At 36.8% G+C, this 52903-nt stretch overlaps 1 protein-coding gene and 1 pseudogene across 1 annotated transcript; one reads left to right on the top strand and one right to left on the bottom strand.

The window, feature by feature from the left end:
* The first annotated feature begins 4486 nt into the window (after positions 1–4486).
* On the top strand, positions 4487–46334 carry LOC116256645 (cyclin-dependent kinase C-2-like; annotated as a pseudogene).
* LOC116256646 (rRNA (cytosine-C(5))-methyltransferase NOP2C-like) lies at positions 16766–36928 on the bottom strand. The gene is made up of 8 exons (XM_031633037.2): positions 36802–36928; positions 35761–35832; positions 32998–33194; positions 32641–32880; positions 19516–19647; positions 18461–18528; positions 18271–18332; positions 16766–16899 (listed from the first exon to the last, which is right to left on the bottom strand). Exons 1-8 carry the CDS (start codon positions 36926–36928, stop codon positions 16769–16771), a joined length of 1029 nt encoding a protein of 342 aa, XP_031488897.1. The 3' UTR covers positions 16766–16768.
* Positions 46335–52903: the final 6569 nt, after the last annotated feature.

Raw genomic sequence — 52903 nt, 5'->3', positions numbered from 1 at the left:
GTTGGTACACTTCTATGAAAGTTTGGGATTTGAACTTAATATCTAGTGAACACAGTCAATCCTGTTTCATTTTTGCATAGGAATGGTTGGGTTGTTTGTATGGTGTAGCGGTTCTGAAGTTCTTTCACCAGCTGCTTCTCCCCAATATGCCACTTTGCAATCCCTTCACGTCAAAGGCTGAAATGACTTGAACATGGGAATACCTCTTTGTTAGCATACAGGAAGATCAGTGAATCAGTGGACCTAAGGAGCCCTTTAGAAGGGCGAACTGATCTTGGACTGTCACTAATTCTTCTTTTTTTAAAAAAAAAAATCTCAGGTTTGGTGCTTTTCTCTTCATTTGTTCATTCGTCTGCAATTAGCCCTGGATGTGCTTTGTGCTCCAAATTACCAAGCCGGGCACCCCTTGTGCGAAGGGGAGATGGCCTAAGGTTCTGGAGAACATTGAACTTTTATTTGTACGATCGTTTTTTAAGTAGACTAGGAATTGTAGTTGTTGTCCTGTGTTTCTGATAGAATTTTCACCAAATTAAAAATCGTTTTTAAATATAAAAATGACCTTCAAAAATTTTTGTTTTTTTCTTTGTATCTAAAACTTCTTTGGCATTTGTAAAATGGCCACCAGTTTTCAGTTGGACCAATTAGGTTGGATTTGCAACATTATTTAGTGTTCTTCATTATTTTTAGAATTTTGGATCTTTAGTCATTAACCTCACACGACATTGGTGGAAAGGTTTGCTTTGTTGTTTTCATTTTTTTTTTGTTTTCATTTTTTTTTTTAGTGAAATTTTATATCTTATAGTTGGTAAGGGTTCAACTTAGTAAATATAGGTTCACTTCTTCGTTTTTAGGACGTGTTTATGTTCCTATAAACTGTTTTTTTTTTTTTTGCTTGAATTCTTGATTTATTTAGCATAAGGTGCAAGGGAGGAGTGATTAAATAGGCAGGGATAGAGTAGAATAGATTATTTGTATTTGATTTTTGAATTCGATAGTTAGATTTTTGAATTGGATAATTTAATCTTCCCTACTTCTATAGGAAAACATATGCAGTTCTTCTTCTACCCAACAAATCAGTCTGGTTTCATAAAAACTCCTCTTTTGGTAGAAGAGAGTTCCTACTTCCAGGTGATATGCCATTTGATGTCAAGTACTTTTTTGAAAAAGAAAATTTTTTATTGTGCCTAGAAACATTTTAAAAGTGTCTTATCATGCAATGATATGCCTTCGTATTGTTCTTACTACCTACCCAAGTAAAAGGAAACTTTCAAGTTTTTTTTGTTGTCAATCATTAGAAGAGGAAATCTGAAAAAATTCTATGAAGCTGAGAAAGTCAAGACTAGGAGATGGTATTGGCTCTAGTGATCAAGTGTCTGTAAGGGTTTAGCAAGAAAATATCCTAAGAGAAAAGCCATAATGTCTTATAAAATATTGGAAGGTAGCAAAATAAGGGTTGAGAGATGGGCTCGAGGCTTGTGTAGTTGTTCCTCTGGGTTAATAATCAAGAGTATCGTGTAGGCATATAGGTGATTTATGTCTATGCCGCGAAGATAATGACTTATGAACTTTTGGCATGTTGAAAACCCGCAAGGTGAAACGGGTTGATATGTGAAAACACTACACCTGACCACTAATGCGGTGGAGCTTCATAGTAGCCTTTGGGGTGGTGAGGTATTCCCTCAAAGGTGAAGGTCGGCCTGAAAAAGAAAATCAAAAGCAAGAAAAAATGAAAAGGCAAAAAGCCAAATGCAGAAAAAAAGGAAGAAAAAGAAGCAAAACCAAGAAAAACAAAAAAGGTGTCTCTCAAGAGATAAATGGCATGAAGGCTGAACTCGAAGGAGTTGAAATGCAACAATGTTTCATGGATGTGCGATCCTTGGGTCAATATCTGCTCTTCTTTTTATTTCCTAAGACGTTGAGGATGATTACTTTATGTTTATTTTTTGGAAATTTAAAGGTTTTCCTTCTAGAGATTTAACAACATTGGTGCGAAATGAATCCCGATGCTTGTACGGTATTGAGGGTAAATGAAAGGCATATCATTTGCACAACACGAGAACTTTCTACTTATGATTTAAATTGATGATTAATAAACTATTTAAAAGTAAACACTTGACATTTCTTGTAATGTTTCCTAACTTCATGGGCATATGAGGAACTCCCAGCCCCTCTCTGTTTTTGAAAAATGTTGTCCTTTTTATTACCAAACTGCTAGTTCATTCATAGAATAGATGAAACCCCTCAAACATATTCCACTCATGCTGAGTGTAATGAATTTTCCATCTTCCCCTTTCCATGTTCCCATCACAATTTGTTTTATTGCGAAGGCTAGACAGTATTTTTGTTGATTTCTCTTTTAAGGTTTGCTTAGGAAGGGGTTTGAAAGAGTCGTTAGCTTTTAACTTTTTTATTATTATTATTATTATTATTATTATTATTTACATTGTCAGTGTCTTTTGATTCATGCATCTGATGTCGAAGTTTAAAGCCCAACTCATCAGTGTTCTTGTGGATGTACTGTGGTTTTGGAAAAGCCGATTCATGTTGCACGAGAGTTTGATCTTGTACTTCAAAATCAAGTTTTTATTTGAGTTCCCAACAAAGTTGTGGCATCCAATTTGATTTGAGTGAGTTTACATAAATTTTTGGCAGAAACAGAAACTGACTAATGATGGTTGCAAAAGCTCGCACAAAGACAGGCAAATCCTGTCGTTGTTTGTTTGTGTTTTTTGTTTGTTAGCTCATCATAATTGGTAAGAAGCCAAGTGTTATGCATGTACATTGCCTAAGAGCTCGAAACCACACCCTCTATGTCGGAAATCTCCTACAATTGCAGAGATTGCTGCAGAATTCTATTCCAAAACTGTGGATGTTTGGGTGACTTTAACATTTGATGAATGATTTGTTTTGCTTGCCAAGACTTATCTCTTGGGTTTAGTTTATTTTATTGTAGGGAATCTGATCTGACCTAGTGGTTGCAAAGTTGATGTCAAAAACAGAGAATTTTTGCTAGAGAAATTTACATATATGTGCAGAAATTAGATTGCTTGCGGAAACCAAACAAGTTTCAATTGGTCTATCTTTTACCTGAATTGAGTTGGGATTTTGGGTGTGATACGACAGCTTAAGTCAGAATCGTGTAGGCTTCTTTCACGGTCTTTCAAATTTGCTTATATTTAGGTCCAATTAATTTAGAGAACATAGATTTCAAGTAAGGATTTTGGTTATTTTCTGTTTCATGTATATCGTTTTAAAGTGTTTATTGGTTGAGCTTAGAGTTCTTGCTCGTGAGTGGGTCTAAGCTCTAGGTTTATGCCCTTGTTTTTCTTTGTTCTCATTTTTTTTCAAGTTCGTCATTGCAGCCGCAGGCACTCCTGGATAAATGTAGGGGCGGATGCATTCAGTGGAGGAGTTGGAGCACAAGTCAAAGATCTAAATTGACACAGGGTTGCCCTTTCAAGCAACTACACTTTAGGAATTGTTTATTTTTCAACTTTTGTAATTAAACTAGTAGCATCACTCTTGAAGAACCTTTTGACTTGTTTCTATTTGAGGTAGTAAATGTGCATCTTTTGGTCTAACTTAATATCCGTTTGTTCCCTATGTTCGATCTATACTTCTCACTTATTGGACTCTTAGTATCCTCAAACTGCACAAAACTACTAGTTCCACCAGTGATTTTGCAGAGGTTAGGGACTGACTTTTGTATGGTTTTTGGGTCAAAATTGGGTACTGTTTTGTTATGGATATATGTCGATACATCAATTTAGTTGATTCTTGGTTTTACTATTCAATTTGATAGAAGCTTTTGCAAGAATTGGTTGTTTGAGACTGAAACACAGAGGGATTGGTCTCACTCTGAAAGGACCAGGATTAGATCTGGACCCATGAAGATGACAGACACGTTGTTGAAGCAATTACCACCCGAAACCAGCTCGCTTGCTCATCTTGTTAACAGTTAACTAGTGTTTCTGCAGTATGCTTACAACATTACACAGAAAATCAAAGATACTACTTGCACACAGAATGGTCAAGCATATAACTATATCTGCTTCCAGTTTACAACAAAAATACTTGGATTGGATTTTGGTGTGCTATGCATGATCTACAGGTTTGGAAAGTAGAAACCATACTGAAATGTTGTATATGTTGTAATTCACTTATATTCGTATCTCAGTTGGGTAATGCTCGACATTTCGTTGTCATTTCCGTACGCAGAATGTGTAAGCATAGTATGTAAAAGCAAAAAACCTTTACTGAGTTATTGGATGTACGTGAAGTTCATCCAACTCTTTGTAGGCACTGGCGGCCAAATTGGAGCTCTATAGATGAGGTCATTGTCAAGCTTGAATGTTCCAATGAATAGACGAACATGTAGCTACTTAACAATGGCTTGTCTATTGGCCATGCTTTTGGTCTCCCTAGAGTATTATGCATGCATTCTTTCTAGTTGGCATGTGCTATTGCATTTAAGTTTCAGTTGTGCTGTATTATTTATTAACTATATATATTCTTGATAGGTGATCAATCTTGCAAATGCTCCATCAGTTGTTGGCAAGCATTTAGACGATGAGTGTCCTGAAGATTTCATCTAAGGCCTTATTCTCTTTGTTTCTTCTTTTTTTCATGTTGAGAGGAGGTAATTCGTCTTTCTCTTTCTCTCTAAATATTTCAATGTCTGCTTTTGCAAGATCCCGTATGTTCTTGACCTTAAAATATAAGACAAACTTCTGATGAAAAAAATTGAGAGACTATGGAAGATTATAAAACATAATGGCAAAAATGAGAATGAAGAAGTCAATAAAAATGAGAAATAGGGCCAAAGATAGTGATCCCACTTGAGTCTATCAGCAATCTGCTGCTACATGGTTGAGTTATGTACACATAGATCGTGTTAGTTAGCCAACTCCTTTGGCTTACCTTTTTCTGAAAAATTATGGCATTACAAATTATCTTGTGTTTGAATGTGCTACCACATTGATATTGCATTAGCTAATGATTGGACACTTTGGCCCACTTAGTTACTTTTCATGGTATGGGCTGTTGCCAAAAATCTTATTTTTTGTAGTGATCAATCATTTTCTTACATGTAGATTTGCAGAGCCGCTGGATGCAAGCCCATCCTTGCCGTATCTGATCTTCTGGAACCCAGCCAAATCCTTTCCTCTTTTTATGAAGCCGCTCACATGCCTCAGGTAACAGGTCATTATATTGGGTGATATTTGAGGGAGAGAAATTCTTTCATGTTTTTGATGGACGTCTGGAAAATGAAATCATGCAGGAAGTGGTGTTTGAAGCATGCAAAAGTTGCAAGGAGATGGTGTTGAAGGAGTCCTTGCATATGCACATGGTTATGTGGGTGGTTCTCCATTGGAGTGTTCCAGTATACCTTCTCATGCTTTGTCGCATTGAAGTTCTTGTGGTTAAATTTTCACTAGATTAATGATGATAGTTTCCCATCTAGTGTGTTCCTTGATGCTGAATTTCCTCTCTATTATATGCTTATGGGGGCTGGTTTTGTTTTCTACGAACTAATCTGGCTCTGAGGTGATGATTACATTTATTTGAAAGCCTGCTTACTAGAAGCTGATTTGGTGATGTTGGTTTTATGCCTGGTAGATGAATCAAAATGAGAAATGGAGCCTATGGCTGTTATTAGTAGGTGAACTGGCATGATGAGGATGGTCTCTTCATTGGTCATCTGAATCAGAAACATCCGGAAAGAGAAGCTTCTCTCATAACTGGAAAAGATGCTATTTGCATCCGCAAACATGGTAAATGGATATAAAATTGCTGATTAGAAGCTTTTGTTTTGAGATGTTTTGAGTTAAACGAGTCTTGTATAGGTTTTATGAATCTCCATTGATGTAATGGAAGTTGTTGCTTGAGTTGAATTTATAATTGATACCTTTTCTGTATGTGATGTTTGGCTAAGATATAGCTTTTCTCAAGTGTATACTTGTAAGTTACACTATATCCTGGCCAATTGTTACCATTGTGCAACTGTTACATGAGATTTGCCAGAATGTTGCTTTCGTGTTTTATATGTGATTTTTGATGGCATTCTTTCTAGAAGATAGTTACTACTATAGTTCTTTAGAAATCTAAAAATATATTTATTCATCATCAAACACAGAAATATAGTTCTGGAAATATATTTCTCAGTCATCACACACACATCAAAATAGGAATCGGAAAGATTTTTCCCATTCATTTTTTCCAAGAAATATATTTTTATATTTTTAATTCCAGATTTTCAGGACATCAAACGGCCCCATAATGAAGATGTAAAGTTTGTCAATGCATGCAAATCATTCCCTTTAGTGGAGAAGTGCTGAAGTTTGCCAACGTTTTAAGTGCAGGCAAGGGAGAGGAGAGAAGAGAACAAGAGACAGAGAGAGAGAGAACTTTCTATCATATTGACTAAAGCTGCCCTAATCTCATGTTAAATGAGAATTAGGGTAATGTAACAAATTACAAAAGAGGTCCATAAATAAAACCTTTATTTATAAAGAGTTGTTCCTAAACTCTTAAATATTCGAAAATACCACCTAACACATATTATTCAACACTCCCCCTCAAGCTGGAGCATAGATGTTAATCATGCTCAGCTTGTCACAACATCTAGAAAATTCTGCAATAGGCAAGGCTTTGGTGAAGATATCAGTGGCTTGATCTTCAGAGGCTACATGTATAGTTGAGATAATTCCCTCTTGAACCATATCGCGAATATAGTGGCAATCTACTTCGATGTGCTTTGTCCTCTCATGACATACTGGATTATTGGCAATATAGGTAGCCGCTTTGTTATTACAAAACATCTTCTTAGGAGTAGAAGTTGGAATTCCGAGACTCTCAAGTAAGTAGGGATGTCAACGGATCGGATTCGGATCGGATATTCGATCCGAATTACTTGAAAACAATCAGATATGGTTAGCAATTTGACATCCGATTGAGAAATCGGATCGGATTCGGATTTAAGAAGTAACATCCGATCGGATACGGATTTGGATTCGGTTTTAAGTAAATCTCCGATCGGATTTTTAACCATCTTATCCGTTCGGATACGGATTCAGATTCTGTTTTAAGTAAATATCCGATGATTCCTGAGTTGATATCCAAATCCGAATTACTGATATCCAATTCCGAACCGTGAGTTGATATCCGAATCCGATGATATCCGAATCCGAACTTGAGAGAGCTTGAATTGGTTTCCCCAAGTTTTGAAGTTGTGACCTATGAATGGTTAGGCAAAAGGTCTAACCAAGCGCACCAACTTAAAATTATGATAGATAAAGAATATAAACTGTATATGAATGAATAATTTGATTAAAAGCTGATGACTTTTATGAAATTGCATATAATAATAGTCATATAGTTACTATGTATAACATTGTACTTAAAATGTTTAAAACTATATCATACAAAACCAATTAATAAATAATTAATATTATATTTAATTAAACGTTTTTGTGTAAACAAGAAAACTATTATAGTTAAGGCATCAACTAAACAGAATATCTTAAATAATGTATTTATTTAATTAAAAATAATAATAATAAACTTCTATAAAGAAATTTCAATAAAATTAGTATTTTTAAAAATATGAAAATTAATCACAAGTAGATTTATTTAATATGAAAAAACTCTTGAACTTATAAAAAAGTTTAATTTATGAAATTAAAAATTATTTATTTAATCAATCAAAAAAATTATTTTGTATAATCATATAGTATGTCCAAAAGTCTTAGGTATTTGATATATAACACAAAATTCAAAATTTGTAAACAAAAGCCTTTAACTATTAGGAAAACAACAGATTGTCCAATTTTTAATAAACTATCTTACATATCATTGGAACAATTACATAATTTCATGTAAAAAAATAATTATTGTAATAAAGGTAAGAGGATTAATAAATTATTTGATATATTATTAAAAACTCTTTTTACGGGTGTAACACAAATTATTTCAAATAACTCAATAAAATGAGAAAAAATCATTAAATAATGTCTTTTAATTCACAATAAGTGGTCAACATAAAATAATAGTTTAGTCAATTAAAATATGTTATGTTATTAGTTAAAAATAAACCAATTAATGTTCAGTATTCACAATTTTTATAACTAAAGTATGAAAGCTTCTTTACCGTGTATTTTAGCAGGAAACCTTAAATAATATATTTATTTAATTAAAAATAATAATAAAAACTTCATATTTTTTCCACAAGTTTTTCATATGATTTGTATATTTTTTTCATAAGTTATTCATATGACATTTCATACTTTTTTCATATTAATTGTATATATAGAACATTGATTTGATTATTTTTAAATAATAACATATTTTGATCGAGTAAATTATTATTTAATCATAATTACATATTGACAATTATTAAATCAAGTGACCTATATTGTTTCTCATTTAAAAAAGACATTATTTAATGGTTTTTTCTAATTTCATTGAGATAATTAAAAGACTCTTGCTTTATATATGCAAAAAGAATGTTTTAATGATGTCAAACTTTTATTCTTCTACATACTAACTAACTTTTTGGGTTAGTCCTCTTAGTTTTATTGCAATAAGTGTTTTTTTTATAAATTTGTATTATTTAATCAAATCATATAGTTTATTAAATCAAACAATTTATTATTTTCTTACTAGTTAAATGTTTTTGTAAATTTGTGAATTATGTGTTATATATTAAATACCTAAGACTTTTGGACATATTATATGATTATACAAAATAATTTACTTGATTAATTAAATAAATAATTGATAATTTGATAAATAAAACTTTTTTATGAGTTCAACATCTATTTCATATTAAATATATTTATTTGCAATTAATTTTCATATTTTTAAAAATACTAATTTTATTGAAATTTCTGTATACAAGTTTTTTTTATTTATTTTAAATTAAATAAATACATTATTTAAGATATCCTCTTTAGTTGATGCCTTAACTATAATAGTTTGCTTGTTTACACAAAAATGTTTAAATATATGAATTTTTAATTAAGTAGTTTTATGTGACTTTAAATAAATAGGTTATATGATAACTATTTGACTATTATTATATGCAACTTTATGCAAGCCATTGCCTCTTAATTTATATTTAACCCTCATATACAATTTATAGTCTTCTTTTATAATAACTTTAAGTTGGGGCATTTGGTTAGACCTTTTGCCCAACCATTCATAGGTCCCAAGTTCAAAACGTGAAGCCACCAATTTAGGTTCGGATTCGGATATAACTTAAAATTCGGATTCGGATTGAATTCAGATATGGATTCGGATATAACTTAAAATTCGGATTCCGATTGAATTCGGATATAACTTAAATTCGGATTCTGATTTCAGGTATAACTTAAAATTTGGATCGGATTCGGATATGTTAAATTTCGGATTCGGATCGGATTCGGATGTGGACTTTAAAATCGGATTCGGATATGGTATAAACATCTTCTCATCCGAATTCGAGACTTAATCCGAATCCAATTATATGAATATCCGAGAAATCGGATATGGTAAAAGGTTTATCCGATCCGAATCCGATCCGTTGACATCCCTACAAGTAAGGATCTAGACCATGTCATTTCAGCAGCCGTTTGAGCCATAGCACGATATTCAGACTCTGCACTTGATCTAGAAACAACATTTTGTTTCTTACTTCTCCAAGAGATGAGATTTTCTCCCACAAACACACAAAACCCTATGGTGGACTTCCTATCATCAACTGAGCCTGCATAATCTGTGTCGCTATAAGCTTTGACATCAAGAGATATACCCTTTTTAAAGAAAAGTCCTTTGCCAGGGGAGGACTTCAAGTACTTGACAATCAACATAGCTGCATCCCAATGTGATTTTCTTGGTTTTTCCATGAATTGGCTTAATTTTCTCACAGCAAAACTAATGTCTGGTCGAGTTACTGTCACATAGAGAAGCTTACCAATCAATGATCTGTATGCATGAAAAGCTACCTCTTCCGATTCATCATCAAATAGGTGTACCTGTGGGTTCATAGGAAGAGTTACAGGTTTAGGTCCCAGCATCCCTGTGTCCTGTAACAGATCAAGAACATACTTCCTTTGTGATAACACCACTCCTTCCTTACTATGAGCAACTTCAATGCCAAGAAAATATCGTAGCTGGCCAAGATCTTTGGTAACAAAGTGTTGTTGTAGAAATTTCTTTGTATGAGCTACCTCCTGCTCACATTCACCTGTCAACACAATATCATCAACATACACCACTAACACCACAGTACCTCTAGATCCTTTCTTGATGAATAATGAATGGTCCAATTGAGATCTCTTGAAACCACATTTTAATTCAACTTCTGAAAATTTATGAAACCACGCACGAGGACTTTGTTTCAAGCCATATATAGCTTTCTTTAGCCTGCACGCTTTACCACACTCCCCTTGACGTTCAAAACCAGGAGGTTGCTGCATATACACGGTCTCATCAAGATCTCCATATAAGAAGGCATTTTTGACATCCAGCTGATATAAGGGCCAATTATAATGTACTGCAATAGAGACAATAAGACGTATGATGCCCATCCTCGCCACAGGAGAAAAAGTCTCAAAGAAATCCACCCCATAGGTTTGGGTATAACCTTTTGCTACAAGACGAGCTTTGTAGCGCTCCACTGAGCCATCAGATAGGTACTTGATGGTAAATACCCATTTGGAGCCCACAACCTCACAACCAGATGGAGGATCAACCAATTCCCATGTGCCCCTTTGCATTAGAGTCTCCATTTCATCCTGCATAGCCTGCCGCCACTTAAGATCAAGTAACGCAAGTTGGTGGGTGGAGGGAATAGAATGTACTAACAATGCTGACACAAATTTCTGTAGACGCCAATCAATACCAGTAGTAGAAACAAACTGAGATATAGGATGAAGAGTACATTGTCTTTTGCCTTTGCGTAAAGCAATGAGTAACATCAGAAATACTTACATCCTGAGAAGCGACTGGTGGACAATCCTGAGTAGGAGTGTGTCGGTGGGTGTAGACCAGTGGAGGATCATGGAATCTGCTGACACTTGGAAATGAATCATAAGGAATAGACTGCAGGGGAACCGGTGGGATAGGTAAAGGCATAGACGATGACCTGTCGGATACTGATGGAGTAGAGTGAAAATAAGGACTTGACTCAAAGAATGTAACATCCGCACTGATATACTGCTTATGAGTGTGAGAGTCAAAACAGATATAACCCTTTTGGTGTTTTGGATAACCAATGAAAATGCATTTAATTGATTGTGCACCAAGTTTGTCTTTATTAGGACCAAGGATGTGAACAAAGCAAGTGCACCCAAAGACTTTGGGTAGAATGGAAAACAGGGGTCTATCTGGATAGAGAACTTGAATGAAAATTTGATTGCCAATAGACGAGGATGGAAGACGGTTAATTAGGTAACATGCAGTGAGTATGGCCCCACAATTGCGCTGGAACACAACTATGTATCATGAGAGTGTGAGCCATGTCAAGTAGCTGAGATGTTTACGTTCGGCAACACCATTGTGTTGAGAAATGTGGGGGCAAGTGAATTGAGGACATATTCCATATTTGGTGTAAAACTATAGTAGGGTATTGGATTTGAACTCACAAGCATTATCAGTGTGAATGTTTTTGACAATGGAATCAAACTTAGTCTTTATTTCAATAATGAAATTTTGAAGAATACAAATAACTTCAGACCTCTCTTTTAACAAGAACACCCAACTAAGACGAGAAAAATCATCAACAATGACAAGGTAATACCTAAATTTGGCCCGGCTTACAACCCGGCTAGGCCCTCAAACATCAACATGAATAAGATCAAAAACTACATGACTAGATGGACTACTACCGGAAGGAAAACTACTTCTAGTGTGTTTGCCGGAATGACTCAGACACAGAAATATTAGGGAGAACACCACGAAACTTTGATAATGAAGGATGGCCTAGTCGGAGATGCCACTGATATGGAGTTGGCTTAGATAGAGCTATAGATGCCACGCCCTCCACTGGTTCCAACAGTAGGTAAACTCCCTTGTGCTCATGGCCGCCACCAATCGTCTTCCCATTTTGCAAGCCCTGAAAAACACATGAACCAGGATCAAATATGGCTCTACAACGCAAATCTTTCGTCAACTGAGTAACAGATAGAAGGTTAGCAGGAAACTCTAGAGCATATAAAACATGGGAAAGAATGATAGAACCAGGAAGTTTAACATCCCCAATTCCCATAATAGGAGAAAGCTTTCCGTTGGCAAGCCTAACATGTTGAGGCTGACTGCAAAAGTGTTTCGAAGCCCCAGAATCAATAATCCACATGGTACCTGGTTCATGAGAAGAAGTACTATCAACAGAATCCACCATGACCGAGGAGGCAGCTGTAGACATCGTGGTAGGAGGAGGTCGCTGAGCCATAAGCTGATCATACTCTGCTTTACTCATAGTCACTGTGGAGTTCTCATAATTCATCGAGGAAGGAGTCTCTCCCAGTGGTGTAGCAACTCAGGCAGACCCTATAGGAATATGAGAAGAGAAGGTCCCTCTGCCCCCTGAAGTGCTAGATCCCCTGCCATGGGAAGTAGAAGCCGGTCTAGCATGTTTGTCCCAACATCTATCTTCCAAATGTCCCAATTTTCCACAGAATGTACATTGAAATTTTCCTCTGCCCCCTACACCACGACCTGAGCCTCTTCCCCTAGTGGCTTGCCCACGCCCTCCAGACACAGCTAAGACTGCAGAAGGAGACTCACTCTGGGACTGAGGGAGAGATACAGCCAATCTACTGAGTCAATTATATGCCTCAGCAAGATCTGGAATTTCTGCTCCTGTAAGCATCTAAACTTTTGCAACCTCATACTTAGGGGACAAACCAGCCAAGAACTTAGCCACCATAGTCTGCTCAAAATGAGTCTTGTAACATGCCTGACATGGTGCTCGAAGAGCCTTCAATCATTCATACGCAGCTTTAACTGAAGCAAAGTATTGAGATAGTTCCAATTCACCTTGCTACAGTTTAAGTAACTCTTCCTCAACTTGTAAAATTTTTGAGACATTCTTGTCATGAGAATAAGTTTGTCTGAAGAACGTCCACATATATTTGGCAGTCATATAGTAGGCAAGAGTAGGAGCTATATCCGTCTACACACTGTTCATGATCTAGGACATAACAATACTATTATCTTCTTTCCATGTGGCATATTTCCTAGTTTTAACACTCGGTTCATCTTCATCAATGATATGGTCTTTCTTATGTCCTACTACAGACATCATAAACATTTGTGACCAGATTTCATAGTTGTGACCATCAAATTTCACAGTAGAACCATAGAAGAAAGGATTCCCAACCACCTTGTATTCAGTATGAGACTCGATCTTAGAATTGTCTCCCATATTAGACGGCTGTCCAAGCTCCATCACAACTCCCACAAAAAGAGAACAACACTAATATATATACCACAGAAAGGGATGATAAAGTATGCAAATGATAAAGGAATTTTAATCCGCAGCTGACTGAAACTTAGACCAGATCGCACCTAGGGCAGATCCACGGCTGATTGAAACTTAGAGCAGGTCGACTATTGCAACATCCAACACCAGCTAGGGCAGATCCACGATAAAGAAAGAATTCATATTCACGGCTGCAATATCCAACAAAAAGAAGGACAAATATCACCTAGGGCAGATCCACGACTGACTGAAATTTAGAGCAAATCGACGACAGCAACATCCAACAAGAGGAAGGACATATCCACGGCTGACAGAACCCTAGGGCAGATCCACGGCTGATAAAAAAAAGTTGTAATATCCACGACTACAACGACTTCCATTCACCAAGTAGTGACCACCAACCACAAAGGAAACTTCTGCCACGTGAGGGAGACACCTGCAACGTCCATCCACGGCCACTTCAACAGGGCATCGATCTAGGGTTTTTAATCTTTTGCTTAAGAAAACCTTAGATCGAGCCTAATATGCACATTCAGCCTGTCGTGCTCTCAGAACTATCCACGAGAATAGAAGAAGAGGAAGAGAAAGAGACAGAGGATGAGCACGGTGAGAGAGGTTTCAGTCCCAAGGAAGGTTGGGCTCTGATACCATGTTACGTGCAGCCAAGGGAGAGGAGAGAAGAGAACGAGAGAGAGAGAGAGAGAGAGAGAGAACTTTCTATCGTATTGACTAAAGCTGCCCTAATCTCATGTTAAATGAGAATTAGGGTAAAGTAACAAATTACAAAAGAGGTCCATAAACAAAACCCTTATTTATAAAGAGCTGTTCCGAAACACTTAAATATTCAAAAATACCACCTAACACACATTATTCAACAGTTTGGAACACAGTCTTGAGGTTCTTGGAGTTGCAGTCTTGAGGTCCTTGGAGTTGCTGCAATAGAAGAAAGGTGATTCTCTTTTTCCTTCTCTGGGGGGTATTGTTTCTTGTGAGAGCTTTCCTTCTGGTTTGACTTAAGTAGATTGTGCTCGTTTTCTTTTGGATGTCATTGCAGGAAGGTGTTCCTAAAACAATCGATCTGCTTCGGAATGCTGGAATCAACTTTTGGATGCTTACTGGTGATAAACAAAATACAGCCATTCAGATAGCGCTCTCTTGCAACCTAATTTCTCCTAGTTAGTCATGCTTCATTCTTCTTTTTTCACGAGCCCAGGTCTCTTCTTTCTCTTGCAACTCTCTCTCTCTGAGATAAGTTTGAAGGAAGCTTGTTGTTGTAGCTCAGAGAGACAAGAATGTAGACGAAGAGGACGAGCAGGGAGAGACTTCAAAACCTCCTCCCCTTCATGCTTCCTTTTATCATCCCCTCCAGGATTCTGTTGTTCACCCTTGTCACCAGCTCTACCACTTCACTTTATCCTACCTCCCATCTGGACCATCTCTGGTGTAAAATATTGTTTTGAAATTGCTATCTTTCAACAACTAAATTTTATACATAACATGAAATTAATCGGCTCATATATATAAATAAATATATCATATATTTATTTATTTAATCTGATATGTGCGTAGAATATTTGGCAATCGCAAAAACAAGAGAATAAGTCCTCAGAATTGATTTAATGAATAGTCGTTGAGAACAAATGCTCATAATTGGCTTAATTAATTGTATTAGCAGAGACCCACTTCTCAGTTTTGAGTGAGACAGGGACCAGGTTGAGATCCCGGCTATCATTATCTGGTCTGATTTAAACTGTTCATTCTCGTTAGCTTTCATTTACATATGTTCAACTAGTTCAGCCAACTAGGGTTGGACTCTAACTCATCCATGCAAGTTCAACTTGTTAATGAACGAGTCTAATTTGAGTTTGATTTGCTCGAGCTCGACTCAACTTGTTTAATAAACGAGTTGAATTTGAGTTTGATTTACACGAGCTCGACTCGTCGTATTGCATGTTTGTTAATCTATATTAGCATGTCTATGACTTTTAACACTTTTGTATTGTTTTAATTTTTTAACGCTTTTGTATTGTTTTCATTTACCAGATTGTACAGAATTTTTCCTATTATTTAAGGTCTGGATTCAGATCATGAGAAACCATATCCAAGGTCCGAAACCTCACTGCTTGGATTTGGTACCCAAGCCTTTCATAAATATATGAGATTAAAAGTGATTTGATGAGAAACATATATTAAGTTAGTTGTTTTTAAATTGTTTTAATTAAAAAAATAAACAGTTCTTATACCATCAAAGTTTGTATAGTAGAAAAATCTTTTTTTTTTTTACAAAAATTCTTAAACTAAAACATGATTTATAAGTAATATTATGTTTTCAAAAAGACAGATTCCAATCTCACAGGTTTGAATGCATATACTATATAATTAGTTCAATGTATGTCATTTATGTTAAATACCAAGACCCTTGTGCTCCTCTTGTCATAGAACCCAAGTCATATGGGTAAGGGTGCGGGTTCAATACAAGAAGTACGAGGAGACGGGTACATAGATATTATATATAATGTCCATAAAAATTCTCAAAATTAAAGAAAAATAAGAGGAATATATATAATCTAGATGGATGGAAAAAGAAAAAGAAAAATTCAGAATGAAAACAAAAACAAAAATTAAGATGGAAAAAGAAAAAGAAACTATCAAAATTAAAACAAAAAATAAGTTTTGAAACCCAGCTGTATCCGCGTACTTGTGTGTTACTGTACCTACATACTGACACAGATATACGCATGTCACTTAGCATAGAACCGTCACCAGTCATAGAACTATCACCATCGTTCAAATCAGAGCCAAATTTGACACTTTCAATTGGTCACGTAACAGTCTGCATCCTCAAACATGGATCGTTTCCAAGACTCTAATTAAGGAAGAATCGGGGATCAATTCAAAATTCTTGATAAGGGAAAGATGAATCCTGAAGATTGCCAGTAAAGTAAGGAGAAAACTCCAAAATTTACAGATCATTATGCTATTGCTATTCTGCGCATGATACAGTCCCTCTTCATTATCCCTATATCTTATTGATATCCTCATGTTTTTTTATGTTCTCATCGGTTGTGACATTTATATACAAGCTCAGTTCACGCTCTTTACTGAATCATTGATAGTTTAAATGCTGCAGGGACGATGAACAATTAAATGTAAAATTTACTTTAGAGCTGTCCAATCTCAAAAACTAGTAAAGAAGCCATATGTAATAGAAGAAAATGACTGAACTACTGATTAATCTAAATTTACATGAAATTACGGTAAAGGATTCGAATACGTTCATGGACTAATTTATGGACTGTCCTAGTCTTAGAACAATTTCACGATCTTGGCAATAAATAGCCCACTTGTTCGGGATGTGCAGGTATCAAATCTTATCGTCCTTGGAATCCTTCCACTCCTACAAGGCCAACCCTCTGCAGCACGAATATCTTGCAGCTCTAATTAAGTCAAAACGGAGAACAATAAAAGAAATCAGTTACAGTATCTCTTTGAACAACAATTACTATCTCGATTCTTCTGACCAAATTTCAGGACATCCATGATAATAAAAAGCCAAGCAGCAAATTTTCCAGTAAATTGTTCCCTGTGTTGCTCATCGCATTCTTCTATGTGATTTCTCTTTTTCTGCCGAAGTGCCAGCAGGATCTACTGTACTAAAGTGCAAGTAACGTTGGTGTGAAAGCATAGCATTTCAATTTGAACCCACCCAACCCAATTGAGAAGAACCAAACCTAACAGACACTTTTCTCTGGTGGGAATGTACTCCAAGTAATGGGTACCTTGCGGGGAACTCGACCCACCTAATCAGGTCTTGTATATACAGGAGGAAGGGCCGCTCCAAGGTGTATGCAAGGGGTGAATTTGTCACAAGAATGGATTCCTCATCAAATCCTTTGGGAGTTGCAGACATGCTTGTGCAAATTCGGTCGACAGCTACAAGGAAAAGAGAAAGAAAGGAAATTGTTTCCAACCATTATGCTGCTAAATCTCTAACTTCATTCCCAGCTTAACTAAAAGTCCAAAACTACATTGCAACTACATGTGCACCAACTATTTTTTTTTTAACAGTTGCAAATTATGATCAGATTTGCAGTTGGCTATTATTGTGCAAAAATCTAGACTATAGAGTATTTTAACCATTGTCAAATATATAGTGTGGGCATTATATGGTGAGGAATTTCTTGGGTATAATACAAAAAAAATGTATATCTCAGGAATATCTCGGAAATTTTTAAAAATTTAAAACTTTTAAAAAACCCTGAAAATTATAAAACAATAAAATAAATAAGAAATTAATAAAAATACGAAAAAAACATGTATAATACGTGTTTTTTCATGTTTTTTAATATTTTGGCTTTTTTTTCAAAAGGACGTGTCTTATTGTCGTTTTATATGGCTGACTTATTTTTTGCGTATTTAACGCCTCTTTTTCGATTAAGACACGATATTTGTGACAATGATTTAATTTCACTCTTCCTTGCGACAAATGCATAACTTATATTGCTTGAAAAATTGTATTTATGATGCTTTAATTAGTTACAATTGTTCAGTGTCATACTATGTTTTATTTTGCACTCAACATTTCCTTGCTGTGTAACCTTTTCAACAATCATTTTTTAATTTTCTGGTTTTCTATATTTTTCTCTGAACGCTTTATCTTTTCTAAAATTGTGAAAAAGGAAAATATGTTTTTCACGGTATACTCTTCCATGGTAGGTATCACTTGAAAAACAAACAGGTATTACAAAAATAATCATCAAAGAAATAAAGAACTTTAACTAAGATTTCCTAAAGGATAGCGTTATTACCAGCAGAAGGATTGTTTGAAAGAAACTGCTCGACCACATCTTCATTTTGAGCAACAGTCAAGCTGTTCAAAGGCAGCAGTCGTCAACTACTATAGGATTAAATTACCCACAGAAGGACTATAACATGAAATTTAAAAAACAAAAATTGCATTGATGTCCCAACTCCCAAGTCCTAAATATAGATATTTACCTGCACGTGCTATACACAAGTGACCCTCCGACTTTAAGCAATCTAAAACCATTAGTAAGAAGCTGTAACTGCACAGAGTTTTAAGAAAAATCATTCATGTAGCATTTAGATCAAATAGATCTGCAGAAAGGTTGAACTAACCCGAAAAGCGACAAAAAAGAGAATAAAATGATGCAATGAGAAAAAGTTTAACAACTTCAAGCAAAACATAGGAACAACATAACCAAAAAAGAAAAACTAAAATTTTAAAGAGTGTTCCTTTTCCTGAAAAGAAAGTATCTAAAAATCAAGTCAAGTTTCGTAACGTCTAAAAATAATCAATTATTGTTAGAAATCTAAATACAGATGCACAAAAAATGGTGTGGTGCTCCACGCTTCCTGGTTTTAACCTTTTAGGAGAAGACATTGATCTACAGTAAAATGTCCTCATAACCCTGATTACTATCACGTTGCTCCTAGTGGCTTGATACGAAAAACAGTTTGAAGCACTTTCAGAAGAAGTACCTCCTAGCTGTTGTACTTCCTATTTTACCAGGTCATATTACGGATTATAGCCTTGCTGCCCAGAATCGTCCCCAAGAAAATAACTCTTCAATTTCAAAATTTGATGTCTTTTATAGTCATGGTCATACAAGTATAAACATCCATTACATTATTTCTTTAAAGTTTAAACTTTAAACTAATCGAAGTTGACAATTACATTTTAAAAAAGGAAACTATAAATAATTAAAATACAAAATGGATATCACCGCAAGTTCATATTTCTCTTTTCTGTATTGACAGGCAAGGGATATGCAAACTCGTGAAGAGGATAGCATTGGATTTGCCAATCAGATCAGTAACAAATGGAAACTAATATCTCCTCATAACTCAGGAACCCTAGTGCGGCTATTCTTAAGGCTCAGATGTCTTTCCTAAAGCAATTCAGCATCAGTAATTTGGAAACATAAATAAGGATCATAGGAATGTTAATTCAGCAGGTGAAAACCTGTAACTAAAATATGATCAATTTAAAATCTCTAGATAGATACGGCTAGGGATTCAACATATTTTGCCTGGAGTTGAGTCAATGAACCAATTCTTTCTGAATCCAACAGTCTTCTTTGAAGAGTGTCCCATCCCCAATCTTCAAACTTGAGGATGTGCTTAACAGACCCATCATGTGTGCACTCAGCATCAACCAAGACCTAACAAATGAATAGAAACACACACAAAAAATAAATCCGTACAATGCTGATAAAGGACAGAGATAGAAAAACAGAGAAAACAAGTCACCTAAAATTTTAGCAACCATGATAAGGCAACTCACAGCTAGCCTAAAGATACAATGTTACTGCTATCTAGCAAAAATAGAAGGACAAGTACTAAATTACATAAACACCACAAAATACTAGTCCAACAGAGGTAGCGAAGCTATTCCTGTCCCTCTAGAGAATTAACAGCATCGATTCAAAGCATTATTGCACCCTTGAAGTAAATGTTCATGACCTTCATGCATTATTCAACAACATAACTGTTGACCATGAATATACAGACACCCAGATATTTTTCACCTTATGAAAGTAGATTTCAAACAAAATTCTACTTTTTATATGATGGCCATAGGGATGTCAAGATGTCATCCAGGCCTGCATCGTGCAACAGAAACACATAATTTAAGGTTCAATACAGATAGTGAAAATTCAATTAAAGCAAAAAATCAATCGGAGATCCACTGAATCAACTTAGTTGGCAATGGGCTTGATGAATGTGTCACAACAAACATACAGCAGCACTCATGCATTGCTTTTAGTATCCAAATCTAAATCAGGATGAACCTCAATACCTACAATGTATATCCAATAAAGCAAGTATCTAATAAAATAACACAAACATGTGCCCCCATTGAATATGAGAAGTTGCTACTGAGTTCCTTAAACTAATAAAAAAGACTTTTAATTTTCATCCGAAATGGATTCAGGGTGCAGGTGACACTTCTTGAGAAAGCTCGGGTGTGGGTGCAGCAATGATACATTGTGCATGTGTTTTTGTGTGTGTGTCAAAGAGAGGGAGAGAGTTAAAAGCAAAAAGAAGCTTTCTTAAAATTGTAAAATAATCATGTTCGCGTAAATTGTAATAAAAAGATAACTTCAAAAGTAAAAGCATAAAATGTCAAAAAGAAACTTTTCATAAACTGTAAAATGATTCAATTTCTGGATCTTTTCTTTGTGTCCTTTTTTTGTGTCTCCCTCCATTGATGGTTGAACCATGCAGCCACTACTCCTGCTGCTACAGATGGGTTCCCTTCTTCTTCATTTTTCTCCTTCTCCTTCCTCATTACTTCTCCACTTTCTCCTTCTCGCCTCTTTATTCTGTTCTTTTTGTGAATTTTCACACACCCAAGCAGCACTGGTATATGCATTGCATTCACATGGGCTAAGCTCCCAAACAGGTGTGTCTATGTCACTAGAGAACAGTCATTAACTGGACGAAGTACATCTAGATAGTTAAGTTCTGAAGGTCTATTTGCTTAACACTGTACGTCTTTATATGGTTGCCTTGGAACTTTTCCATGTTGACACCATAGCCACAAGTATCGTTCTCGGTTTTTATCGGTGAGGTTTTTCTCAAGTATTTATCATTAAAGTTGTTTTTTTAGGAAAATTTTACGACAATCTCTGAGTTTTTTTTAAAATTAAAAAAATCAAAATGTCAGTCAAAAAATGAAAAACTAATAAATATTGTATTGCATTTAGGAGGTCATGTTAAATACTTAAAACAAGAGGAAATAAGACAATGAAACAAAATTTGAAAAAAAAATAAAAAACAGAAAGTGAAATTAAAAATAAATGAAAAAATCATGAAAAATCGCCATAAATTGCTATAAAATTATTTTAACATTTTTTTTCAAAATATCACAATATTTCCCCGTTTTTATCGTTTCTTTTGTTTTTCCATTAATATCATGAAATTTTCAAAAATATCACAATATTTGTGGGTATGGTTGATGTTGCGTAGAGAGGTAGAGAAGAGGGAGAAGAGAGGAACGAGAGGAGAGAAGAGAGAATAGGTAGCAGTCCTCAATCAGTCGGCTGCTCCTGTTCATTAGACTAAATAATGATTAGGGTTAAGTTTAACCATTTACATAAAGAGTCCAACAAAATTTAAAAATTCTGAAAGCTACCTCATATAAAACTCCAAAATACATAACACTTTTAAAAGCCAAAGTAGCACGTTTCCTCAACACTCCCCCTCAAGCTGGAGCATAGATGTCGATCATGCTCAGCTTGCTACAACACTTCATAAAACTGGATATCGGAAGAGCTTTGGTGAATATATCTTCAGGTTGGTCTTCTGAAGCAACACATTCAGTAGAAATAATTCCTGCTTGAACCAAGTCTCTAATGTAATGACAATCAACCTCAATATGTTTGGTATGTTTGTGGAAGACTGGATTATTTGCTATATAAGTAGATGCTTTATTATCACACCGCATTTTTATAGACAATTCTACCTGAATTCCAAGACCTTCTAGCATGCCTCTCACCCACATGATTTCAGTGGCTGTTTGGGCCATGGCTCGATATTCTGACTCTACACTCGATCGAGCTACAACAGCTTGCTTTTTACTTCTCCAAGAGACTAAGTTACCACCAACAAAGATACAGAATCCTGTAGTGGACTTTCTATCATCAATTGAGCCTACATAATCAGCATCAGAATAAGCTTCTATATAAAGTGAGGTGCTTCTTCTAAATAATAGACCCTTTCCAGGGGAACCTTTTAGAAATTTCAGCAATAACATAGCTGCATCTCAATGGGCTTTCCTTGGCTTATCCATAAATTGACTTAGCTTTCCCATAGCAAATGATATATCTGGTCTAGTAATCGTTACATATAATAGCTTTCCAATGAGAGACCGATATGATTTGCTATCAACAGGTTCAGATTCATCATCATATAAATGAGTGCGAGAATTCATAGGAATAGAAGCTGGTTTAGTTCTTGTCATACTTGTTTCGTGTAGCAAATCAAAAACATATTTCCTTTGAGAAAGAACTAGACCTTCTTTACTTCTTGCCACTTCTATCCCCAAGAAGTAACGTAGAGAGCCAAGATCTTTAGTAACAAAATGTTGTTGTAAATACTTCTTTGTGTCTTGTATTTCTTGTTCATTGTCACTGGTTAAAATAATATCATCCACATATATTACCATAACAACCATACCTCTTGAAATCCTTTTTATGAACAATAAATGATCTAAAGGTGATCTCTGAAACTCAAACTTAGACACAACGTCACACAACTTCTGAAACCATGCTCTAGGACTCTGTTTCAAACCATATATAGCCTTCTTTAACAAACATACCTTGGTACACTCCTCCTGTTTCTCAAAGCCAGGTGGCTGCTGCATATAAACCACTTCAGTTAAATCCTCATACAGAAAGGCATTTTTAACATCGAGTTGGTACATGTTCCAACCATAATAAACTGCAATAGATATAATGAGTCTTATAGTGCCCAAACATGCAACAGGAGAGAAAGTTTCAAAGAAGTCAACACCATAAGTCTGTGTGTACCCTTTTGCTACCAAGCATGCCTTGTAGCGCTCAACAGTACCATCTGAGTTGTACTTGATAGTAAAAACTCATTTCGAGCCAACAATATTTGCCCAAGAAGGAGGTTCAACAAGTTCCCAAGTGTGACGCGATATTAGAGAATCCATCTCCTCCTTCATAGCCTTGTACCACTTAGAGTCCAACATAGCTTGTGCATGTGAAATAGGAATGGATGTAGCTGACAAGACATCAATAAATTTGCACATATGATCTCCCACATGAGTTGTACTAACAAACTTAGAAAGATGATGAATAGTGCATTGTCTAGTCCTTTACGCAGTGCAATAGGTAAGTCATCAGAAACAGGAGCATCAAGGGAACACTCAGGCATGTCATGTAATTCAGATCTACTTACCTCCCGAGAGATGGTGCAGGGTCATTAGATGATGGATTCCTTCTTGAATATGTGAGAGGAGGATCTTTAAACCGTGGAATGGAGGGAGTGGAACAGGTGGGTGATGATAAAAGAAGAAAAGACTCAAGTGGAATTGGATGAATTGGGAGAGGAACAGAAGAGGACATCTCAGATTTTGTATATGAAGGACTTACAGGAAAGAATGGAGACGACTCGAGAAAGGTTACATCGGCACTGACAAACTCTTGATTAGATATAGGATCTAGGCATCGATATCCCTTTTGATTTTTAGAGTATCCCACAAACACACATTTAGTTGCTTGAGCAGCTAGCTTATCTCGATTGGGACCAAGTTTATGTACAAAGCAAGTGCACCCAAATATTCGTGGGGGTAAAGAAAATAAAGTTCTATTTGGGTAGAGAATTTGTATTGGGATTTTGTCATCTATGGAAGATGATGGCATTCTATTTATTAGGTAACATGTGGTCAAAATTTCATCTCCTCAAAATTTGGAAGGCATATGAGAATGAATCATGATTGTGCGGGCTGCATCCAACAAATGGCGATGTTTTCTTTCAACTACACCATTTTGTTGAGATGTGTGAGGGCAGGTAAAATGTGGCACAATACCATAGGATTTATAGAATTCAAGTAAGTGAGAGGATTTGAACTCGAGAGCATTGTCAGTGCGAACAACCTTGACACAAGAATTAAATTGAGTTTTTATTTCCAATATAAAAGATTTCAAGATACAAGGAGTTTCAGTTCTGTCTTTCATCAAAAACACCCAAGTGACACGAGAAAAATCATCAACAATGGAAAGATAATAACGAGACGACAACGGACTTGGAACCGGACTCGGCCCCCAAACATCAACGTGAACTAAATCAAACAGATATTGACTAGACTGACTTTGACTCGATGGAAAAGAAGTGCAACTATGCTTTCCCAATTGACAAGCTTCACATTCAATGGACGTTGTGGAAGAAATCTGAGGACATAGCAGACGAAGTTTACCAAATGATGGATGACCCAATCTGAGATGCCACTGGAAGGCACTTGAAGAAGAATCTACTAAGAATGACGTCTCCTTATTGGATGTATCCAAGATGTATATTCCATCTATCTCATGGCCTCCACCAATCTTCCTCCCAGTGGATAGGTTCTGAAATACATAGGTACCCGACTCAAAAATAACTCTGCAATTCATCCCTTTAGTTAGTTTGCTTACAGATAACAAATTTTTCAGCAATTCAGGAGTACATAACACATCATGAATATGTAAAGATGGAGAAAGATAAACATCTTCATGTCCTTCTACTAGTGATAGTCTTCCATCCGCCAACCGAACATGTTGTGGTGAATCAAATTTCTGCTGGTTTGAAACACTAGTATCTCCACAAAAGTGTTTAGAGGCTTCAGAATCAATTATCCAACAACCTTTAGAAGTACTTTTACCTACAGAGTATGCTGAACTTGTGACATCTATAGATGCGGATGATGTAGAAGAAGTAGCATTAGATCTATGCTTCATAATTAGATCAATTCCAGCTAGACTTAAATTAAGAGATGTAGCATCTACTGAAGCAGCAGTGGGATTCGGCTTAGGAGCTATACTGATAGACTGTGTGTTTGGAGTAGAACCAGATGAAGATGTCACAATCGAAGAAGTGGATGAATTAGGTTTACCCACTTTGTTCCAGCACCTATCCTCTAAGTGACCGAGACGACCACAATATGTGCACTGAATTCTCCCACGTCCTCCAGAACCTCGACCTCTTCCTCTACCACAGGAAGAGTATAGTCCACTTCTTCCTCCTCCAAATGAAGCAAGGGCAGAAGGCTATGAGTTGTTTGATGATGGAGGAAGAGTAACAGCCAATCTGTTTAGTCTATTGAAGGCCTCATCAAGATCATGAAATCTGAACCTGTAAGCATTTGTACCTCGAAAGCAGAGTAATTAGAAGATAGTCCAGCAAAAAATTTAACCACAATCATTTGCTCCATTGAGATTTGAGACAATGCTTACAGGGCAGTTTTAAGGAATTCATCTTTTCATAAGTAAACTTCAACTTTGTAAGTATTCCATCAAATCCATGTCTCATTGCTACATTTGTAACAATTCTTGCTGAACCTGTAAAATTTTGCTGATGTTTTTATCTTGAAAGTACATCTGTCGAAGAGAATTCCACGTATCTTTAGTTGTATTATAATAACAAAGCCCTGCTGCAATGTGAGGCTGAGTGCTATTCATAAGCCAAGCACTAATAATGTTGTTTTCTTCCTCCCACCGTGCGTATTTACCAATCTTTTTAATTGGTTCATCTTCTTCTAGTATATATTTCTTCCCATGTCCAACGACTGACAACATGAAGGTTCTAGCCCATACACCATAGTTGGTTCCATCAAGTTTGATAGTAGATCCAAACGTGAATGGATTGGAGAAAGCTTTGTATTCAACACCTGCCTCTGTGTGTTGATTTCCAGATTCTGATCTGTTGGCAGCCATGATAAAATCTCAAAAGTTATCGGTAGACTAAGTATTGACAAAAAGAAATCAAGCCAATCACCAACGGAGAAGAAAATCTCTGCAATTGTAATCTCTGCAGCCCCACGATAGACCAATTGCTATAGAAATACTACACAAATTTCCAGATGCAGATTGCTAGCAGCCGATGTGCACAGGTTTGACAACAAGATTCAATACCAACCTGTCTGCTTCGCACAACTTCAACGATGTTTAAACTAAGAGGATCCACCAAGCATCACATGACCAAGCAGATCAGTTCACCTGGTCTAAACTTGTTCAAGGGCAGCACACAACTAGGCAGATCAAAGTTTCTTTGATCTGAACCTCTTTATCACAGCAACTGAATAATATCTAGTACACGACAACATGTAGATCTGAACGATGACATCATATTTGATTTTTTTCAGCAATCTGAAGATCTGATACACCACAACTAGATCTGAACGACGACATTAGATTTAGTTTTCAGCAACCTTACGACTTCGACAGCAACATAAGGGTGTTAATCACGTTTTACATGTTAAACGTGATTAACCCCTTTCCACCAAACATTCCACTGTATCCTTTGAAGGCAGCAACAACTTTAGACATCCAACCTTGTCGTGAATGAGGGGATGAGAAAAAGAGAAGATGGGGAGCCGCGTGAAACCCTAGATGGCACGGTCCTAGGTCTTCCGCTCTGATACCATGTTGCGTAGAGAGGTAGAGAGAGTGGAATGAGAGGAGAGAAGAGAGAATAGGTAGCAGTCCTCAATCAGTTAGCTGCTCCTTTTCATTAGACTAAATAATGATTAGGGTTAAGTTTAACTTTTTACATAAAGAGTCTAACAAAATTTAAAAATTCTGAAAGCTACCTCATATAAAACTCCAAAATACATAACACTTTTAAAAGCCAAAGTAGCACGTTTCCTCAATAGTTGACACTCCACATGGTGTCATTCTGGAATTCTATTGTGTTGAGAAAACTTACTGTTTTGCATTTGAGGTTTTCTGTATTTTGCAATTTTAGTATTAGATAGTTTTCTGAATTTTAAAGTTTTGTTAGACTCTTTATGTAAAAGGTTAAACATAACCCTAATCATTATTATTTAAACGAAAGGGAGCAGCCGTAACAAGAGGACTTGCTCCTTATTCTCTTTCCTCTTCACGTTTTCTTCTTCTCCTTCTTCTCTACCTCTCTAAACAACATGGTATCAGAGCACGTTCCTTCTTGGGACTGATCTGCCTTCCTTCATCTCCATCTCTACTCCTTTCTCATACCCATCATGTTCCCATTCCTCTACTCTACTTACTGTTTTGAGCACTACAATTGGGTCGTGTTTGTTGGGCTCGATCTAGGGTTTTTCTCAAAAAAAATTCAAAACCCTAGATCGATGCCATGTTGAAGTTGATGTGGCTGCAGTTATAGTTAACTGGTCTTCAAGATGGATGGACGTCTAAATACATCACTCAGGCAGTATGGTTTACGTTTCTATTGAGGTTGAAGTTCACAAGTCTGCCAGATCAGCAAAGATATATTGGTTTGGTATGCCTTTTTTTTTGTTGATGCTGTCGGCCAGATCTGGTAAAAACTTTTTTTTAAGTACCCTGCTGTTGGACCAAATTTTCTTATATCTGCATGATAGTTGGTGCTGATTACTCAAGCCTGTTGCCACATTGCAAAACTGTATATCAGTTTTCAGTTAGTTGGTTTCCTAGTATTTAACGTCCATCATCTTTTCTTGTCAATCTGTGGTGGCTGCTTGCTAAAAGAGGACTTTATTTGTGATAAATCAGAAGTATTACCATAGCAGTGGGTTTGTCGTAGGGGCTACTAAACAACGACTGCAGGGATATTCTTCCTTGGAGATTAATTTGATACCTTATTAGTCAATATTCAGACTGTTGTGGACTTTCATATTCTTCTATTTTTGAAGTTTTATCATTGCTGTCAATAAATCTTTACAACATGATAGAACTGAATCTGGAAATCAGCAAATAGAGGCTGGTGTTGAGTACAAAGCCTTCTCAAATCCCTTTTCTTTTCGATCTACTATCAAACTTGATGGAGCCAACTACGATGTATGGGCTAGAACCTTCATGTTGTCAGTCGTTGGACATGGGAAGAAATATATATTAGAGGAAGATGAACCAGTTGAAAAGATTGTTAAATACGCACGGTGGGAGGAATAAAATAGTATAATTAGTGCTTGGCTTATGAATAGCACTCAGCCCCACATTGCTGCAGGGCTTTGTTATTATAATACAGCTAAAAATATGTAGAATTCTCTTCAGCGGACGTACTCTCAAGACAAGAACATCAGCAAAATTTTACAGGTTCAGCAAGAATTGTTACAAATGCAGCAAGGTGACTTGGATTTAACTGAATACTTTACAAAGCTGAAGTTCACTTATGAAAAGATGAATTCCTTAAAACCGCCTTGTAAGCATTGTCTCAAATCTCACATGGAGCAAATGATTGTTGTTAAATTTCTTGCTGGACTATCATCGGATTATTCTGCAGCCAAGGCTCAAATGCTTGCAAGTTCAGATCTTCCTGATCTTGATAAGGCCTTTAACAGGCAAAATAGATTGGTTGTTACTCTTCCTCCACCCTCAAACAACTCACAACCATCTGCTCTTGCCTCATTTGGAGGAGGACGAAGTGGACTATACTCCTCCCGTGGTAGAGGAAGAGGTCGAGGTCCAGGAGAACGTGGAAGACTTCAATGCACATATTGTGGTCGTCTTGGTCACTTAGAGGATAGGTGTTGGAACAAAGTGGGTAAGCCTAACTCATCCACATCCTCTACTGTGACACCCTCATCCACTTCTGCTCCAAACACGCAGTCTATCAGTATAGCTCCTAAGGCGAAACCCACAGCTGCTTCTGTAGATGTTGCATCTCTTAATCTAAGTCCGGCCGAACTTGATTTAATTATGGAGCATCGATCAAATACTACGCCCTCTACACATCGGCATCCACAGCTATCACAAATTCAGCATATTCTGCAGGTAGAACTTCTTCTAATGGTTGTTGGATAATTGATTTTGGAGCATCTAAACACTTCTGTGGAGATACTAGTATTTCAAGCCTGCAGAAATTTAATACCTTACAGTATGTTCGATTGGCAGATGGAAGGCTATCTCCGGTAGAAGGGCATGGAGTTGTTCATCTCTCTCCATCTTTGCATGTTCATGATGTGTTGTATACTCCTGAATTTCCAAAGAATTTGTTATCTGTAAGCAAACTAACTAAAGAGATGAATTGCCGAGTTATTTTTTACCCGGGTACTTGTGTATTTCAGGACCTATCGACTAGGAGGAAGATTGGTGGAGGCCATGAGAGAGATGGAATCTACTTCTTGGATGCATCTGTTAAGGAGGCATCATTCTTAGTCGATTCATCTTCAAGCGCATTCCAATGGCATCTCAAATTGGGTCATCCATCCTTCCCTAAACTACGGCTGCTATGTCCTCAAATTTCTTCCACAACTTCTATCGAGTGTGAAGCTTGTCAACTAGGCAAGCATAGTCGTACTTCATTTTCATCGAGTCAAAGTCAGTCTAGCCAAAATCTATTTGATTTAGTCCATGTTGATGTTTGGGGGCCTAGTCGGGTCCCAAGTCGGTTGTTGTTTCGGTATTATCTGTCCATTGTTGATGATTGCTCTCATGTCACTTGGGTTTTTTTGATGAAAGATAGAACTGAAGCTCCTTGTATCTTGAAATCTTTCATATTGGAAATAAAAACTCAAATTAATTCTTATGTCAAGGTTGTTCGCACTGACAATGCTCTCGAGTTCAAATCTACGTCTCTACTTGAATTCTATAAATCCCATGGTATTGTGCCACATTTTACGTGCCCTCACACATCTCAACAAAATGGTGTAGTTGAAAGAAAACATCGCCATTTGTTGGATGTTTCCCACACGATCATGATTCATTCTCATATGCCTTCCAAATTTTGGGGAGATGCAATCATGACCGCATGTTACCTAATAAATAGAATGTCTTCCTCTTCCATAAACAACAAGATCCCAATTCAAATTCTCTACCCAAACAGGGCCTTGTTCTCTTTGCCTCCACGTATATTTGGATGCACATTGCTTTGTACATAAACTTGGACCTAATCGAGATAAACTAGCTGCACAAGCAAGTAAATGTGTATTTGTGGGATATTCTAGAAATTAGAAAGGGTATCGATGCCTTGATCCTATAACTAATCGAGAGTTTGTCAGTGCCGATGTAGCCTTCCACGAGTCTTCTCCATTCTTTCATGCAAACCCCTCATATCCACAGTCTGAGATGCCTCCTTCTATTCCACTTCCAATCCCTCCTATTCCACTTGAGTCCCTTCCTTTTTTATCATCTCCCACTTGTCCCAATCTCTCCATTCCACGGTTTAAAGATCCTCCTCTCACATATTCAAGAAGGAATCCATCATCTAATGAGCCTGCACCATCTTGCTCTCGGGAGGTAAGTAATTCTGAATTACATGACATGTCTGAGTGTTCCCTTGATGCATCTCATCCTGATGAACTACCAATTGCACTACGTAAAGGGATCAGACAATGCACAATTCACCCTCTTTCTAAATTTGTTAGTACAGCTCATTTGGGAGATCATATGTGCAAATTTATTGATGTTTTCTCAGCTATTTCCATTCCTATTTCACATAAACAAGCTATGTTGGACTCTAAGTGGTACCAAGCAATGAAGGAGTTGATGGATTCTTTAATCGCCACACTTGGGATCTTGTTGAACCTCCTTCTAGGGCAGATATTGTTGGCTCAAAATGGGTATTTACTATCAAGTATAACTCAGATGGCACCATTGAGCGACACAAGGCACGATTACAGACATATGGTATTGACTTCTTTGAAACTTTCTCTCCTGTGGCATGTCTAGTACGCCTTATTATATCTGTTGCAGTTCATTATAGATGGAATATGTACCAGCTTGATGTTAAAAATGCCTTTTTGTATGGGGATCTATCTGAAGTAGTTTATATGCAGCAACCACTCGATTTTGAGAAACAGGAGGAGTGTACCAAGGTATGTTTGTTAAAGAAGGCTATATATAGTTTGAAACAGGGTTCCAAAGCATGGTTTCAGAAGTTGTGTGATGTTGTGTCCAAGTTTGAGTTTCATAGATCTCCTTTAGGTCATTCATTGTTCATAAAAAGGACCTCAAGAGGTATGGTTGTTATGGTGATATATGTGGATGACATTATTTTAACTGGTGACAGTGAACAAAAAATACAAGACACAAAAAAGTATCTCCAACAACACTTTGTTACTAAAGATCTTGGCTCTCTACGTTACTTCTTGGGGATAGAAGTAGCAAGAAGTAAAGAAGGTCTAGTCCTTTCCCAAAGAAAATATGTTCTTGATTTGCTACAAGAGACAGGTATGATTGGAACTAAACCGGCATCTATTCCTATGAATTCTCGTATTCACTTATATGATGATAAATCTGAACTTGTTGATAGCAAATCATATCGGTCTCTGATTGGAAAGCTACTATATGTAACCATTACTAGACCCGATAAATCCTTTGCCGTGGGAAAACTAAGCCAGTTTATGGATAAGCCAAGAAAAGCTCACTGGGATGCAGCTATGCTATTATTGAAATTTCTAGAAGGTTCTCCTGGAAAGGGTCTATTATTTAGAAGAAGTTCTTCACTTCAAATAGAAGCTTATTTTGATGCAGATTATGCAGGCTCTATTGATGACAGAAAATCCACTACGGGATTTTGTATTTTTCTTGCTGGTAACTTAGTTTCTTGGAGAAGTAAAAAGCAAGCTATTATTGCTCGGTCAAGTGTAGAGTCAGAATACTGAGCCATGGCCTAAACTGCCACTGAAATCACTTGGGTGAGAGCCATGCTAGAAGGTCTTGGGATACAGACAGAATTGCCTATAAAAATGCATTGTGATAATAAAGCGGCCACTTATATAGCAAATAATTCGGTTTTCCACGAACGGACCAAGCATATCGAAGTTGATTGTCATTACATTAGAGGCTTGGTTCAAGCAGAAATTATTTCTACTGAATATATTGCTTCAGAAGATCAAACTGCAGATATGTTTACCAAAGCTCTTCCTATATCTTATTTCATGAAATGTTGTAACAAGCTGAGCTTGATAGACATCTACGCTCCAGCTTGAGGGGGAGTGTTGAGAAAACTTACTGTTTTGCATTTGAGGTTTTCTGTATTTTGCAATTTTAGTATTAGATAGTTTTCTGAATTTTAAAGTTTTGTTGGACTCTTTATGTAAAGGGTTAAACATAACCCTAATCATTATTATTTAAAGGAAAGGGAGCAGCCGTAACAAGAGGATTTGCTCCTTACTCTCTTTTCTCCTCACATTTTCTTCTCCGCCTTCTTCTCTACCTCTCTAAACAACATATTGTTTGGAAGTTCTCTCAAAAGTGGGATATCTTTAAAGCTTTTAGTTCACCAGTTTATAGGAAACATGCTGCCAAACCAGTGGAAATCTTGAATATAAAAAGATGCATGTTCATTACAAAGAGAAACTGCACTTGTTTAGAAAGAATCAAACATGGCAACTTGTTTAGCTGTTCTACATAAGGTGGGGTGCTTTTATTAATAACAAAGGCATCTTAAGTGAATTAAGTGAAGGGAGAGGGATACAAAAACAGATACCGAAAGGACATGGTATTTCCAGATGACCATGGAAGATAGCATACCTTGTCATATCCACCATCATTAGCCTCTTCTTTTCCAGTTTGAAACAACTGCTCATTTCTTAGTCCAATTACTCCAGAATGCTTTCCATAGAAGATCAATTCACATGTATTGGCTTTGGAAGTCACATTCAATTGGATTCTGTTAGTATCTTTAGACTTTCTTCTTTCACTCCAAGGTACTCTAGATGACCATTCCTGATAAACATCTTTCTTTCCTCTACAATCACCATTTTCTAATTCCTAGACATAGTAAGTTAACATGTTGCACGATATCTTTAGTTGAATTTGTATTGAACTCTTGCTGCAAAGAAAAGTATCAAGTTATCATGTGCTACAATTTTTCTCCTTTACCATCACTGGTTGGTTCTCTGTGCAAGTTCCCAAAGGCAAAAGGGAAAACGTTGTTCCATCTGCTACAAAAAGCCTACAACGACCTCCCAATGCATATTTTCGTAACATTGTCCTGCATGCAGCCAGACGGCTTTTTGCAATGTCCACTCCAGTTAGCGAACCTGAGCTGCCAAGAAGTTCAGCAAGCATGCATAATTTTGCACCTGATATAGAGAAAATATGGCAATCAGATGCTGGCCTGGAGCACAAGCAAAAAATGTATAAACTATAAAGCATGCCTAAAACAGTTCAATCATGCTTAATTATGCAGATTTAAATGGATGAATGTCAATGCAAGATACAAAAAGTATAGTGTTGTCATTTGAGTCATAACTCCACATATTCATTAATTTGCTCTGGTAATCAGTTTATATGTTATCTTTTGCTATATATTAGTCCATATTTTTCTCTCGATGTTAAAAACTTTAGTACTATAATTCTTTCTTTAATTTTCTAACTAACTGATAATTTTTCATGCTTACAACTGTTGTCCCTATTGAAGTAATCTAATCATGATTGTACTCGTTGTTACTGAACAACAACTATTACTTTATTTTGCATTATAACTTGTGAGCATAATTCTTCTTATTTAGTAGTTTGTGGGTCTTTCTTCAAAGTACAGTTCACCAAAACAAAGGTAAGAGAATGTAGTTGCAAGCTTGAAAACATAGAAATGTTAAAAGCTAAAACAATATAATGACCAACCATTAGTTACTATGGTAGATCAGCAAATTTGCAACTCATCTCTTCTATTTTTCACGTGATTGAACTGCTGCTGATTTTGTTTCCCTTAAAGTTGCCAGTTTCCTTTCTCTTCAATGTCAACCACAATTAGACATCAATATGTTAATTTGGCTTTTAGCATATATCTTTCATGGTGGCAGTAGAGCTTCCACATGCAGATGAACCTTGAACGGGTCTGAAAGTCATAACTGCTTAAGCTTTGGGCTTGCGCACTGGTTGTGCGTTGAAGAACTTAAAGTACAGTTTTTATTGACAAGTTGCCTTGGCCTTTAGAATCCAACATGCACTATGTCATCACAATTCAGTATTCCACTTTGATCCATGTTTACACCAACAAATAACAATATGTTTAAAATGAAAAATATGGCAAATTTCTCACCCTTCCATTAATGTATGATCAAAGCTGATGAAAAATAGCTAGATATAATTAGCTCTTCTAACTCGTCTAAAAGAGAACCAATAATTTTAGAAAAGCCAATGCACTTTGGTTTTTTAAGGTTCATTTCATAGTAAAATTCTTTTAGGAACAAAAAACTATATACTTTTACAAGTTACAACTATACCAGGTATCCTACAGTGCATTTGTTTTCATTTGAAGTCTACAGCATGGAATAACATTGGTCTGATATTAGCTTCCTGCATCACTGTAGACAAACAATTTTTGTTTATCAATTATCATGTATTGATACTTCTTATGGTTTGTGGACTTGTGTGGTTAAGAAAGCCTTGTTATTGCCAGGCAGGCCTCTCTTTTGGGTCTTTGATGCCATCGATAGATTAAACTGTAACTACTATAAAAATGCAATAAATCAATCACTAGACAATTATAAGAAAATAAAGTACATCAAATTATTAGTTGTTCTAATTCACAATTGCATAAAAGATTTGATGCTGTTATACACTATAATAGTTTATTAAATCTTGCATAATATATGAACTTTCTCTCGTCATGCCAAATTTCCAGCTATTTTCAACGAGGATGATCCATCTTTATCTCACGACTGATGACTTCTGGCAATATTTTGTGCAATTAATCTAGTATGAGTTTGTGTCTTTCTTTTGTTATCTTCTACAAGACTTGTAAGGAGCAGCACTACATAATAGTTGATGGGATAACACAGTAAGACCTTAAAGACTAAAACTTTATATCATGAGGAAAGAATAATGTATCACATCAAGTACTCATGTATTGGAAGTTGCTACAGACTTACTATTTGTAGTTTTTCTGCTAGAACTTATTTGGGCTAAATTTCATTTGGTTTATATGCAATACAATTCATAATCACGTTCCTCTTTGTCAGATATGCACTTTAACATGATTAAGATGTTTAAACCATTGTCACAACAAGAACTTTTGGTGATATATTTCTCAGGCAGGAAAATTTAGATAAATTAAAAATTGAAAGTAATAATAGAACTACAAAAATCTGAATTTTGAAACATGATAAAATTCAAAACAGGTAATGTTAAAACAAACTACGAAAAGATTAAGATATATTAAAAAAATTATTATTGAAAAAGCAATAAAATCAATTTTTTTGTGGCATTTTTTTCAAAATCACGTAAAGTTTATAGGTTATTTATAACATGGACAGATGCACTCTTTAGATTGTCAAGTTCTAAACTTAGCTTAATTATCTGCAGGTCCTCATAGCATTTATTTTCAATTACTGTGTCTTCTCTTCTCATATCTAATGTCATTTACTCTAGCAAATGACTTTTCAACAAGTAAGTTTTTACAGAATCTTCATATTTTTTTATCTTTTTAAAAATTTTCAAAGAAAAAAAATGTTTTTCAACCACATATTACATTCTGTTATAACCTTACTTTGAACTCAACTCGTATAACTTATTACACTTTGTAACATATTGTGAAAATCAGTTAAATAGTAGAAATTGAAAAAGGAGAATTGATGGGGAGCAACAAATCTTTGAAGAAACATAAAAATAGTAGAATGGAATCGTCAAATAACAAAATCAAGTTACCTGGAGCAGCACAAAGATCAAGAATGTGATCCCCTGGCAAAACATTTAATGATGATTTCTTGCTTTCCTTTCCTATGTTTTGCAGCGTTTTGAGCAATCAGAGACACTGGGTGGTCTTTTTTTTGGTGTTCAACTGTGTGGGTTTGGCTTTTGCGAAATGTCTTGGCTGATTGCCTAAAGTTGGGTTGGGGTTACTTGCATCTCCTTCGAGGTTTTCAAGAGGCTTTTCACGGCTTTCTTTCTCTGGGTTGATCAACTGTTTATGTTTCCATGTTTCCCTTTTGGACTGGCTATTAGGGTTTTAGTAGATATTTACACGAAGAATTTTCTATTAATGTGCAAAGAGATTTCTGTTTGGTGCTATGCATTGGTGATCTGCTTCTTGATTTCACACCGTATGAATTTTAACTGAGAGTATGACCATGGGATAAGCAGGGTTAGGATATTCCATGTGCTCGCATATACGTTCATAGTAACAAAATGGCTGCATTTTCAGTAGCACATAGACGCAGGCATCACATAGTTTTTCACAGCCAATAAGAACTCACTGTTAGATGCACGGGATATAGGCATATCAAATTAACAAAGAAAGATTTAATGGATAGATATATGGAAAATGGGCATCCATTTTTATTTACAAGCGGTTAACCGTTAATCAACAAAATAGGGTACTGACCCTTGACGTACTATAATGAAGACATCATAAAAGCTGTGGATTTACACAATGAAAGTTCCATTTGCCCGCTAGAAGGGCATTATTTAACATGTAGTTTTTACTAGCTAGAAGGGGCTCTCAGTAACACTAAAGTTCTTCATTATTAGGAGGAATTGCAGACAAGCTTGCGTGTGCTTCGGACATAGATATGTGGTATACCTCTCAATATTCTACCAAAAAGTGCTATAACTTTTTAGGCCGACATCTGCTCCTTCAATATCTGGCGACTTGAACTGCTTAAACTTTGAGCTTCTTTCTATCAGAAGGTCTAATAAATTCAAGGAAACTACTTTCATGTTGGGATCAATGGATATGTTCCTTCAGACCTCCAGTTTGAGCCGACAATATTGAGTCATACTGGTCATAAAATTTGTGTTTATATTTCTTTATCGTATTTTTAAGCTTGTCAGGAACACAAAATAAACCCATATTCACCTGCTGTTGTTGAGGCATAGGGCTATTTTTGGTTCTTAATTGTGCTTGTGTTTCCACTGTACAGTGTAAGTCTGTGAAATTGTTAACTGAGATTTTCTGATATTATTTTTCTTTCCTCAATCTTCAATAACCTCCTATTTATGTGCTATCTTTTGGCTAGTTTCTTCTTAAGCTGCCAAAATGCAGATGGAGGCACTTAGATAAACTGGAGAACCACACCCGTATGCATACACATATGCACTAATATACACAAATAAATGAAAACAAGTAGAACTAATGATACTGTTCTGTGTTCTGGAATTGTCTCTAGCGATTGTTGATTCTTCTAATTCTCAAACTGATTCTTCTCATTGTTCTTGGAAGTGCAGTCAAGTGTACATGGCCAGGGAGATCAAAACAGGCGAGATTGTTGCTTTGAAAACGATACGCGTGGACAATGAGAGAGAAGGAGTATGCTGATTAGCTACTTTACTATCTAATAGGACATGTTAACATGATGCATGCATTTTATTTAGTTTTGACTCTTTTTGTTACAATTGCAGTTTCCTATAACCGCTATACGTGAAATCAAAATTTTAAAGAAACTGCACCACGAGAACATCATTCAGTTAAAAGAGATTGTGACATCTCCAGGTTCTATTTCTTCAATAAGGTATTCTTCAATTGTGATGACTTTAGTTGGTCATTGATCTTATATTCTCTATATCTAATTACCAGGACCTGAAAAAGATGAACACGGAAGGCCAAGTATTTCTTAGTGCATTTGAAATTCCATTATCATATTTTTTCCTTTATCTGTTACGTTTTGAAACATTAATTTTTGTGCAGAAGGCAATAAATACAAGGGAAGCATTTATATGGTATTTGAATACATGGACCATGATTTGACTGGGTTATCAGACAGACCTGGAATGCGGTTTACAGTTCCCTAGACAAGGGTGAACTTCTCTTTAGCTTAAGAAATTCACTTTAACACACTTAATTGTGGTCAGTACCTCAATTGAATATATTCTTATTTATATGAATTCTTCTATGTATATCTCAGTGTTACATGAGGCAGCTGTTAACGGGACTTCACTATTGCCATGTTAATCAAGTTCTTCATCGTGATATTAAAGGTCACTAGACAGCATTGTTGTTATTTTCACCCCATAGAATATACTGCAATGTCTTCTGGGCTTGTTTGTTTCCCATCTAACTACTTCGGTGTCCTGCTTTCTCTCCTGTGCAGGTTTCAATCTTCTAATTGGCAATTAAGGGCATTTGAAGCTTGCATATTTTGGCTTAGCTAGATCTTTTTCTAGTGACCATAATGGAAATCTCACAAACCGTGTCATAACTCTTTGGTACAGGTAACCTGTCATATCTTGTTGTCAATCATGTTGATGTTGGTTTTTGGACACAGTTTCTCTTTTGTAATCGTTGAGTTCATTGGCAGACCTCCAGAGTTGCTGCTTGGCTCCACTAAGTATGGGCCAGCTGTGGACATGTGGTCAGTTGGTTGTATTTTTGCTGAGCTACTAAATGGGAAGCCAATCTTGCCTGGAAAGAATGAGGTGCCTGCACAAGCTTATGATTTTTGAGAACTGTAAACCATAATATTGGATGCAAAGCAGATGAAACTGATCCAACTTAGTGATTCACAACTGAAAATAGCAGAAAAATTATGCATGTATTACTTCACTCACCAAGTTCCAACACTTAATCTATAGTTTTTATCCTGATGCATTAAATCGTTTTCATGATGTAACATTTGAATTTAGAATGAAAATCCCCAAGGCAAGTCATTAACGTCCCCTTTTTCCGTTGTCTTATCATTTTTGGGATTGATAATAGTTTCCGATGTTCGTAGTATCTGACTGGAGAGGGGATGGACTAACTGTACAGGCAGACATGTTATGAAAAAGATAATTTAAAAAGTTATTATACTCAATTTTTAAGGCTGATACGGCTTATCTTTTAGGATTCCAGTGTGGGGTTTCTAATTTTTAGAGCATTTGACTCGTACTATGGCTTGTGTTAGATTTTCATTTGTCATACCACCAACTAGGCCATTTGACCTGTCGAGTAGCTTGCCTGCTCGGTGCTTTGGTGACTAGGCCCTGGCCTGAAAGTCATAGAGCGTCATTGGCCTTCTAGTGCATAGGCTCCCTTTTTTTATATTTATAAGCAGTGTTATTTGTATCGTATGTTAGAGAGGCGTATTTTATAATACATGTCATATAGGGCAGCAAAACCTATACGATACACTTATGATGCTCATGATTTGCATGTGTATAGTAGGGGTATTGGAACGATATCGCTGCTGTATGATACGATACAACTGATACAGCCCATATCTTACAATACTGACCAATTTTTAAGAAAGGGGCACAATGTCCCTTTTGATCGTTTTCTCTTCTATTACTTCTATGAGCTTTGGGTGGGGGGAGGTGGGTTTTGCTGATTTTGGAGAGCAATTTTCAAATAAATCGAGGGTGAAACTGCTGGTTTGAAGGGAAATTTACATGTGGGAAATCCATTTGTATTTGGGAAAAGAGGGCTTTAGTGTTTCTTCTTCTACAAAAGGTATACAATCTCTCAATTTCGTGGTTTACATAAATTCTTCCACACTATTTCCATTATATGTTCTATGTTGGTCCTCTTCTTCTCTATAGGTCAGTTTGAGTTGATCAAAATGGTCTGACTAAAATAGACTCAACAAGGAGGTGTAAAACAAATCCATATATTCCCCTCGCCCCCCCCCCCTCCCCCCCCACACACACACCAATAAAAAAAACACACACACACACACACACGTGTCATGATGTTTCCATTATATATTCTATTTTGGTCCTCCTCTTCTTCTCTATGATTGAAACTTTCCTTTTCCTGATAATTCTAGCCACAGCAGTTGAATAAAATATTTGAACTGTCACACCCCCACCTTTTGACCCTCTAACAATTTTTTTTTCTAGACATAAAGCATTGAGGTGTGACGACACAACAATTCAAAAAGAGATGAACCAAGCAATTCAAAACAATGGGGCAAACTTTCATTTATATAACAATTTTGATTCATACAAAATCATATCTATGTTTATGACAAAAATGCCCCAAACCATATAATTGAAGTCTAACAAAAACAAGACATCAATACAATCAAACCAAGACGTGCCGGCACTACAAAAGAAAACAAAACTCAAAACCCCCCCAGTAGGACGTGAGTAAAGCCATCCGATCAACCTGCTGCCCCTGGTCCACCAAAACCTGAAAAAGAAAACAACTGAAGGCTTAGCCTTCGCAGTATGGCAGCAAGCCAGTAAATCCCCAAACCCTTTAGGTATGGGCTTAACTATGAGAACAATCATAAAAACGATCTATCATCATGTCGTGTCAGGGCTTAGTCATATCACTTTCCTAGAAGGCCTCTAACATAGACCACAACATGTAGAGGCCACTCAATGGCCTCAGTAACACAATTTTAATCACATGCAAGGCATACTTAAACATATCATTTCATCCATATCATTCACATGCACATCAAACACATGCATCACATTCATATACTTTTCATTTTCATTAACTTCAGTGAATTAACAGTTCCTATGGGTGCAAACATAGGCACGTGCACACCACGGGCCGCCTACAGCCGAGAGACAACCCCTGTGGTGGCCCAGAACAATATGGATCCATTTCACCCGCTGCATGGATGTGTGAATTCCAAGGAGAGATACTCAGCCTTCCCTATGACAACACCCAGGTTGGGAAGGCGGGAGTCCAACGCTCCAATCACAACACACAACAGTACCCTGGGAACTTGCACCGCCTGCGCTCTGAACAGGCGAGACCAGTAGCAAAAGCGGGACATCTCCCAAACACATGGCCACATCCCACTGGCCTCTCATCTCTTATTCATTCTTAGTTTACATTATGGAAACACAGTCACAAAATGACCAGCTAGCGCATGAGGTTGGTTCACTCCTCGAGTGCCCCCATACCTCCAAATGCCTCCACACGAGGGCTACACATATAATTTACTTTCTTAGCTAGTCGTCATAGCAATACGGGTACAACTACCCTTCAATTCATTTATTTGCATCATTGCCCACGGCAATGTGCATGCAATAAAACAAACATTCACATCAATTATCACATCAATCACATCTTTGAAAACCTTAGCCAAACCACAGAGAGTAGTCTCGATCTGTGATTGGCTCTGTCTTATGCATTTATCATTCTAAGATGTTTTCTAATGCACAATTGGGGTCGAGGAGATGCTCAACTTGATACCCCACCTCATCTGTCCTAAACAGTTATCAATTCTAGCATGCACATGCAAATGCATCACATTTTCAAAACAAACTACTAATAGCCTTTCAAAACAATTCATATCATATATCAAATCATGTGCATGCATACATACATTCATTCACAAAACAATCAATCAATTCACATCACAATCCTAGGATCCCACGATCCTAGGAACACACATTCACACATTTGCCCCAGGCAGGGATTTGCTTGGAATGCGGCCATACCTATGGCGCGCTCACAAAACTCTTCAAAATGCCTCGAGCTTTGAATCTGGTAGCTCAAGGTCGACGGGACGTGCTCGATGTACCTGCAGACATAAACAAAATATAAGATTTCTACTAATTAGCTTATCGATCCAAACAAATATAAAACAAAATCATTGAGGCACATGTCATCACTCAAGAAGGTGTCGACGGGTAGTGTCGACCTACAAGCCCTCTAATAGGCCACTTCCCAATTTCTTGCCGTTGCCACCAAACGTCAAAACCCAATGGTTCGATCAATCCATTCTTAACACATTCTTAATTTCTATAGTTAAAGCGTCTTCCCCACAAATACACCCAATTTACATGTTCTTCTCCAACTAACACCGCAATACGCCCGTTGACAAAAGCTTGTGCCACATTCTCATCAAAACGATTCTAAATCTTCTCACCCACATCAAATCTCTACCATGCTTCCCTATTGCTTCGAAAATTAACCCATCATACTCAAATGATCATTATAGACATGAATCAACACTTCTCCAACATAATTCTACACTTTTCTCGAAAAGCAAAGTCGTTAACATGCATCCCAAATCATCAATTCTACCTTCTAGCATGCTCAAACAATAATTATACATGTTTCAAAGGAAAACATACAATAAAATAGGCTCAATTACGCCTTGCTCACCCCAAATCAAGAGTCTAGACTGCTGCAATCCTTCCGACAGCCACCTCACGAGTTTAAGTGATCTTCAAACAGTCAAAACCTCTCACTGCCGCCTCCACCAATGCATCCCAGCCACTGGTATGAGGGGAAATATGCGCCCCCAAGCTGCAAGTTGACTTAAAAGGCAATAAAAGAGTAAAAAATCGACCAAAGGGAGTTCCAAACAAGAATCTATCGTTAGGAGAGGCCCACGATAGTGGTGTGGGCAGCTGAAAAGAATGAAAGAAAGGGGTGCTGACAGAGAGGGGAAACAGAGAGAGGGAGGGTTTGGACAGAAATGGGGAAGAAGGCCAGTGAGGGTGAGAGTGCATGAGAGAAGAGAGAGAGCAGGTGGGAGAGTGAGGGTGCTGACAGAGAGAGGCAGACAGAAGAGAGAGACGCGAGTGTGCAGAGAGGAGAGAGAAACGACAACAACAAAAAAACGGAAGGGGGGGGGAGGGCCGCGCAAGAGGGAGGAGGAGAGGAAGGAAGAAGACAAGAGAAGAGACAAAGAGGCAAGGGGATGACAGGGCTCACCCCAAGCACCGCCGCCGTCGTCGCCGACACCGTCGCCTTCTTCTTCTTCTCTAAGTTGCGGTCGTGGCTAAGGGAGAGACGAAGAGGGGAAACGAGGGAGAAGGAAAAATGAGGGAGGAGAGGGCGGTGTCGGCCTCCTGTCGCATGTGGAGTTCGGGTCCGGGTCAGGACCCTGACCCGACCCATCCTGTAAATGCCGAGCGTTACATGAACTATGTGGATCACCTGATGAGGTTAACTGGCCGGGAGTTTCAAAGATTCCTTGGTACAATAATTTCAAGCCTTCAAGACCAATGAAGAGGTGCCTTAGAGATGTTTTTAAGCAGTAAGTACAAAACATATGAATCTGGTTTACAATGATTTGTAGTGAAAATTTGTTTTGAGGAGATCTTTTTTTCACATTTACTTTTTGTTATGTTGTGTTTGTGTAGTTTTGTGGTTTATCAGAGCTTTACCACCTTATTATTGTTATTGTTTCTAGTTTATATAGAGGTAATGTGCACCTGAGATGCTGTTATTTTTGCTTTCAGCTTTGATCGACATGCTTTGGAGTTGTTGGAGCATATGCCAACTCTTGACCCATCTCAGGTATCGTCTTGCTATATTCTCAGAGTTTTGGAGGTTTGAACTTTTGTGACAAATGATTTAGTGTATGGATGTGAGTTCTGGCAAGTGGGAGTAGCAAACCTACTCCTTGAATTCTTCTAATTATTAGGTGGTGAGTCCTGCTCCAGATCTGAACGTCCTTGCAAAACGAATGACACTCTGCAAATAACATTGCAAGTTTGGCCTTGGGTGTCCTTAGCAGTTTTAGTGTCAGCTTTACTATAGACTTATCAAGTTCTTAAGTTTCTAACTTTGGGCTCCCAAGGGAGTTAATCTCTTTCTTGTTTTGACAGTGATCTCGGTAGTTTCCCCAAGTTTGGAGAACAAGGCTTTTACTTCTTATTTGTTAAGTAGCTATGTGCATATGTCTTTATTTCTAGATAGGGCATGATCTCTTATTTGTGGATTCTAATGATATAATCATCACAAACTCCAAAATCAAATGAACCATGTACTAGTATTTCCTTGGATTTCCTTTTGCAGCAAAAAGAGATGAAGGTTTTACGTTTTTTTTTTGTTAGTCTTGCAACAGCCTCTCTCTCTCTCTCTCTCTCTCTCTCTCTCTCTCTCTCTCTCTCTCTCTTTTTCTCTCTCTCTGTGGTGTTGAAAAGGAAAGACTTCCTATATTAAGTTACTAAAGAAACTTGAATAATAACCTTTACAAGATTTTTCCAAGTTGAGGTTTTTTGAGTTAATATTTAGTGTTCTAATTTATTTTCTGAAAAAAATCATACATGATACTTGGCCATTGTATTGTCCAGTCATATAAATATTCCTATTGTAGGCCTACAAGCTTCTTTTGTTCGGTACCATGTCTTTTTTGCAAGCCACTTGTAGTGATGAGAGTCATATAAGAAAAATCTTGAGGACTTATGTAGTTCTCTGCTCATTATCATTGTCGACTTACTATTTCAGTCTGCATTTGTGAACAGGGTGTCAAGAGGTGAGGTTGTGGCACTAAAGCATTTTATGACTGCTTCACTTGATTCTAAAAGTATTTGCTGCTAGTGCTTTTGATAGCTTTCTGGAAAATTATGAATTACCCAACTAGCGTCATGTTCATCTACCAAAATGAAATAACTGTGACGTATATGACATGAAAGTGATACCTGGCATTTCAATGTATTTACAGTTTTGTTTTCTTCCCAAATATGGAAATGTACATTCAAACTTCTCTATGACTTAAAAATGACAAAGGGAATCAGTGTTTCTTGAGAAAATTATGGTCTATTTTTGAACTTGTCCTTGTCTGGTGGAATGTTATTGGAAGAATGTTGCCAGCAATTGTTCAGTATTCAGTGTTGTCAATTCTTGTTTCTATAACAGGCTGGACTTAAGGAGCTAAGGTTTAGAACGATTGTTGCTATGATGTCCAGCTAGTGAACAGTTAATTCGACTAGCCAACTAATCAGTTCCCTGCTAAGTCACATGCGAGTGGGGATATGGCCCCTGTACTCCCCATACCACAGATGCAGCATTGCGTTTAAGGGACATATCTGGATATCCCTTTTTTTTTAAACATTTTTTTGGTTAAAATTGAAAAAGAAAGGGCAGGAAGGGAGAGAGAGAACTGACTGTAAACCTGAATGGTTTTCAGTGAGAAAGAGAGAGAGAGAGAGAGAGAGGAAAAGGGCACACACTGAAAATCTTTATGCTTGAACAGTGGTCCCCTTTATTTCTTATAACTTTCTAAAATTTCTCTTCGAATTTGTCAGGTAGAATTCTATTATTCTACATATTGAAATACTGGGTGCATTTTCTGTTTCGATCTGCATTCTGTGTCTCGTTATTTCTATTTACAAGAGGTTCTTCAGCTGCTTTGAAGTCAAAACTAGAGACTAGAGTTAGATATGTTGGTACAACTCCTTCCTCCTAGCTATGATATTTATCTGGTTGAGATTGTATTCTTCCTTGATGTTCTTGCATTTCTCTAGTTTTTATCTTTTCTTCTTGAAGTCTACTGTTGATATGTCAACCCTTTTTCCTCCTTGCATCCTCTGTTGTTTGTGTTTGTTTGTCCACTAATGGTTTCATTTTCTTCTTTTCAGAGGATATCTGCAAAAGACGCACTTGATGCTGAGTATTTCTGGTGTGATCCGTTGCCATGTGACCCAAAAAGGTTCAAAATCTTTTGTTCATGCCAAGTGTCACAATTGATGGCCTTCTAATAGCCCGTTCTGGCCTTCCTCTTAGTTTACCCAAATACGAGTCATCTCATGTGTTCCAGACCAAGAAGAAAAGACAACAGCAAAGGCAGCACGAAGAAACAGCCAAGAGGCAAAAATTACAGCATCCTCAGCAGCATCAACGTTTGCCGCCAATTCAGCAGCCAGGGCAACCGCCCTAACCAATGCCTCACCTCAAGTTGTTGTTGGGCCAAGTCACCACTACAATAAGCCTCGGGGACCTCCAATAGGACAGAACAGGTATCCTCAAGGTGGAAACCCAAGTGGTGGATACAATCCAAATCATGGTGGCCATGCTGGTGGATATGCTACTGGACCTTATCCACCTCAAGGCCGAGGTCCTGTTTATGCTGGAACCAGTATGCCTGGAGGTGGCCATCCTAGATCTGGAGTTGGTGCCTATGGCGTCGGGCTCCAAATTATCCCCAATCAGGTCCTTATGGCAATTCAGGTACTGGTCGAGTGCCCAACATGATGGGTGGTAATCGGAATCCACAATATGGTTGGCCACAGTAGTCTGGAAGCAAACTGAAGCATGATATGTTCAATATATCTGTGCACTTGACTGGTGATCCTACATTCTGAAGAGAAGGGCTCTGCTAGGGACTTTCGCTTTCACCTCAAGTGGGTCGATGGGAATTGGTTTAATGCACCAACGGTATTCCTACAAACCAGTGTTGGATATTTAAGAATATCCCTTGACATGGATTTAATTCACGCACTTATTTTCAGTTTTATATGGAGAAAGAGGAGATGGTTAGGTATTTCATTACTACGCTGCTCCTTTGTTCTGCAGATAGAAATAGGGAAACAAGAATGTGTGATTTTCTCTTCGATGTTTATCATAGCTTGACTGGCGATGATGAACTTGTCAGTATATGGATGGGTTATGTGGGTTTTGTCTTGTGACTAGAATCTTCGTAGTAGCTATGCAGTCCAATTTCATGATATTCCTGGTTTACTTTTTATAAGTTCAAATATCATGCCATAGTCATAATTACTCACCATTACAGTTTCTTTTATTGTATTTACATGCCTCGCGGTACGTAATCTTTTTTTTTCAGTTGAATTGCATGCTCCAAGTACAATTGTTGGTACACTTCTATGAAAGTTTGGGATTTGAACTTAATATCTAGTGAACACAATCAATCCTGCTTCATTTTTGCATAGGAATGGTTGGGTTGTTTGTATGGTGTAGCGGTTCTGAAGTTCTTTCACCAGCTGCTTCTCCCCAATATGCCACTTTGCAATCCCGTCACGTCAAAGGCTGGAATGACTTGAACATGGGAATGCCTCCTTGTTAGCATACAGGAAGACCAGTGGACCTTGGGAGCCCTTTAGAAGGGCGAACTAATATTAGACTATCACTAATTCTTCTTTTTAAAAAAAAAAAATCTCAGGTTTGGTGCTTTTTTGTTCTTTTCTGTTCATTCGTCTGCAATTAGCACTGGATGTGATTTGTGCTCCAAATCAACTTAGTAAACATAGGTTCACTTCTTCGTTTTTAGGACATGTTTATGTTCCTATAAACTGTTTTATTTTTTTGCTTGAATTCTTGATTTATTTAGCATAAGGTGCAAGGGAGGAGTGATTAGTTAGGCGGGGATAGAGTAGAATAGATTATTTGTATTTGATTTTTGAATTTGATAGTGCAATTTTTGAATTGGATAGTTTGATCTTCCCTACTTCTATAGGAGAGCATATGAAGTTCTTCTTCTACCCAACAAATCAGTCTGGTTTCATAAAAACTCCTCTTTTGGTAGAAGAGAGTTCCTACTTCCAAGTGATATGTCATTTGATGTCGAGTACTTTTTTGAAAGAGAAAATTTTTTATTGTGCCTAAAAACATTTTAAAAGTGTCTTACCATGCAATGATATGCCTTCGTTTTGTTCTTACTACCTACCCAAGTAACAGGAAACTTTCAAGTTTTTTTTGTTGTCAATCATTAGAAGAGGAAATCTGGAAAAATCCTATGAAGCTGAGAAAGTCAAGACTAGGAGATGCTATTGTCTCTAGTGATCAAGTGTCTGTAAGGGTTTAGCTGGAAAATATCCTAAGAGAAAAGCCATAATGCCTTATAAAATATTAGAAGGTACCAAAATAAGAGTTGAGAGATGGGCTCGGGGCTTGTGTAGTTGTTCCTCTGGGTTAATAATCAAGAGTACCGGGTAGACATATAGGTGATTTATGTCTATGCCGCGAAGATAATGACTTATGAACTTTTGGCATGTTGAAAACCCACAAGGTGAAACGGGTTGATATGTGACAAAACTACACCTTACCACCAAAGCGGTGGATCTTCGTAGTAGCCTTTGGGGTGGTGAGGTATTCGCTCAAAGTTGAAGGTCGGCCTGAAAAAATCAAAAGCAAGAAAAAATGAAAAGGCAAAAAGCCAAATGCAGAAAAAAAGGAAGAAAAAGAAGCAAAACCAAGAAAAACAAAAAAAGGTGTCTGTCAAGAGATAAATGGCATGAAGGCTGAACTCGAAGGAATTGAAATGCGACAATCTTTCATGGATGTGCGATCCTTGGGTCAATATCTGCTCTTCTTTTTTATTTTTGAGGATGATTACTTTATGTTCATTTTTTGAAAATTTAAAGGCTTCCCTTCTAGAGATTCAACAACATTGATGCGAAATGAATGCCGATGCTTGTATGGTATTGAGGGTAAATGAAAGGCGTATCATTTGCATAACACGAGCACTTTCTGCTTATGATTTAAATTGATGATTTATAAATTATTTAAAAGTAAACACTTGACATCTCTTGTAATGTTTCCTGACTTCATGGGCATATGAGGAACTCCCAGCCCCTCTCTATTTTTGAAAAATGTTGTCCTTTTTATTACCAAACCGCTAGTTCATTCATAGAATAGATGAAACCCCTCAAACATATTCCACTCATGCTGAGTGTAATGAATTTTCCATCTTTCCCTTTCCATGTTCCCATCACAATTTGTTTTATTGTGAAGGCTAGACAGTATTTTTGTTGAATTCTCTTTTAAGGTTTGCTTAGGAAGGGGTTTGAAAGAGTCGTTAGCTTTTAACTTTTTTATCATTATTATTATTTACATTGTCAGTGTCTTCTGATTCATGCAGCTGATGTCGAAGTTTAAAGCCCAACTCATCAGTGTTCTTGTGGATGTACAGTGGTTTTGGAAAAGCCAATTCATGTTGCACGAGAGTTTGATCTTGTACTTCAAAATCAAGTTTTTATTTGAGTTCCCAACAAAGTTGTGGCATCCAATTTGATTTGAGTGAGTTTACATAAATTTTTTGCTGCAACAGAAACTGACTAATGCTGGTTGCAAAAGCTCGCACAAAGACAGGCAAATCCTGTCATTGTTTCTTTGTGTTTTTTGTTTGTTAGCTTGTCATAATTGGTAGGAAGCCAAGTGTTATGCATGTACATTGCCTGAGAGCTCGAAACCACACCCTCTACGTCGGAAATCTCCTACAATTGAAGAGATTGCTGCAGAATTCTATTCCAAAATTGTGGATGTTTGGGTGACTTTAACATTTGATGAATGATTTGTTTTGCTTGCCAAGACTTATCCCTTGGGTTTAGTTTATTTTATTGTAGGGAATCTGATCTGACCTAGTGGTTGCAAAGTTGATGTCAAAAACAGAGAATTTTTGCTAGAGAAATTTACATATATGTGCAGAAATTAGATTGCTTGCAGAAACCAAACAAGTTTCAATTGGTCTATCTTTTACCTGAATTGAGTTAGGATTTTGGGTGTGATATGACAGCTGAAGTCAGAATCGTGTAGGCTTCTTTCACGGTCTTTCAAATTTGCTTATATTTAGGTCCAATTAATTTAGAGAACATAGATTTCAAGTAAGGATTTTGGTTATTTTCTGTTTCATGTATATCGTTTTAAAGTGTTTATTGGTTGAGCTTAGAGTTCTTGCTCGTGAGTGGGTCTAAGCTCTAGGTTTATGCCCTTGTTTTTCTTTGTTCTCATTTTTTTTCAAGTTTGTCATTGCAGCCGTAGGCACTCCTGGATAAATGTAGGGGCGGATGAGGAACTCCCAGCCCCTCTCTATTTTTGAAAAATGTTGTCCTTTTTATTACCAAACCGCTAGTCCATTCATTGAATAAATGAAACCCTTCAAACATATTCCAGTCATGCTAAGTGTAATGAATTTTCCATCTTCCCCTTTCCATGTTCCCATCACAATTTGTTTTATGTGAAGGCTAGGCAGTATTTTTTTTTATTTCTCTTTTAAGGTTTGCTTAGGAAAGGGTTTGAAAGAGTCGTTAGCTTTTAACTTTTTCATCATTATTTTTTTATTTTTTTTTTTACATTGTTAGCATCTTCTGATTCATGTAGCTGATGTCAAAGTTTAAAGCCCAGCTCATCAGTGTTCTTGTGGATGTACAGTGGTTTTGGAAAAGCCGATTCATGTTGCATGAGAGTTTGATCTTGTACTTCAAAATCAAGTTTTTATTCGAGTTCCCAACAAAGTTGTGGCGTCCAATTTGATTTGAGTGAGTTTACATAAATTTTTGGTGAAACAGAAACTAACTAATGTTGGTTGCAAAAGTTCGCACAAAGACAGGCAAATCCTGTCATTGTTTCTTTGTGTTTTTTGTCTGTTAGCTTGTCATAATTGGTAGGAAGCCAAGTGTTATGCATGTACAATGCCTGAGAGCTCGAAACCACACCCTCTACACCGGAAATCTTCTACAATTGCAGAGATTGTTGCAGAATTCTATTCCAAAACTATGGATGTTTGGGTGACTTTAACATTTGATGATTGATTTGTCTTGCTTGCCAAGACTTATCCCTTGGGTTTAGTTTATTTTATTGTAGGGAATCTGATCTCACCCAGTGGTTGCAAAGTTGATGTCGAAAACAGAGAATTTTTGCTAGAGAAATTTACATATATGTGCAGAAATTAGATTGCTTGCAGAAACCAAACAAGTTTCAATTGGTCTATATTTTACCTGAATTGAGTTAGGATTTTGGATGTGATATGACAGCTTAAGTCAGAGTCGTGTAGGCTTCTTTCACAGTCTTTCAAATTTGCTTATATTTAGGTCCAGTTAATTTAGAGAACATAGATTTCAAGTAAGGATTTTGGTTATTTTCTGTTTCATGCATATCGTTTTAAAGTGTTTATTAATTAAGCTTAGAGTTCTTGCTCGTGAGTGGGCCTAAGCTCTAGGTTTATGCCCTTGTTTTTCTTTGTTCTCATTTTTTTTCAAGTTCATCGTTGCAGCCGCAGGCACTTCTGGATAAATGTAAGGGTGGATGCATTCAGTGGAGGAATTGGAGCACAAGTCAAAGATCTAAATTGACATAGGGTTGCCCTTTCAAGCAACCACTTTAGGAATTGTTTATTTTTGAACTTCTGTAATTAAACTAGTAGCATCACTCTTGAAGAACCTTTGACTTGTTTCTATTTGAGGTAGTAAATGTGCATTTTTTGATGTAACTTAATATTTGTTTGTTCCCTGTGTTCGATCTTTACTTCTCACTTATTGGACTCTTAGTTTCCTCAAACTGCACAAAACTGCTAGTTCCACCAGTGATTTTGCAGAGGTTAGGGACCGATTTTTGTATGGTTTTTGGGACAAAGTTGGGTACTGTTTTGTTATGGATATGTTGATACATCAATTTAGTTGATTCTCGGTTTTACTGTTCATTTTGATAGAAGCTTTTCCAAGAATTGGTTGTTTGAGACTGAAACATAGAGGGATTGACCAAGATTAGATCTGGACCCATGAAGATGATAGACACACTGTTGAAGCAATTACCACCTGAAACTAGCTCGCCTGCTCATCTTGTTAACAGTTAAATAGTGTTTCAGCAGTATGCTTACAACATCACACAGAAAATCAAAGATACTACTTGCACACAAAATGGTCAAACATAGAACTATATCTGCTTCCAATTTACAACAAAATAGTTGGATTGGATTTTGGTGTGCTATGCATGATCTACAGGTTTGCAAAGTAGAAACCATACTGAAATGTTGTATATGTTGTAATTCACTTATATTCGTATCTCAGTTGGGTAATGCTCGACATTTCATTGTCATTTCAGTACATAGAATGTGTAAGCATAGTATGTAAAAGCAAAAATCTTTTACTGGGTTATTGGATGTATGTGAAGTTAATCCATCCAACTCTTTGTAGGCAATGGGGGCCAAATTGGAGCTCTATAGACGAGGTCGTTGTCAAGTTTGAATGTTCCAATGAATGGACCAACATGTAGCTACTTAGCAATGGCTTGTCTATTGGCCATGCTTTTGGTCTCCCTAGAGTATTATGCATGCATTCTTTCTAGTTGGCATGTGTTGTTGCATTTAAGTTTCAGTTGTGCTGTATTATTTATTAAGTATATATATTCTTGATAGGTGATCAATCTTGCAAATGCTCCATCAATTGTTGGCAAGCATTTAGACGATGAGTGTCCTGAAGATTTCATCAAAGGCCTTATTCTCTTTGTTTCTTCCCTTTTTCATGTTGAGAGGAGGTAATTCGTCTTTCTCTCTCTCTCTAAATATTCTTTTTCATGTTGAGAAGAGGTAATTCATCTTTCTCTCTCTCTAAATATTTCAATGTCTGCTTTGCCAAGATCCCATATGTTCTTGACCTTAAAGTATAAGATAAACTTCTGATGAAAAAAATTGAAAAACTGTGGAAGATCATAAACATAATGGCAAAAATGAAAATGAAGAAGTCAATAAATATGAGAAATAGGGCCAAAGATGGTGAACGCACTTGAGTCTAGCAGCAATCTGCTTTATGTACACATGGATCGTGTTAGTTAGCCGACTCCTTTGGCTTACCTTTTTCTGAAAAATTATGGCATTACAAATTATCTTGTGTTTGAATGTGCTACCACATTGATATTGCATTAGCTAATGATTGGACACTTTGGCCCACTTAGTTATTTTCCATGGTATGGGCCATGGCCAAAAATCTTATTTGTTGTAGTGACCAATCATTTTCTTACATGTAGATTTGCAGAGCTGCTGGATGCAAGCCCATCCTTGCCGTATCTGATCTTCTGGAACCCAGCCAAATTCTTGCCTCTTTTTTTATGAAGCCACTCACATGGCCCAGGTAACAGGTCATTATATTGGGTGATATTTGAGGGAGAGAAATTCCTTCATGTTTTTCATGTTTTTGATGGACGTCTGGAAAATGAAATCATGCATGAAGTGGTGTTTGATGCATGCAAAAGTTGCAAGGAGATGGTGTTGAAGGAGTCCTTGCATATGCACATGGTTATGTGAGCGGTTCTCCATTGGAGTGTTCCAGTATATTTATTTTATCTATAAGCATTCTTTTTTATTCTGTTTTGTTATGGATATATGTTATACATCAATTTAGTTGATTCTTGGTTTTGCTGTTCAATTTGATAGAAGCTTTTCCAAGAATTGGTTGTTTGAGACTGAAACACAGGGATTGGTCTCACTCTGAAAGGACCATGATTAGA

This window comes from Nymphaea colorata, chromosome 6, assembly GCF_008831285.2.
Source record: "Nymphaea colorata isolate Beijing-Zhang1983 chromosome 6, ASM883128v2, whole genome shotgun sequence".
Classification (NCBI taxonomy): domain Eukaryota; kingdom Viridiplantae; phylum Streptophyta; class Magnoliopsida; order Nymphaeales; family Nymphaeaceae; genus Nymphaea; species Nymphaea colorata.
Note: the sequence above shows the minus strand (reverse complement) of the source record. Positions and strands in the feature narration are given on the sequence as shown.

What these genes read in the sequence shown, in the direction of transcription:
- LOC116256646 (XM_031633037.2), bottom strand. Translation starts at nt 36,928, where the DNA reads ATGCCTCAACAACAGCAGGTGAATATGGGTTTATTTTGTGTTCCTGAC. An exon ending in ATGATGGTGGATATGACAAG is followed by an intron (nt 19,648 to 32,640) that starts GTATGCTATCTT and finishes TTCATTTGTTAG; the next exon opens with GTCTTGGTTGATGCTGAGTG. An exon ending in TTCAAACAATCCTTCTGCTG is followed by an intron (nt 16,900 to 18,270) that starts GTAATAACGCTA and finishes TGACTTAATTAG; the next exon opens with AGCTGCAAGATATTCGTGCT.